Consider the following 72,089-nt stretch of genomic DNA (forward strand, 5'->3'; position numbering starts at 1 on the left):
CCATAATTTGCAAATAAATTCATTAAAAATCCTACAATGTGATTTTCTGGATATTTTTTTCTCATTTTGTCTGTCATAGTTGACGTGTACCTATGATGAAAATTACAGGCCTCTCTCATCTTTTTAAGTGGGAGAACTTGCACAATTGGTGGTTGACTAAATACTTTTTTCCCCCACTGTATATAGGGGAAGAGACGATTAGGGGAGGAAATAACATCACTATGCAATATGCCCCCTGTTGTCACACATGAGAAATGCTTGTATCTGACAGGAGTTATCAGGCATTTTATATGTCAAGAGACAGAAATGTCTAAAAACCAGTTTTTGCTTTGTCATTAGGGGCATTGTGTGTAGATTGAGGGGGGAAAAACGATTTAATCAATTTTTGAATAAGTCTGTAACCTAACAAAATGTGGAAAAATTCAAGGGGTCTGAATACTTTCCGAAGGCACTGTAGGCCCCTCAAACTCAACTCTGGACCTCGAAGTGAGTTCAACTGCGTTTTTTAATTGTGATTTGACTGTGTGCAATGAAGCATTTAAATAGAATTGTAAAAAAAAAAAATACTACTTACATCCATAAAGAATGCACATGGTTATCATGATGAGCAATGATAAGAGTCATGGACATTATAGACTATGAAAAGAATCAGCTTTAATTTGTGCAAGTGAATAGTGCAAAGATTGTAACATGGTATACTGCATTTACTGTAACTTACAACCATCTGGTCTGCGAGCTTAAACAAACACACTATGCACATAAAACCACATACCATTGACTTTTATAGGAACTGCTCTACAGTAACAGGAAATTGCTCAAGATGGCAGTATATGGCCCTGACCTAAGGTGACACCCACATCCTCCCTTGTACATCCTCTCTATGAGTCTGCTTCGTGTGTCCCCCGTCCTTATCATTAGCTCTATTTCAATCCTATTAGTCCAGACCATACCCCACCTCCCCACTGGTGATTTGGTAGAGAATTCTTGAAAAAAAAACCTGCAATGTAAAAAACGTACATCCTGTCTAGAGCTCAGTGGCTTCTGTCTTCCTCCAGGTCACCCACAGAGGGATTGAAGCACACATCCAGTTTGCGACGGAGACGGGCCTTGAGCATCAAGCGGCGTTTCACACTGATTGAGGTGGACTCCTGGTACTTGAGCTTGGCGTAGTAGTCCGAGAACTTGTTGAAGAGGAGGGAGATGGGCATGCCATTGAGTATTATGCCGAAGAAGATGCAGGAGAATGCCACCACGCGGCCCGGGAGGGATACGGGCACCACGTCCCCATAACCCACTTGGGAGATGCTCACCTGTAGTGCAGGGTTAGAGGGACACACTCTCAGAGATTGCCTTCCTCTGTCGTTATCAACATGTTTTCTGTTAATAATGACACTAAGGTTATAACAGTAGTATGTAGTGAAGATAGCATGGATTGAAGTCTCAAGATTGAAGTATTAACATTAACATTACTTGATTGTGTTATTTGTGATATCTTGTTTTGTCCCTTAGAGGTAATGGTAAAATTATACTTGTCCCTGAAAAAATTACTCTGTTAGCATATAGGAGTAGAAATGGTATGAAATATCAGCTTCAATACAGTAGACTAAGAACGAAAGTGAATGTACAAATGAGGAAGTTACACAATTGTGTAATACATATCAAATGACCCATGAGGACCTGCAACAAAATACTGTACTCCAACTTTCCCCACAAGTCCAAAATGCTGTGACAAGAACAGTATAATTGCAATTCAGATTGTATTTCACATGTACTAGGATTACATCAGACAGAACTAATCCTTTAAGTATTTAATCTGAATCTAAACTTGATATACAGTACGTTGTGCCGCACACAAACATGATATGCTCCTCTGTTGTCACACAAGAGAAATGCTTGTATCTGACATGAATTCTCAGGCATTTTATATGTCAAGAGACAATTGGGGGAGGAAATAACAACACTATGCTGAGTATGTAACTACAGAGGGAGTGTTGGTTATTTCTCAACAATATGAAAAAAACATTGTATTCACAAGGTCCATATTTATGTTGTATTGTTCAAACTACATATTTTAAGGCTATCTCTAGCATCAAGGACAAAGTCAAGTCAACCAAAAGCTACATACAGTGGCTTGCGAAAGTATTCATCCCCCTTTGTATTTTTCCTATTTTGTTGCCTTACAACCTGGAATTAAAATATATTTTTGGGGGGTTTGTATCATTTGATTTACACAACATGCCTACCACTTTGAAGATGCAAAATAATTTTTATTGTGAAACAAACAACAAATAAGACAAAAAAACAGAAAACCTGGGCATGCATAACTATTCCCCCAAAGTCAATACTTTGTAGAGCCACCTTTTGCAGCAATTACAGCTGCAAGTCTCTTGGAGTATGTCTCTATAAGCTTGGCACATCAAGCCACTGGGATTTTTTGCCTATTCTTCAAGGCAAAACTGCTCCAGCTCCTTCAAGTTGGATGGGTTCCTCTGGTGTACAGCAATCTTTAAGTCATACCACAGATTCTCAATTGGATTGAGGTCTGGGCTTTGACAAGGCCATTCCAAGATATTTAAATGTGTCAACTTAAACCACTCGAGTGTTGCTTTAGCAGTATGCTTAGGGTCATTGTCCTGCTGGAAGGTTAACCTCCGTCCCAGTCTCAAATTGCTGGAAGACTGAAACAGGTTTCCCTCAAGAATTTCCCTGTATTTAGCGCCATCCATCATTCCTTCAATTCTGACTAGTTTCTCAGTCCCTGCCGATGAAAAACATCCCCACAGCATGATGCTGCCACCACCGTGCTTCATTGTGGGGATGGTGTTCTCAGGGTGATGAGAGGTGTTGGGTTTGCGCCAGACATAGCGTTTTCCTTGATGGCCAAAAAGCTCAATTTTAGTCTCATCTGACCAGAGTACCTTCTTCCATATGTTTGGGGAGTCTTCCACATGCCTTTTGGCGAACACCAAACGTGTTTGCTTATTTTTTTCTTTAAGCAATGGCTTTTTTCTGGCCACTCTTCCGTTAATCCCAGCTCTGTGGAGTGTACGGCTTAAAGTGGTCCTATGGACAGATACTCCAATCTCCGCTGTGGAGCTTTGCAGCTCCTTCAGGGTTATCTTTGGTCTCTTTGTTGCCTCTCTGATTAATGCCCTCCTTGCCTGGACCGTGAGTTTTGGTGGGTGGCCCTCTCTTGGCAGGCTTGTTGTGGTGCCATATTCTTTCAATTTTTTACTAATGGATTTAATGGTGCTCCGTGGGATGTTCAAAGTTTCGGATATTTTTTATAACCCAACCCTGATCTGCACTTCTCCACAACTTTGTCCCTGACCTGTTTGGAGAGATCCTTGGTCTTCATGGTGTCGCTTGCTTGGTGGTACCCCTTGCTTAGTGGTGTTGCAGACTCTGGGGCCTTTCAGAACAGGTGTATATATACTGAGATCACGTGACACTTAAATAAAGTCCACCTGTGTGCAATCTAACTAATTATGTGACTTCTGAAGGTAATTGGTTGCACCAGATCTTATTTAGGGGCTTCATAGCAAAGGGGGTGAATACATATGCACGCACCACTTTTCCATTATTTATTTTTTAGAATATTTTGAAACAACTTATGTTTTTCATTTCACTTCATCAATTTGGACTATTTTGTGTATGTCCATTACATGAAATCCAAATAAAAATATTTAAATTACAGGTTGTAATGCAACAAAATAGGAAAAACGCCAAGGGGGATGAATACTTTTGCAAGGCACTGTACATAGTATAATTTACATTCAAGTCGTCGTTTGATACTGTCATGGTTAATTTACAAAAGGGAGACATTTAAGTGTACAATAAAGAACAAACAAAACTATGTCGAGATCAAGTTTTGGTACTCACTGTAGCCCACCACCAGGTATCAGGAATGCTCCTGAATGGAGAGCCCTCGACATCCCGTTCTACCGAATGCAGGAGGGCAGAGAACATGAAAATGCCCATGGCGATGAAGAGGAAAAGGCAACACACCTGCTGGTAGCACTGGCGCAGGGTGAACCCAAATGCCCTCATGCCGGTGGAGTGGCGGGCCAGCTTCAGGATGCGAAAGATGCGCATCAGCTTGACAACTTTGAGCACTTTGCTGACCTTGCTGACACGAGCCAGGGTTTTGAGATCTTCCTGGGCACTGAGGTCCTCTACGTTGGCAAACGCTTCAAATATCAGCTGGATAAAGTAGGGCATGACAGCCACCAGGTCCACCAAGTTCAGGGCGCTTTTGACGAAGTGCTTTATGTCACAAGTGGTGACAATGCGCATGAAGTACTCAAATGTGAAGAAGAGAATGGAGAAAATCTCTACCCATTCCAGGTAGGTCTTGCCAGAGAGGGTGTGGGTCCTCAGTTCCTTCACAGTGTTAAGGGTCATAGCCACGATGGAGATGAGCACCAAGAGGCTAGAGAAAACAGCAAAGGATTTCGCCGACAGCGAGGAGTAAGGGTTCTCCATCAGGTCCCAGAGGTCTTTGCGAACTCCACCCAGGAACATGGTCTTGTAGCCTTCCTCATCATGCTTTATCTCAATCTCCGCTAAGAGTTCCTTCTCCACCTTCAGATTGTCCCTGAGTTCATCCACCTTCTCCTCAAACAGGATACGGCAACAGCGCTGGGTGTCGTTCCAGCTCAGGCCCCAGTACTGCATCTCCTCCTCGAAGTTGATAGGGCACAGTTCCCGCATCACCCACAGAACACCGCTGCTGTAGAAGTGAAAGATGTAGTAAAAGAAAGTTGGGTCGCGATCGAAGAAGAACTCGTTGGTGAGCACTGAGTAGTCATCACACAGAGTGAGCTGTTTGACGCGGTCGGTGCACAGGGCCAAGGAGCCTATCCGTGTGCGAGGGAATCTGACTGCCATCTTCTTGGGAATGTGAAAGACTTTTCCCCCTACGTTGATGTTCATGTTTTGTTGTGGTCTCAACGTCTCTTTTTGGTGTCTTGGGATCTGACCCTCAGGAGCAGGGCTGTCCAGGTGTTCCATAGAGTTCCATGGCTTAACAGAACTGCCCTGGGAGAAATAAAAGGCTTTTTCTTCCTCAATGGTCTGTGAGAAACTGGCTCCCAGCACATTGATGGTAGAGCGTCGCTCTTTCAGCTTAGTCTTTAGCTGAGCACTATTGGCATCCATGATACACTTTCAAGACACTTTCGTTGGTTTTCAGTGAGTGATGGATTTTAATTGTGCATAGAAACCAACCAGTCCCAAATGGGTTAACAATGTAGGAATAGCGCACAAGAATATTAGAAAAACACAAAGGGAATTTACTCAGTTTAAACACTCAGAAGTGCGAGTCGTATCAACCAGGGTGCAGTCTTCATCAGACGTTAACAGAGGAACAAGGGAGGAAACACTTAGAGCGTATGCTAAATGACTAAAAATGTAAAAATGTAAATGAAACACTGCTGGAAAAAAGGCCCCATCGACTCAGTACATCTTGCCGAGCCGCCTGAAGCATCCAATAAATCCTCTAGGCCCAGTTATCCCTTTCAGTGGCATTACCTCCTGCAGTACTTCTCAGTTGTGGTCCTGTAAGTCCAAAGGGCCACAAAGAGGAGGAACAAAGCCTCCTTTCCTTCCCCTGACGAGGACCGTTATGTGTGGAAGGAGAGTAAAAAGTCATTTGAGCAGAAGATCCAAGAGGCTCTGATCTAATCTCATTGCTGCCCTTCCTCTCTTTCTTAAAGCAGTTATAAATAGGAGTGACGAGGGGAGATTAGTGCACACGTTCATTTGGAGATTTTGAACTTGGAAGAGGACGCTGGCTGCAACACTTGCACAAGGCTGTCACTATCACTTTGTCAACTGCTCTTTTTAAAGAAATTGGGTTTCCATCCAGAAACAACCCCTATCGTCTCTACTTCCTAGACACTTCATGTTGATCCAAAAGTGGATAGGTTTTAGCAATTTGGTAGTGAGATAAGATACGTTCTTGTCTGTTTCCACAGAAATTGTCTTTAGAAACTCAATACAGGTCATAAAATACACTTGTACAGAACATGGTAGATGCCAGCTCCACTTTTCCCTCTGATAGGCTAAGGAGGAATGTGTGCCTTCTTGCTGAAAACGATCCATTCCTTTCAGATCTACACAAGTTCTTAGTGTAGGAACTAGGGGTTGTGTCTGAACAGGGCCAGTCAGATCCCAGAGCTTAGTGTAGGGGCTAGGGGTTGTGTCTGAACGGGGCCACAAGTAATTTATCTTACACGCACTGTATTGTTCTCTCACCCTGTGACGTTCCACAACCTGAACCAGTTAACCAATCTTCCTAAATCAATGGCCGATGGATTTTCTTATTCAGACTTGAATTATGGAAATTGTATAATAATCGTTTCATAAACTCCTCTTCAAATTTAATTCTGACTGGGAACACTAGTTGACAGTTTCAGTTTGTGGCAAGATGAGGGGCAGAATGCAGCCATAGACAGCCTAGCAGTCATTGGTGCCAATTTGTTTCAACATTTCTATTTCACCTTTATTTATACAGGTAAGTCAATTAAGAACAATGAGGCCAATCATTCATTCAATCATTCAGTAATCCCCACCACCGTAATCCACTCTACTGGACCTGATTGTGCATCATCAGAAAACTACTTAACCTGGATGCTCTATCGCTTCAGAAGACTTGAGGTCAAAAGTTCAACAGTCAACTAAGGCTACACATTTAGAAGACAGCCATGCACAAGTTTGTGGGCTTAACTACGGTAATGCTTGACAGGTTGATGTTTAACTGCCCTGTGATAATAAAATGTACTACTGCTTCTGTATCTTGTATAATAGAGTTTCCGACCATATCTATCACAGTAGTAATCCAAAGCGGCTTCATTTCCTTGATCTGAACTAATCAGGAAGTGAGGGAATTAAGGCGCAGCTCTCATCTCTGCTCATAATTCTTGTCATGCATGGTTTATAAAGGCAACCACATTACTCACTGTACAAAGCAATTGTACATTCAAAATGTATTGTCATGATTGCAAAAGTAGGATCAAGCCTTTTATCAATGAAGGTGATAAGATACCATATTGATAGCCAACCATCCAAGACAGCATGTTAGTTAATGAAATCACCTCATGAATATGGAGAACACTATTTTATTTAATTCCATTTCAATTAAATAAACTCTGTCAACAAGTAAAGATGAACTGAAAGACTATTCAAAAGTAACCATAAAAATGGTCAGGCTTCAATAACGGCAGCCCTAAAAATAAATAGAACCTTTCTTCAAAACATAAATAATACATCTTACTCAGTAGTTCAGATTCCGCAGATACACATTTTTAAAAAACACGCATAAGATTAAACACAGGACAGCAAATAATTTACAATAATCAAACAAAGGCAAACAATTATTTTTCAATGAAGGCATAGCAACTGATCTAAACAATGCAGACCAGTAAAAATGACTTGATTACAGTGTTAAGTGTATACTCTACTACAACGTCAGAGCCACATTCTACCCCCTTATTGCCATTTTATATTAAAACACATCTCAACTTCAGTTGATCCCCAAACACCAGATAAGAGCAGAGATGCATGGAACTAGGAGCAGAATGTACAACCCATGTCTCTTTGTATGGCTGGTTCAGTTGTAAGGTTGGTTCAGCGTTTTGCATATACAGTGAGGGAAAAAAGTATTTGATCCCCTGCTGATTTTGTACGTTTGCCCACTGACAAAGAAATGATCAGTCTATAATTTTAATGGTAGGTTTATTTGAACAGTGAGAGACAGAATTACAACAAAAAAATCATGAAAAACGCATGTCAAAAAAATTATACATTGATTTGCATTTTAATGAGGGAAATAAGTATTTGACCCCCTCTCAATCAGAAAGATTTCTGGCTCAGGGAGTGCTCCTAATCTCAGCTTGTTACCTGTATAAAAGACACTTGTCCACAGAAGCAATCAATCAGATTCCAAACTCTCCACCATGGCCAAGACCAAAGAGCTCTCCAAGGATGTCAGGGACAAGATTGTAGACCTACACAAGGCTGGAATGGGCTACAAGACCATCGCCAAGCAGCTTGGTGAGAAGGTGACAACAGTTGGTGTGATTATTCACAAATGGAAGAAACACAAAAGCACTGTCAATCTCCCTCGGCCTGGGGCTCCATGCAAGATCTCACCTTGTGGAGTTGCAATGATCATGAGAACGGTGAGCAATCAGCTCAGAACTACACGGGAGGATCTTGTCAATGATCTCAAGGCAGCTGGGACCATAGTCACCAAGAAAACAATTGGTAACACACTACGCCGTGAAGGACTGAAATCCTGCAGCGCCCGCAAGGTCCCCCTTGTGTTTGGAGGAGGAGGAATGCTGCCTATGACCCCAAGAACACCATCCCCACCGTCAAACATGGAGGTGGAAACATTATGCTTTGGGGGTGTTTTTCTGCTAAGGGGACAGGACAACTTCACCGCATCAAAGGGACAATGGACAGGGCCATGTACCGTCAAATCTTGGGTGAGAACCTCCTTCCCTCAGCCAAGGCATTGAAAATGGGTCATGGATGGGTATTCCAGCATGACAATGACCCAAAACACACGGCCAAGGCAACAAAGGAGTGGCTCAAGAAGAAGCACATTAAGGTCCTGGAGTGGCCTAGCCAGTCTCCAGACCTTAATCCCATAGAAAATCTGTGGAGGGAGCTGAAGGTTCGAGTTGCCAAACGTCAGCCTCGAAACCTTAATGACTTGGAGAAGATCAGCAAAGAGGAGTGGGACAAAATCCCTCCTGAGATGTGTGCAAACCTGGTGGCCAACTACAAGAAACGTCTGACCTCTGTGATTACCAACAAGGGTTTTGCCACCAAGTACTAAGTCATGTTTTGCGGGGTCAAATACATATTTCCCTCATTAAAATGCAAATCAATTTATAACATTTTTGACATGTGTTTTTCTGGATTTTTTTGTTGTTATTCTGTCTCTCACTATTCTAATAGACTGATCATTTCTTTGTCAGTGGGCAAATGTACAAAATCAGCAGGGGATCAAATACTTTTTTCCCCTCACTGTACTGTATCAAATGGGGAGTGATAAATTATATGTGAATCAATTATGTATATACACATGTTTGGATAGATATATATACACACACGGTCTAAATATAATAAATAAATAAATGACAAGACTTACTTTGGACATTGAGTGCAAAAGGAAATTGAGATCATGTCACAATTCAAGTGAATGCATGAGGGACACAGTACCCCACATAGGCTGGACAAAGGCTGAGTTGTCCATCTGTAGCTAATCACTGATATGCATGAGGACCACCAAAGCTAGGGTGAATTCTAATTAAATTACAGTCAAGTTAGGAAAATCAATGATTTGGACAAAACATTTTCAAGTCAATTGTTCAAGTCATTTTCTAGCCTTCATTAAAACTGAAGTGGAGAGCCACAGTCAAGCGGGAGCACTGCTGGACACCGGTCTCTCTTACGCAAGTGACTTTGGACACTCCGTTGCAGTCCAAGTCCAGCTTTAGCAGAGTGTCCTGAGGGAGGAGATGGCAGCATACTAAGCATAGAGATCACATTCATCACTTAAGCCTTTTAACAGAGGGCAGTCTATCAGGTGAGGCACGGTTATGAGACACCAGGGTCCTTGGAGTCAATTACATGAATTTAATTCATCCTTTATTCATTAAAAGGAAATCCAATTTTATCAAAGGATTTCATTTATTATTCATTCCCATTGAGATCTATATTGGTTTTACCAGGAATCCCTTAAATAGGAGTTGAAACTCAACTCGATTAAATTCCATTAAAACTGAATAGACATTGCTCATAATGTCAAGTAACAAATTGTATTAAAATTCCTTCACTTGCTACATTGATTAAAGTTAAACTAAAAATTACTCATATTAGACGCTTCACTGAGGAAATTGTCCCCCCTTCATACTGTGGTGAACAAGCCCACTGACTCATCCTGTTCATCGGCAGGGCTTACCTTGACAGGACAAGTCTCAGGGCCCCGGTATGAGTGGATCTTGGGACTCGATCAGGGAGAAATCTTGGAAGGTGAGTGTCCTGGAGGGCTTGAACGCCTCCCTCCACCACCACAACGCCACCCCCACCAACAGCACACTCAGGACCACTGAGCAGAACATAGAGCAGTTAGTTTAGGTTGAGGTAACATTTGTATTTTTATTTTTTTAAAGGTACACATACTAGCCACTAATTTATAGTTTACATTTTTGTGTAAATAACTAAGTTAATACGTATTAAGTAGGTCTTATTAGCCATCGAGAGCTTTGGACTTAAAGGTTATATCTGCAAAAACATGATTCAGAGATAATTGGCTTTAAAGTTCAGAAACTCTCATTGGTTTGAATAGTGTCAACGATTTTTATATTGTATTCTTTTGACCTTAGGAATATGAACTGGGGTATTTTGAGCACTATATTGGTAGAGAAAACTGAACAGAACAAGGCAATGTCAATAACAACATGTTGACCAAAATGCAGATAGAACATTATAATCCAAAGCTCTCGATATATTAGGCCTTAATTGTGTTCTTACTCAAAATCATGCGTTACTGGCCAATCCTTAATAAATACATTATTTATACTGAACAAAAACATAAAAACGCAACATGCAACAATTTCAAAGATTTTATTGAGTTACAGTTCATATAAGGAAATCAGTCAATTAAAATAAATGCATTAGGCCCTAATCTATGGATTTCACATGACTGGGAATACAGATATGCACCTATTGGTCACAGATAACTTTAAAAAATAAAAGTAGGAGCATGGATCAGAAAACCTGTCAGTATCTGGTGTGACCACTATTTGCCTCATGCAGTGCCACATCTCCTTTGCATAGTGTTGATCAGGCTGTTGTGGCCTGTGGAATGTTGTCCCACTCTTTAATGGCTGTGTGAAGTTGCTGGATATTGGCGGTAACTGGAACACGCTGTCGTACATGTCGATCTAGAGCATCCCAAACATGCTCAATGGGTGACATGTCGGATGAGTTTTTTTATTTTTATTTATTTTTATTTTTTATTTCACCTTTATTTAACCAGGTAAGCCAGTTGAGAACAGGTTCTCATTTACAACTGCGACCTGGCCAAGATAAAGCAAAGTAGTGCAATAAAAACAACACAGAGTTACATATGGGGTAAAAAAAAACATAAAGTCAGAAATACAACAGAAAATATATATACAGTGTGTGCAAATGTAGCAAGTTATGGAGGTAAGGCAATAAATAGGCTATAGTGCAGAATAATTACAATAGTATTAACACTGGAATGCTAGATGTGCAAGAGATTATGTGCAAATAGAGATACTGGGGTGCAAAAGAGCAAATTAAATAACAATATAGGGATGAGGTAGTTGGGTGGGCTAATTTCAGATGGGCTGTGTACAGGTGCAGTGATCGGTAAGGTGCTCTGACAACTGATGCTTAAAGTTATTGGGGGAGATAAGAGTCTCCAGCTTCAGAGATTTTTGCAATTCGCTCCAGTCATTGGCAGCAGAGAACTGGAAGGAATGGCGGCCAAAGGAGGTGTTGGCTTTGGGAATGACCAGTGAGATATACCTGCTGGAGCGCAGACTGCGGGTGGGTGCTGCTATGGTGACCAATGAGCTAAGATAAGGCGGGGATTTGCCTAGCAGTGATTTATAGATGGCCTGGAGCCAGTGGGTTTGACGACGAACATGTAGTGAGGACCAGCCAACAAGAGCGTACAGGTCACAGTGGTGGGTAGTGTATGGGGCTTTGGAGACAAAAACGGATGGCACTGTGATAGACTACATCCAATTTGCTGAGTAGAGTGTTGGAGGCTATTTTGTAAATGACATCGCCGAAGTCAAGGATCGGTAGGATAGTCAGTTTTACGAGGGCATGTTTGGCAGCATGAGTGAAGGAGGCTTTGTTGCGAAATAGGAAGCCGATTCTAGATTTAACTTTGGATTGGAGATTCTTTATGTGAGTCTGGAAGTTGAGTTTACAGTCTAACCAGACACCTAGATATTTGTAGTTGTCCACATACTCTAGGTCAGACCCGCCGAGAGTGGTGATTCTAGTCGGGTGGGCGGGTGCTAGCAGCGTTCGATTGAAAAGCATGCATTTAGTTTTACTAGTGTTTAAGAGCAGTTGAAGGCTACTGAAGGATTGTTGTATGGCATTGAAGCTCGTTTGGAGGTTTGTTAACACAGTGTCCAATGAAGGGCCAGATGTATACAAAATGGTGTCGTCTGCGTAGAGGTGGATCTGAGAGTCACCAGCAGCAAGAGCGACATCATTGATATACACGGAGAAAAGTGTCGGCCCAAGAATTGAACCCTGTGGCACCCCATAGAGACTGCCATAGGTCCAGACAACAGGCCCTCCGATTTGACACACTGAACTCTATCTGAGAAGTAGTTGGTGAACCAGGCGAGGCAGTCATTTGAGAAACCAAGGCTATTTAGTCTGCCAATAAGAATGCGGTGGTTGACAGAGTCGAAAGCCTTGGCCAGGTCGATGAAGACGGCTGCACAGTACTGTCTATTATCAATCGCGGTTATAATATCGTTTAGGACCTTGAGCGTGGCTGAAGTGCACCCGTGACCAGCTCGGAAACCGGATTGCATAGCGGAGAAGGTACGGTGGTATTCGAAATGGTCGATGATCTGTTTGTTAACTTGGCTTTCGAATACTTTCGAAAGGCAGGGCAGGATGGATATAGGTCTGTAGCAGTTTGGATCTAGAGTGTCACCCCCTTTAAAGAGGGGGATGACCGCGGCAGCTTTCCAATCTCTGGGGATCTCAGACGTTATGAAAGAGAGGTTGAACAGACTAGTAATAGGGGTTGCGACAATTTCGGCGGCTAGTTTTAGGAAGAAAGGGTCCAGATTGTCTAGCCCAGCTGATTTGTAGGGGTCCAGATTTTGCAGCGCTTTCAAAACATCAGCTGTCTGAATTTGTGTGAAGGAGAAGCGGGGGGGGCATGGGCAAGTTGCAGCAGAGGGTGCAGAGTTGGTGGCCGGGTTAGTGGTAGCCAGATGGAAAGCATGGCCAGCCATGGAAGAACCGGGACATTTTCAGCTTCCAGGAATTGTGTACATATCCATGCGACATGGGGCATGCATTATTATACTGAAAAATGAGGTGATTGGGGTGGATGAATGGCACGACAATGGGCCTCAGGATCTCGTCACAGTATCTCTGTGCATTCAAATTGTCATTGATAAAATACAATTGTGTTTGTTGTCCGTAGCTGATGTCTGCCCATACCATAACCCCACCGCCACCACGGGGCACTCTGTTCACAACATTGACATCAGCAAACCGTTTGTCCAGATGACGCCATACACGTGGTCTGCGGTTGTGAGGCCGGTTGGACGTACTGTCAAATTCTCTAAAATGGTTTATGGTAGAGAAATTAACAGTAAATTCTCTGGCAACAGCTCTGGTGGACATTTCTGCAGTCAGAATGCCAATTGCACGCTCCCTCAAAACATCTGTGACATTGTTGTGTGACAAAACTGTGGCCTTTTATTGTCCCCAGCACAAGGTGCACCTGTGTAATGATCATGCTATTTAATCAGCTTCTTGATTTGTCACACCTGTCAGGTGGATGGATTATCTTGGCAAAGGAGAAATGCTCACTAACAGGGATGTAAACAAATGTGTTCACAATTTGTGAGAAATAAGCTTTTTGTGCATATGGAACATTTCGGGGTTATTTTATTTCAGCTTATGAAATATGGGACCAACACTTTACATGTTGATTTTATATTTTTGTTCGGTGTGTAAATTGCTCTTTATTACATGTCTCAATGTGGAACTAAGGCACGTGTCAAACAAGGACCATGGGCCGAATCCAGGCCGTGACATTTCTATCTGGCAGCGCAATAATTTGGATTATCAATTCATTTTGGCCCGCGATGCGCTGCACTACAAGTCACAGCAAGCAAAAGATGTAGGCAACATTTGAGCAGTAGGCTAGGCTGGCTACTCAACTAGGCCTACAAGACATTGAGTGCACCATACAGCAATGCTGCATTCAACCGCACCTGTGATCCATGCAATGCAAAACATTTTGTATTTATTTTTTTACGTTTCAAATGTTACAACTTAGCTACGTTTTTGTTATATTGAGTTATTAAAACGTTTTAATTAGGGTCGCAGCATATTATAATTTTTTTTAGGGGGTAGATCAGCTTTAATATTTCAGTTAGATTGTAACTTCCATCAATGTAATTGTCTGCATCACTTCCAATCCCCCATATGTTTTTTTCCACATACATACATACATACATACATACATACATACATACATACATACATACATACATAAAATTAAGAGACCACCGCAATATTATCAGTTTCTCTGGTTTTACTATTTACAGGTATATGTTTGGGTAAAAATAACATTTTTGATTTATTCTCTAAACTACTGACAACATCTCTCCCAAATTCCCCCAAAATAAATTGTAATTTAGAGCATTTATTTGCAGAAAATGACAACTGGTCAAAATAACAAAAAAGATGTAGTGTTGTCAGACCTCAAATAATGCAAAAACAACAACACATTTTTAAAACAACACAATACTAATGTTTTAACTTAGGAAGAGTTTAGAAATCAATATTTGGTGGAATAACCCTGATTTTCAATCACAGCTTTCATGCGTCTTGGCATGCTCTCCACCAGTCTTTCACATTGATGTTGGGTGACTTTATGCCACTCCTGGCGCAAAAATTCAAGCAGCTCGGCTTTGTTTGATGGCTTGTGAACATCCATATTCCTCTTGATCACGTTCCAGAAGTTTTCAATGGGGTTCAGGTCTGGAGATTGGGCTGGCCATGACAGGGTCTTGATCTGGTGGTCCTCCATCCACACCTTGATTGACCTGGCTGTGTGGCATGGCGCATTATCCTGCTGGAAAAACCAATCCTCAGAGCTGGGGAACAATGTCAGAGCAACTGTTTTTGTACGTGGCTTGATTCATGCGTCCTTCACAAAGACAAATCTGCCCCATTCCAGCCTTGCTAAAGCACCCTCAGATCATCACCGATCCTCCACCAAATTTCACAGTGGTGCGAGGCACTGTGGCTTGTAGGCCTCTCCAGGTCTCCGTCTAACCATTAGATGTCCAGGTGTTGGGCAAAGCTGAAAATTGGACACATCAGAGAAGATGACATTTACATTTACGTCATTTAGCAGACGCTCTTATCCAGAGCGACTTACAGTTAGTGAATACATATTTTTTTTTATACTGGCCCCCCGTGGGAATCGAACCCACAACCCTGGCGTTGCAAACGCCATGCTCTATCAACTGAGCTACATCCCTGCCGGCCATTCCCTCCCCTACCCTGGACGACACTGGGCCAATTGTGCGCCGCCCCATGAGTCTCCCGGTCGCGGCCGGCTGCGACAGAGCCTGGATTCGAACCAGGATCTCTAGTGGCACAGTTAGCACTGCGATGCAGTGCCTTAGACCACTGCGCCATTCAGGAGTACATAAGGTTAATAAAGGTTAAGAGTTAATAAAGAGTTAATAAAGGTAATACATTAGCAAAAATGTCAAAAAACCTGTTTTCACTGTCATTATGGGGTATTGTGTGTACTTTAATCAATTTTAGAATAAGGCTTCAACGTAACAAAATATGGAAAAAGTGAAGGGTCTGAATACTTTCCGAATGCACTAAATATATACATGTGAAATGTACATTAATATATACACAACATCATAACCTTACTCCAGTCCTCTACGGTCCAATCCTTATGGTCTTTTGCAAACCTCAGCCTGGCTCTTCTTTGCTTCTCATTGATGAAGGGCTTTTTTCTAGCTTTGCACGACTTCAGCCCTGCCCCTAGGAGCCTGTTTCGAACAGTCCTCGCCGTGCACTTCACCCCAGCTGCTGTTTGCCATTCTTTTTGTAGGTCACTTGATGTCATCCTATGGTTGTTGAGTGACATTCGAATGAGTTGGCGGTCATTCTGGTCAGTAGAGTCGTTTTTGCCCTCTGCCGGTCTGTAGCTTTGTTGTCCCCAATGTCTGCTGCTTGGCCTTGTTCTTATGAACCGCCGTATTTGAAATTTTAAGGATGGAAGCAACCTGACGCTCATTGTATCCCTCTGCCATTAAAGCCAGAATTGAACCCTTCTTTTCCTCACTCAAAACTTTCCTTTTCAACTCTTTTGGCATGGTCAGTAGTTATTTTTTGATTAATATTACTTTTGAGGTACTATTAGCACTGTTTTTGCCATCCAGCTGGTCCTATTGCAAGAGGATAGTGATGACCACAGCAGTGGTTTTTATACTTTTCCTCGTTAAATAAGATTTGGTTAAGGTGATCACCTAATCAGTACCTAATTCAGTAGAATGAGGTGTGCCTGTGTTGGAATTCAACAGACACTGGAATGGAATGGCTGTCATACATGTAGAGATGCTGATTTAAGATACAGCTGTGGAAAAAATTAAGAGACCACTGCAAATGTGTGTGTGTGTGTGTGTGTGTGTGTGTGTATATATATATATATATATATATATATACACACACACATACACACACACACACAGTGGGGGAAAAAAGTATTTAGTCAGCCACCAATTGTGCAAGTTCTCCCACTTAAAAAGATGAGGCCTGTAATTTTCATCATAGGTACACGTCAACTATGACGGACAAATTGAGAAAAAAATATCCAGAAAATCACATTGTAGGATTTTTAATGAATTTATTTGCAAATTATGGTGGAAAATAAGTATTTGGTCACCTACAAACAAGCAAGATTTCTGGCTCTCACAGACCTGTAACTTCTTCTTTAAGAGGCTCCTCTGTCCTCCACTCGTTACCTGTATTAATGGCACCTGTTTGAACTTGTTATCAGTATAAAAGACACCTGTCCACAACCTCAAACAGTCACACTCCAAACTCCACTATGGCCAAGACCAAAGAGCTGTCAAAGGACACCAGAAACAAAATTGTAGACCTGCACCAGGCTGGGAAGACTAAATCTGCAATAGGTAAGCAGCTTGGTTTGAAGAAATCAACTGTGGGAGCAATTATTAGGAAATGAAAGACTTACAAGACCACTGATAATCTCCCTCAATCTGGGGCTCCACGCAAGATCTCACCCCGTGGGGTCAAAATGATCACAAGAACGGTGAGCAAAAATCCCAGAACCACACGGGGGGACCTAGTGAATGACCTGCAGAGAGCTGGGACCAAAATAACAAAGCCTACCATCAGTAACACACTACGCCGCCAGGGACTCAAATCCTGCAGTGCAAGACGTGTCCCCCTGCTTAAGCCAGTACATGTCCAGGCCCGTCTGAAGTTTGCTAGAGTGCATTTGGATGATCCAGAAGAGGATTGGGAGAATGTCATATGGTCAGATGAAACCAAAATAGAACTTTTTGGTAAAAACTCGTTGTGTTTGGAGGACAAAGAATGCTGAGTTGCATCCAAAGAACACCATACCTACTGTGAAGCATAGGGGTGGAAACATCATGCTTTGGGGCTGTTTTTCTGCAAAGGGACCAGGACGACTGATCCGTGTAAAGGAAAGAATGAATGGGGCCATGTATCGTGAAGCATTTCAAGGTCCTGGAGTGGCCTAGCCAGTCTCCAGATCTCAACCCCATAGAAAATCTTTGGAGGGAGTTGAAAGTCTGTGTTGCCCAGCGACAGCCCAAAAACATCACTGCTCTAGAGCAGATCTGCATGGAGGGGGGAGGTAGAAGGATTACTTTATCCTATCCCAGGTATTCCTTAAAGAGGTGGGGTTTCAAAGGTGGTGAGTGACTCCGCTGTCCTGGCGTCGTGAGGGAGCTTGTTCCACCATTGGGGTGCCAGAGCAGCGAACAGTTTTGACTGGGCTGAGCGGGAACTATGCTTCCGCAGAGGAAGGGGAGCCAGCAGGCCAGATGTGGATGAACGCAATGCCCTCGTTTGGGTGTAGGGACTGATCAGAGCCTGAAGGTACGGAGGTGCCGTTCCCTCACTGCTCCATAGGCAAGCACCATGGTCTTGTAACGGATGCGAGCTTCAACTGGAAGCCAGTGGAGTGTGCGGAGGAGGGGGTGACGTGAGAGAACTTGGGAAGGTTGAACACCAGACGGGCTGCGGCATTCTGGATGAGTTGTAGGGGTTTAATGGCACAGGCAGGGAGCCCAGCCAACAGCGAGTTGCAGTAATCCAGACGGGGAGATGACAAGTGCCTGGATTAGGACCTGTGCCGCTTCCTGTGTAAGGCAGGGTCGTACTCTCGAATGTTGTAGAGCATGAACCTGCAGGATCGGGTCACCGCCTTGATGTTAGCGGAGAACGACAGGGTGTTGTCCAGGGTCACGTCAAGGCTCTTCGCACTCTGGGAGGAGGACACAACGGAGTTGTCAACCGTGATGGCGAGATCATGGAACGGGCAGTCCTTCCCCGGGAGGAAGAGCAGCTCCGTCTTGCCAGGGTTCAGCTTGAGGTGGTCATCCATACTGATATGTCTGCCAGACATGCAGAGATGCGATTCGCCACCTGGTTATCAGAAGGGGGAAAGGAGAAGATTAGTTGTGTATCGTCAGCGTAGCAATGATAGGAGAGGCCATGTGAGGATATGACAGAGCCAAGTGACTTGGTGTATAGGGAGAAAAGGAGAGGGCCTAGAACTGAGCCCTGGGGGACACCAGTGGTGAGAGCACGTGGTGCAGAGACAGCTTCTCGCCACGCCACTTGGTAGGAGCGACCGGTCAGGTAGGACGCAATCCAGGAGTGAGCCGCGCCGGAGATGCCCAGCTCGGAGAGGGTGGAGAGGAGGATCTGATGGTTCACAGTATCAAAGGCAGCAGACAGGTCTAGAAGGACAAGAGCAGAGGAGAGAGAGTTAGCTTTAGCAGTGCGGAGAGCCTCCGTGACACAGAGAAGAGCAGTCTCAGTTGAATGACCAGTCCTGAAACCTGACTGGTTTGGATCAAGAAGGTCATTCTGAGAGAGATAGCAAGAGAGTTGGCTAAAGACGGCACGCTCAATAGTTTTGGAAAGAAAAGAAAGAAGGGATACTGGTCTGTAGTTGTTGACATCAGTGGGATCGAGTGTTGGTTTTTTGAGAAGGGGAGCAACTCTCGCTCTCTTGAAGACGGAAGGGACATAGCCAGCGGTCAAGGATGAGTTGATCAGCGAGGTGAGGTAGGGGAGAAGGTCACCGGAGATGGTCTGGAGAAGAGAGGAGGGGATGGGGTCAAGCGGGCAGGTTGTTGGGCGGCCTGCAGTCACTAGTCGCAAGATTTTATCTGGAGAGAGAGGGGAGAAAGAAGTCAAAGCATAGGGTAGGGCAGTGTGAGCAGGACCAGCAGTGTCATTAGACATAACAAACGACGATCGGATGTCGTCAACCTTCTTTTCAAAGTGGTTGACGAAGTCATCCACAGAGAAGGGGGATTCAGCAGTGAGGAGAATGTGGCAAAGAGCTTCCTAGGGTTAGAGGCAGATGCTTGGAATTTAGAGTGGTAGAAAGTGGCCTTAGCAGCAGAAACAGATGAAGAAAATGTAGAGAGGAGGGAGTGAAAAGATGCCAGGTCGGCAGGGAGTTTAGTTTTCTTCCATTTCCGCTCAGCTGCCCGGAGCTCTGTTCTGTGAGCTCGCAATGAGTCATCAAGCCACGGAGCTGGAGGGGAGGACCGAGCCGGCCGGGAGGATAGGGGACACAGGGAGTCAAAGGATGCAGAAAGGGAGGAGAGGAGGGTTGAGGAGGCAGAATCAGGAGATTGGAGGGAGAAGGATTGAGCAGAGGGAAGAGATGATAGGATGGAAGAGGAGAGAGTAGTGGGAGAGAGAGAGCGAAGGTTGCGGCGGCGCGTTACCATCTGTGTAGGGGCAGAGTGAGTAGTGTTGGAGGAGAGCGAGAGAGAAAAGGATACAAAGTAGTGGTCGGAGACATGGAGGGGAGTTGCAGTGAGATTAGTAGAAGAGCAACATCTAGTAAAGATGAAGTCAAGCGTATTGCCTGCCTTGTGAGTAGGGGGACGGTGAGAGGGTGAGGTCAAAAGAGGAGAGGAGTGGAAAGAAGGAGGCAGAGAGAAATGAGTCAAATGTAGACGTAGGGAGGTTGAAATCCCCCAAAACTGTGAAGGGTGAGCCATCCTCAGGAAAGGAACTTATCAAGGCGTCAAGCTCATTGATGAACTCTCCAAGGGAACCTGGAGGGCGATAGATGACAAGGATATTAAGCTTAAATGGGCTAGTGACTGTGACAGCGTGGAATTCAAATGAGGAGATAGACAGATGGGTTAGGGGAAAAATTGAGAATGACCACTTGGGAGAGATGAGGATTCCTGTGCCACCACCCCTCTGACCAGATGCTCTCGGGGTATGCGAGAACACATGGTCAGACGAGGAGAGAGCAGTAGGAGTAGCAGTGTTTTCAGTGGTAATCCATGTTTCCGTCAGCGCCAGGAAGTCGAGGGACTGGAGGGTAGCATAGGCTGGGATGAAGTCAGCCTTGTTGGCAGCAGAACGGCAGTTCCAGAGGCTGCCTGAGACCTGGAACTCCAGGTGTGTGGTGCGTGCAGGGACCACCAGGTTAGAGAGGCAGCAGCCACGCGGTGTGAGGCGTTTGTGTAGCCTGTGAGGAGAGGAGAGAACAGGGATAGGCAGAGGCATAGTTGACAGGCTGTAGCAGATGGCTACAATAATGCAGAGGAGATCGGAATGAAATGAACTAAACATCTGGGAAAGGAGAGAGCAGGGCCTCCCTCACCAAAAAAATATAACTCGATACATACATCATTACTGACCAACTCTAGTATGCCCGGTTTGTCATTTATTGACTTCAACAGGTCGCTTTCCACACTTACTAGTCCCAGTGGTGAGAAGCATAAATCATCTATCAGTCGACAAGTCACGTTTTCTCTTGGAGATTGATTCTCCTCGTTTATCTTCCGTCATGTTTGGGTGTTGCGTGTTGTTGTAATATTTGTCGATACATTTCTCTATCCTTATAATTTGTTGTGTTATTATCCAGATTGAATGTTATTACCCTCGAATATATGAAGTGCTAATATTTAGTCTAACTTACTGATATTGAATATTCTGTTTTTATCTTGAGGTGATTTTTACCGCTGTGTAGTCAGTACGCCATCTTGTCTACCGCAGCATATTATGCACATCTGCATAACGATGTGTTCCATATAAAGGGTTCTTATCTGCAGAAATGTTGTCCAGAAACGACCACATTGGACAGAAAGGGGCACACCTAATAACACATCAAATGCAGTATTAGATACTTATATAGACACTTATAAACTACAAATAAGTGGCCATTATGTGTACTTTAAAATAAAGGGTTACAGTTTTTTTTTGCATATAAACAGCTGCTGTTTCTATATAAACCATAAGCACTGACACATATCAAATATCATTTGAATCTTTCCTTACATCTGATTATCATCTCTAGTACAGTTCCACAGATTATATACACACACACACACACACACACACACACACACACACACACACACACACAGTGGGGAGAACAAGTATTTGATACACTGTCGATTTTGCAGGTTTTCCTACTTACAAAGCATGTAGAGGTCTGTAATTTTTATCATAGGTACACTTCAACTGTGAGAGACGGAATCTAAAACAAAAATCCAGAAAATCACATTGTATGATTTTTAAGTAATTAATTTGCATTTTATTGCATGACATAAGTATTTGATACATCAGAAAAGCAGAACTTAATATTTGGTACAGAAACCTTTGTTTGCAATTACAGAGATCATACATTTCCTGTAGGTCTTGACCAGGTTTGCACACACTGCAGCAGGGATTTTGGCCCACTCCTCCATACAGACCTTCTCCAGATCCTTCAGGTTTCGGGGCTGTCGCTGGGCAATACGGACTTTCAGCTCCCTCCAAAGATTTTCTATTGGGTTCAGGTCTGGAGACTGGCTAGGCCACTCCAGGACCTTGAGATGCTTCTTACGGACCCACTCCTTAGTTGTCCTGGCTGTGTGTTTCGGGTCGTTGTCATGCTGGAAGACCCAGCCATGACGCATCTTCAATGCTCTTACTGAGGGAAGGAGGTTGTTGGCCAAGATCTCGGGATACATGGCCCCATCCATCCTCCCCTCAATACGGTGCAGTCGTCCTGTCCCCTTTGCAGAAAAGCATCCCCAAAGAATGATGTTTCCACCTCCATGCTGCACGGTTGGGATGGTGTTCTTGGGGTTGTACTCATCCTTCTTCTTCCTCCAAACACGGCGAGTGGAGTTTAGACCAAAAAGCTCTATTTTTGTTTCATCAGACCACATGACCTTCTCCCATTCCTCCTCTGGATCATCCAGATGGCCATTGGCAAACTTCAGACGGGCCTGGACATGCGCTGGCTTGAGCAGGGGGACCTTGCGTGCGCTGCAGGATTTTAATCCATGACGGCATACTGTGTTACTAATGGTTTTCTTTGAGACTGTGGTCCCAGCTCTCTTCAGGTCATTGACCAGGTCCTGCTGTGTAGTTCTGGGCTGATCCCTCACCTTCCTCATGATCATTGATGCCCCACGAGGTGAGATCTTGCATGGAGCCCCAGACCGAGGGTGATTGACCGTCATCTTGAACTTCTTCCATTTTCTAATAATTGCGCCAACAGTTGTTGCCTTCTCACCAAGCTGCTTGCCTATTGTCCTGTAGCCCATCCCAGCCTTGTGCAGGTCTACAATTTTATCCCTGATGTCCTTACACAGCTCTCTGGTCTTGGCCATTGTGGAGAGGTTGGAGTCTATTTGATTGAGTGTGTGGACAGGTGTCTTTTATACAGGTAACCAGGTCAAACAGGTGCAGTTAATACAGGTAATGAGTGGAGAACAGGAGGGCTTCTTAAAGAAAAACTAACAGGTCTGTGAGAGCCGGAATTCTTATTGGTTGGTAGGTGATCAAATACTTATGTCATGCAATAAAATGCAAATTAATTACTTAAAAATCATACAAATGTGATTTTCTGGATTTTTGTTTTAGATTCCGTCTCTCAAAGTTGAAGTGTACACATGATAAAAATGACAGACCTCTACATGCTTTGTAAGTAGGAAAACCTGCAAAATCGACAGTGTATCAAATACTTGTTCTCCCCACTGTATATATCATCTGTGGAACTTTACTAGAGATTATATTAATCAGATATATATATACACACACACACACCATAAGAGATCTAAATATGATGGAATCATTGCTAAATATAGTACAAAACCCACCTATAAGTGAAAGGATTCCAGCATTGGTTGTATCAGACAGCGCTGGGTCTGGAAGTGGGTGAGAAACGACTATATAAAAAAGCAAAAAGAACAATTCTGCAATCAAGTAATCGCATTAAATATACTAAATGGAAAATGTTTTGTACGGCTCATGTTTTTGCTGTTATTGCTAACCTCACGAACAAGACCCAATTGTGATAATGGATGATGTATACACTATAATAATAAAGTAAATTATAGTGCCTTTCAATATAAAAATCTCAAAGCGCTTCATAAGCAAAAAAGCAACATGCACAGTGTACAAAACATTAGGCATGGGCAAGTTGCAGCGGAGGGTGCAGAGGTGGTGGCCGGGGTAGTGGTAACCAGGTGGAAAGCGTGGCCAGCCGTAGCAAAATGCTTGTTGAAATTCTCGATTATTGTAGATTTATCGGTGGTGATAGTGTTTCCTAGCCTCAGTGCAGTGGGCAGCTGGGAGGAGGTGCTCTTATTCTCCATGAACTTTATAGTGTCCCAAAACTTTTTGGGAGTTAGTGCTACAGGATGCACATTTATGTTTGAAAAAGCTAGCCTTTGCTTTCCTAAATGCTTGTGTATATTGGTTCCTAACTTCCCTGAAAGGTTGCATATCGCGGGGGCTATTCGATGCTAATGCAGTACACCACAGGATGTTTTTGTACTGGTCAAGGGCAGTCAAGTCTGAGGAGAACCAGGGGCTATATCTGTTCTTAGTTCTGATTTTTTTGAATGGGGCATGCTTATTTAAGATGGAGAGGAAAGCACTTTTAAAGAACAACCAGGCATCCTCTACTGACGGAATGAGATCGATATCCATCCAGGATACCTGGGCCAGGTCAATTAGGAAGGTCTGCTCGCTAAAGTGTTTTAGGGCGCGTTTGACAGTGATGAGGGGTGGTCGTTTGACCGCGGACCCGTTACGGACGCAGGCAATAAGGCAGTGATCGCTGAGATCCTGGTTGAAGACAGCGGAGGTGTATTTAGAGGGTAAGTTAGTCAGGATGATATCTATGAGGGTGCCCATGTTTACGGATTTAGGGTTGTACCTGGTAGGTTCCTTGATAATTTGTGTGAGATTGAGGGCATCTAGTTTGGATTGTAGGATGGCCGGGGTGTTAAGCATATCCCAGTTTAGGTCACCAAGCAGTACGAACTCTGAGGATAGATGGGGGGCAATCGGTTCACATATGGTGTCCAGGGCACAGCTGGGGGCTAAGGGGGGTCTGTAGCAAGTGGCAACAGTGAGAGACTTATTTCTGGAAAGGTGGATTTTTAGAAGTAGGAGCTCAAACTGTTTGGGCACAGACCTGGATAGTATGATAGAGCTCTGCAGGCTAACTCCACCCCCTTTGGCAGTTCTATCTAGACGGAAAATGTTGTAGTTGGGGATGGACATTTCTGAATTTTTGGTGGCCTTCCTAAGCCAGGATTCAGACACTGCTAGAACATCAGGGTTGGCGGAGTGTGCGAACGCAGTGAATAACTCAAACTTAGGAAGGAGGCTTCTGATGTTAACGTGCAGAAAACCAAAGCTTTTACGGTTACAGAAGTCAACAAATGATAGCTCCTGGGGAGTAGGAGTGATACTGGGGGCTGCAGGGCCTGGGTTAGCCTCTACATCACCAGAGGAACAGAGGAGGACTAGGATAAGGATACGGCTAAAGGCTTTAAGAACTGGTCTTCTAGTGCGTTGGGTACAGAGAATAAAGGGGGCAGATTTCCGGGCGTTGTAGAATAGATTCAGGGCATTATGTACATACAAGGATATGGAAGGATATGAGTACAGTGGAGGTAAACCTAAGCGTTGGGTAACAATGAAAGAGAGAGCATCACTGGAGGCACCGATTGAGCCGGTCTCGGCGTGTATGGGGGTTGGAACAAAGGAGCTATTTGAGAGGGACTTGGGGTTCTACAGTGAAATTGTATAATAAGAACTAGCTGGAACAGCAATAGGCAAGGCATATTGACATGGGAGAGAGGCATAAAGCAATCACAGGTGTTATTAGAGAGAGCTAAGACAACAACTGATAATGGCGATGAAAGTTTGGGCTGAGGCTAAACAGATAAACAGGACAGGGTACCGTGTAAAGGAACAGTCCAACAGGCATCAGCTGTGCAGCTGAGTGATCATAAGGTCCAGTGAACAGCAATATGTGAGTCCGAGAGCAGTTCGAATTGGTGCTACAGCACAGCGAGCAGGAAGCACGGCTGTTGTTTGCGTGTGCTAGCGGACTGGGGCTAGCAGATGGATCTTCGTGGTCGTCGCAACGGGAAGCCTGTTGAAACCACAGACGATTAAGTCAGCAAACCAGTCGTGATGGATCGGCGGGGCTCCGTGTCAACTCTAGGAGGTCCCGCCCGGTTGACAGAGGTAGATAGCCGGGAGATGTGCCTGACTCCAGGCTAGCTCAAGGCTGATTAGCCAACAACAACATCCATTTGGTTGCAGCTAGCTAGTTGCGATGATCCGGTGTTAAAGGTTCAGTGAGTTAGTGATTCCGGCAGAAAATCCGATATGTTCTGGGTCGATAACGCGCTGTGCAGACAGGCCGATAATAGTCCAGGCTAGAGCTGGCTGGTAGGTAGTGCAGGCCACGGACAATGGAGAAAAACCGCTAACAATGGCTAATAGCAAGTAGCTAGTTAGCTGGCTACTCCCGTCCGGTAGACAAAGAGGAAGATAGCCGGGATATGGGCCTGGCTCGAGGCTAGCTCAATGCGAACTGGTGCTTGCTTCGGGGGCAGTGGTGATTAGCCTACAGCAACATCCATTCGGTTGCGGCTAGCTAGTTGCGATCCGGTGTTAATGTCCAGTGATTCAGTTATTCCGGCAGAAAATCCGATGTTCTGGGTGAAAACCGCTAACGGTGGCTAATAGCAAGTATCTAGTTAGCTGGCTAGCTAGTTTCAACTGGAGATTCTAGATAAAGGTGAGTAAATAATAGAATCCGTTCCACATTGAGTGAGGCGGGTTGCAGGAAAGTATATTTAGTAGAAGGATGAAAAGTGTGATAGGGAAATACATACGTAAAATACAAAAAACAGGCTATTTACACGAACACACAACAGAGAACACGACCGCACTGCTACGCCATCTTGGATCACTGGTGTATTGATACACCAGCCAAAGCGTAATGAATAACTTCACCATGCTCAAAGGGATATTCAATGTCTGCTTTTCTATTTTTAACCATCTACCAATAGGTGTCCTTCTTTGCGAGGCAGTGGAAAACCTCCCTGGTCTTTGTGGTTGAATCAGTGTTTGAAATTCACTGCTGGACTGAGGGACCTTACAGATAATTGTATGTGTGGGGTACAGAGATGAGGTAGTCATTCAAAAACCATGTTAAACACTATTATTGCAAACAGTGAGTCCATGTAACTTATGTGACTTTTTAAGCACATTTTTACTCCTGAACTTATTTAGGCTTGCCACAACAAAGTGGTTGAATACTTATTGACTCAAAACACTTCAGCTTTTCATTTTTAATTAATTTGTCAAATTTTTTAGAAATTTTGACATTATGGGGTATTTTGTGTAGACCAGTGACAACATCTGAATTTAATCTATTTTAAATTCAGGCAGTAACAACAAAATGTTGAAAAATTCAAGGGGTGTGAATACTTACTGAAGGCACTGTAGCATATACTGGACGAGGTTTGGTGAACCTGCTCCAGAGAATAGGTCTGACGAAGTGGACGGCCTGTTCACTCCAGTAAACACAGTAGTATACTGACGAAGTGGACGGCCTGTTCACTCCAGTAAACACAGTAGTATACTGACGAAGTGGACGGCCTGTTCACTCCAGTAAACACAGTAGTATACTGACGAAGTGGACGGCCTGTTCACTCCAGTAAACACAGTAGTATACTGACGAAGTGGACGGCCTGTTCACTCCAGTAAACACAGTAGTATACTGACGAAGTGGACGGCCTGTTCACTCCAGTAAACACAGTAGTATACTGACGAAGTGGACGGCCTGTTCACTCCAGTAAACACAGAGAGAGAAGTGAGGGAGCAGTGAGCAGGAGAGTGTATGGAACAGTAGGTACTATCAATCTTTTGTGTTGGTCACTTTACGGCCAAATATGGAATAATTAAAATCGGGGCTGAATTCCAAATCAGAAACATGCTCTACTTCAGTCTGCCCTTGAGGTGTAAGCAACATTAAAGTAATGGAGAGTAAGTCATTTGTACTATTTCCTCCAACTTCAGTCTTCTCAGATCTGTGATCATGGGTCTTCAAAGACTAAAGGAAAGGGAACAGGGGTCGGTCTCCAGATTGGAATAAGGCCTTAGTGTTATTTGGATGTCTATACCTCAATGACTGCCAATCCGAAGGGCCTGTCCAGGTATCCATTGGACTCCACCACGGTTTTGCGATGCTGCCCGTCGAACCCAACCCTCGAGATGGTGCGCATCCTTGAGTCAACCCAGTACAGGAGTCGTCGAGGCATGTCTGTCGGAAAAACACACTATTCAACTCTGCACAATTGTGACTTTTTAGTGGTACTTATCAAACCAGTCTTTGTAAATCCCAAATGAAACTACATTTTGCTAACTACAGTCGTGGTCAAAAGTTGAGAATGACACAAGTATTGGTCTTCACAAAATTTGCTGCTTCAGTGTTTTTAGATATTTTTGTCAGCTGTTAATATGGTATACTGAAGTATAATTACAAGCATTCCATAAGTGTCAAAGGCTTTTATTGACAATTACATTAAGTTGATGCAAAGAGTCAATATTTGCAGTGTTGACCCTTCTTATTCAAGACCTCTGCAATCCGCCCTGGCATGGTGTCAATTAACTTCTGGGCCACATCCTGACTGATGGCAGCCCATTCTTGCATAATCAATGCTTGGAGTTTGTCAGAATTTGTGGGGTTTTGTTTGTCTACCCGCCTCTTGAGGATTGACCACAAGTTCTCAATGGGATTAAGGTCTGGGGAGTTTCCTGGCCATAGACCCAAAATGTTGATGTTTTGTTCCCCGAGCCACTTAGTTGTCACTTTTGCCTTATGGCAAGGTGCTCCATCATGCTGGAAAAGGCATTGTTCGTCACCAAACTGTTCTTGGATGGTTGGGAGAAGTTGCTCTCTGAGGATGTTTTGGTACCATTCTTTATTCATGGCTGTGTTCTTAGGCAAAATTGTGAGTGAGCCCACTCCCTTGGCTGAGAAGCAACCCCACACATGAATGGTCTCAGGATGCTTTACTGTTGGCATGACACAGGACTGATGGTAGCGCTCACCTTGTCTTCTCCGGATAACCTTTTTTCCGGATGCCCCAAACAATCGGAAAGGGGATTCATCAGTGAAAATGACTTTACCCCAGTCCTCAGCAGTCCAATCCCTGTACCTTTTGCAGAATATCAGTCGGTCCCTGATGTTTTTCCTGGAGAGAAGTTGCTTCTTTGCTGCCCTTCTTGACACCAGGCCATCCTCCAAAAGTCTTCACCTCACTGTGCGTACAGATGCACTCACACCTGCCTGCTGCCATTCCTGAGCAAGCTCTGCACTGGTGGTGCCCCGATCCCGCAGCTGAATCAACTTTAGGAGATGGTCCTGGCGCTTGCTGGACTTTCTTGGGCGCCCTGAAGCCTTCTTCCCAACAATTTAACCTCTCTCCTTGAAGGTCTTGATGATCTGATAAATGGTTGATTTAGGTGTAATCTTACTAGCAGCAATATCCTTGCCTGTGAAGCTCTTTTTGTGCAAAGCAATGATGACGGCACGTGTTTCCTTGCAGGTAACCATGGTTAACAGAGGAAGAACAATGATTTCAAGCACCACCCTCCTTTTAAAGCTTCCAGTCTGTTATTCTAACTCAATCAGCATGACAGAGTGATCTCTAGCCTTGTCCTCGTCAACACTCTCACCTGTGTTAACGAGAGAATCACTGACATGATGTCAGCTGGTCCTTTTGTGGCAGGGCTGAAATGCAGTGGAAATGTTTTTTTGGGATTAAGTTCATTTTCATGGCAAAGAGGGACTTTGCAATGACTTGCAATTCTTCTGATCACTCTTCATAACATTCTGGAGTTTATGTAAATTGCCATCATAAAAACTGAGGCAGCAGACTGTGTAATTCTAAAAACTTTTGACCACGACTGTAGTAAGCCAAACACTTACACTTCAATAAATATAAAACCAGTTGGTGGTGCTTATGTAGCACATTGGGATGTGTTAAAGTTACTCCTCAGCCTGAAGTTTCCCCATTAGCGCGCCATTAGCTAGCTTTTTGCATGTTGCGACTGGTAAGACGCTTCGGGAGGGCGGTCACATGTGCTAGGTAAGCAGAGGTCCTGGGTTTGAGCCGAATCAGGAGGAAGTGGTACTCGCAAGCAGCGTGACGTCCTTTACACTTATCTGTGTAAGACATGCATAGAAGATGACCCAAACGTACCCAGAGAGATGGCGACTGGGTTCCATATGGCTGAGGTGATTAGTGGCAGCCTGCCTTGTCCATCCAGGCCAGCACACTCGATCCTGGGGGAGCTGCCACCTTCTGCCCAGAACAGGAGCCTGGGGAAACAGGAACTCTCCATGACTACAGTGGATCTGGCATTGACATCCAAATCTGTAGTGTGTATTGGGTTTATGTTGTGAAATTGTTAGATATTACTTGTTAGATATTACTGCACTGTCGGAGCTAGAAGCACAAGCATTTCGCTACACCCGCAATTACATCTGTTAAACACGTGTATGTGACAAATAGAATTTGATTTTAAATCTCTGCTGGGTGCATTCTAGATAGACTTTGAACAATCTGAGTGTCTATCTGAACCCTGTGCAAGTTGGAGGCTGAGCACAAATTAGATCGGCCTACTAATTTACATTTTGGTTACAATTAAGTTAGACTTCAGAAGAAGAATCCATATTGAAAATGAGATTTCTTTCTAATATTTCTTACAAATAATGTTTAGAATATGATTATTTAGTTTAGGCTTTTTTTTAAGCACAATGAGTTGAAATGAAAACCTGGGTGAATATACAGTAGGTCTCCAAGACCAATATTGAGAACCTCCAATCCAGCCTACCCCAACAAGGGTTCCACAGCCACTCCAGTGGGCATGGCCAGCCCTCCCATCAGCAGGCGTTGTGCAGAGACGTCCAGACGGGCCACGTCGATGGAGTGAGTGCCAGCGCTGGTCCAGTAGAGATGCTCATGGATCCAGTCGACAGCCAGACCCAGGACAGCACCATGGCTTTTCAACAGCAGGACAGGATCCAGGGGCTTCCCATCCATGAAGATCCTACAGGATAGATAATCAAAAGGGAACTAACATCTAGGCCTATTTCATAGAGCAAAATACCTGTGGTGAACATTAATAATGCTATTAATAAGGGACAGATTCAGAAAGTGTTTTTGAACTCCGAGGTGTGTACCTGTAGATAGATCCTTGTCCGGGCCTTGCCCAGTAGAGAGTGCGGTTTGCAGTGAAGGCAGCCATAGGCCCTGGTCCCAATAAGTGAGCAGCTATCTCCCTGTACTCCATACCGGCAGTGTTGACCCGGCGTACCCCCTCAGAACTGCTCAACACCAGCTGAGCCACATCTCCTGGAGGTACACTCAAAATCAGTCCCAGCCACTCACCCAGGAAGAACACAATTACATCAACAAGCACATTGACGAGAAGGGCATCAATGAAGGTAGACAGATATGCACATCAAAATAAACTTGTACACTGCTCTTGCCAATATTACTTTTGTTTATTTGCTTACGGTACTAGCAAGAGCAGTGTGCATGTTTTTCTATTCTTTTAAAGTTGCACTATACAGAAATTGCTCTGCCATTTCCTGGTTGCAAAAATTCTAATAGTGTTGGGGAACAACATGTTTGGATTTCTTATCCTTCCTATTCACTAGAGAAATAGTAAGCTCCATCATTAATTACTCTGATCACAAGAAATGCTGCTTCGCTCAACACACCCCTTGTTCAAGCCCTCTGTTCCGCACACATTCACAAGGACAGAAAATAGATACTTGCAGTAAGTCATTGACATTCACATAAAATCCTGTTAGATAAAGGAAGCTGTCAAGTGGTGCAAATTCCCCACTTTGGGTGGGTGGGCTGATAAATGTTTGTGCTGGGTTACAATTTGACAGGAACGAGTTCCAAAAGGAACATATTCAAACATCTTATTGTACCCTATGTCCTGGTGCAAACAAGAATACCATATGTGGGTGTGGAGGTGGTGTTGACAGCTCTTTGGGTAGGGTAGGGTTTTTCCTATACGTACAAGACGTTTTACAACAAAAACAGCACCATGTCATAAATGAAATCTGCCATACCATTTGCCTCGTCAACGCTCTCAGGTCATAAAGTACTCACGCCATTCATATCACTGTGGAAGTGCAAACATATCAGATCAGTAACCTGCTGTATTTAGCGGCGCACTCCCCTAGTAGCATTTGCCTTCACCTTTAGCCTTGCACTCCCCTGTCCTTGGGCTCATCAGGTAGCCCTCATGGCAGTCGCAGGAGAAAGTCCTGTTGACATGTACACATAGCTGATCACAGACGTCAGTGTTGAGGCACGTGTCTTTCTGAGAAAAGAGTGGGTATTTCTTAATCATTTCAATAGGATATGTCTGACTGGATTCACTTTTCACTCTCTGATATTTTTTCCACTAATTAGTATTTTATTTTTTTGACCCCTTTTTCTCCCCAATTTCGTGGTATCCAATTGGTAGTTAGAGTTTTGTCCCATCGCTGCAACTCCCGTACGGACTCGTGAGAGGCGAAGGTTGAGAGCCGTGCGTCCTCCGAAACACAACCCAACCGAGCCGAGCCGCACTGCTTCTTGACACAATGCCCGCTTAAACCGGAAGCCAGCCGCACCAATGTGTCGGAGGAAACACCGTAAACCTGGCGACCGTGTCAGCGTGCACTGCGCCCGGCCCGCCACAGGAGTCGCTAGTGCGTGATGGGACAAGAACATCCCTGCCGGCCAAACCATCCCCTAACCTGGACGACGCTGGCTGCGCCGCCCCATGGGTCTCCCGGTCGCGGCTGGCTGCGACAGAGCCTGGACTCGAACCAGGATCTCTAGTGGCACAGCTAGCACTGCGATGCAGTGCCTTAGACCACTGCGCCACTCGGGAGGCCCCACTAATTGGTCTTAATTAGTCATTAAATCAACCAATTATCACAGATTCATTGTAGTGCGCTGGTGCGCCAAATGACTTGGGCCATTCGTTTTTCATGAACACATGACCTGGGACCGACTGTTGGTCTCTGAATTTAACTTTGAGGTCCGGAAAAACTCTGGGCCCTATCAATGACTCTCGGAGATACCACTCACCCTCACATTGGGTGTTGTGCACCAGCCTCATGCCATCGGGACAGTCACAGAGGAAGCCCATCAGCAGGTCTACACACAGGTGAGAACAGTGTTAATTTGCGTCAATTCAAATCTGGTATTGGAACAAAAAGAGGTCAATACACGTCTCCTAAAATAGACTAGTATTTTAATTAATGCAAAACACTTCAATGGTAAATATGATGTTCGTATATACGGGTCCACTGAAATACCACACAGGGCAGTCAGAGAACTGGTCCATTGTTATAAGTTCTTCTTTAAATACTCTGACAGAGATAGTTCCCGCTCCCTGCTGGCCTATCAGAGTAGAGACTGAGCATGGTTTAGACTTACTCAGCCTATCGTTGGCGCACAGGCTGGTCCCAGTCCCTTGGCGCTTCACTGTTGCCAGGTGTTTAGTTGTTTTGCAACTTGTCCAGAGTCAGCAACCTCAGACATCTTTGTAGCAGAACACATGTCCTTGAGCGTTCTAACAAAGAGGCAGTGTTTGGGTGTGAACCCAAAATAAGAAATTTCAGGGAAATGTAGGATTCCCCCTTTTGACACCCTCTAGGGTGTCACTCATTAAAATACAATACAAACAAAAAGAATCACACTTTTATTAATAGGCAATAATGATAATAAAAAAGCCTTCAGTCCTTCCATCTACACCCAACTTGTACTAGGTTGGCTACCAGCCACCCAGGAACTTCAAACCTTCACATAAGGAAAGACAAACATTCACAATAGTTAACTTGATTAATAAAGCATAAAACACAGGATTAATAAAACATAAAACACAAAGATTAATAAAACACAAAGATTAATACATTTTGGCCCCCTTTAGACACGCTCTAGGGTGTCACTCCACCACCTCAACAATAGCAAACCAAGGGTCATCCTTTGTCAACCCCATCTCAGTGTCTGCATCTCCTTCTTGAGCCCCTAGGAGGGGCATCATCCCAGCCGTATGCACGACATCTGTAACAGACTTTCTCAGACAAGGAATTACACAGGCAGTACAGCACATTAATATTAGAAACACAACTACTAGGGTCAGAAATCCAGTAACCACCAATGATGCGAACTTACCAAACCACTCCCCCAACCAGGAGAACAGTCCGTTTCCCTCCATTCCAGCCATGCTCTTCATTTCAGCTGATAGTTTATCTAAACCAACTAGGGCTTTAGAGATACTCCCATCAGGACTGGTATTGTTAGTGATAAACGTACAACAATGGCTTACCATTCTATAGACACCACCCCTTTCTGCCTGATCTAGAGCCAACCTCTTTTTACTAAGTCATAGGAGTGAGATGGCGGATAATTGTTCAAAAGATACCTTCCGTTGCATCCCTAGTCCAGCCAATAAATCGTTGTTGGTCGTAATAGATATAATTAATCCAATTCACAATTTTGTTTATTGTCACCCACCAAAAGAACGTGGTAGTAAACCCTTCCCCCATTTGTTTCATAGCTCGGTATCAATCCGATACCCCCCTTGGTATCCCAATCGCATCCATCTAAATAGGGCTATTCTCCTTTTTGTTAAAACTCCTCCTACATCTGTTTAATCCTTGGTTCCTGGTGACTAATTCTAACTATTTGAACCAGTATAACCAGGGCGCATGTATCTAGCCACCCTTTTGGAATTCTCTGCCTTACACTGCCTTTACTGGCACACGCCCACCACACATCGGTTACAGGGGCTGTAAGGTTCAGAATTCTCTCCTGTGCTTCCGAACTTAAGTCTCCAATTGATAATTGGTGATGTCTTGATTTCTCTTTACCCCCCATCTGGATGTTCAGTCCCCCTCGGTCTCATATGCCCATCCCCAAGTGTATTTAAACACTTGAGTCTAGGAACAATCCGCCGTGGGGGCCGAACACAAATATAATAGGATTTTATAATCCCAATTTGCTTATTGACATGTACCCCACCCATTGGCTACGTCCCCAACCCTTATTTTGAATCTGACAGTCTGCCCTTCTCTGACTCCCATTTTGTAGGCCACTCGTCCTTGACGGTCAGTATGTCGGGTCGCTTCTCTTCTCTTTTACTTCTTAACAATGGTAAGGGCATAGCATAATTGGTGGTGGATCTTGACATATCAAGACCATTTTGCAACCCAAGTTATCCATATTCCCAAAAACCACCAACCCTCTCCTGTCCTCAGTCTTTCTGCTTGGTATTACCCCATACTCACACCCTGAGAACACACTACAGCAGGGGTGTCAAACTCATTTTAGCTCAGGGGCCACATGGAGGAAAATCTATTCCCAAGTGGGCCGGACCGGAAAAATCATGGTATATATAACTTAAAAACAACAACTTCAGATTGTTTTCTTTGTTTTAATACGATCAACATACAACATAAAGCTGGAGCCTGAGGACAGTGTGTCCAAAATAGTACAAGCACAACATCACTATTCATCATAAAACACGTCAAGTTTATTTGAAAATTCTAAAGAAAAAGAACACAAACACACAATGCCTCAGTGATTAACAGAACTGTTTCACAGATCACAGAACTATATCAGGGTGTCATTTCTCAGGCAGAAATGTAGATAAAAATAATGAAATCCTGTTCCCCAAACAAGTGCAAGAACCACAGAGTCAAGAATAGGTTAAATATACAAATAAAATAAAATCTATTAAAAACAATAGCACATCAACATAAAAACATATAAACATAAAGCTGGAGCCTGAGGACAGTGTCCAAAAGCACAACATCACTATTAATCATAAAACACCTCAAGTTATTTGAAAGTTCGGAGGACAAAGAACACACAAACACACAATGCCTCAGTGATTCACAGAAGTATATCACAGATCACAGAACTATATCAGGGTGTCATTTCTCAGGCAGAAATGTAGATAAAAATAATGAAATCCTGTTCCCCAAACAAGTGCAAGAACCACAGAGTCAAGAATAGGTTAAATATACAAATAAAATAAAATCAATTAAAAACAATAGCACATCAACATAAAAACATATAAACATAAATCTGAAAGCGTTGCTCAAACTCCCGTAACAGTCCAGTTATTTTATCTTTGAACCGCTTCATGTCTGCCACATGTTGGGTCGCGCACACATTTTTCAGACAGGGGAAGTGAGCTGCATCACCACCGGCAAGTTGCGTCTCCCACAATGACAGCTTCAACTTGAAAGAACGTATGCTGTCATAATACTGCGTGACAACTTTGTTGCGCCCTTGCAGCTGTTTGTTCAAGTTATTCAGGTGCTCTGTAACATCCACCATAAATGCAAGGTCCGGCATCCATTCTGCGGAATGAAATTCTAACACTGGTTTGCCCTTTTCTTCCATGAACTGTTCAATTTCTTCTCGTAAATCAAAGAAACGCCTCAGCACAGCACCTCGGCTTAACCATCTTACCTCAGTGTGGTATGGCAGGCCATAGATGTGGTCTTTCTCTCTGAGAAGGCTGTCAAACTGACGGTGATTCAGGCTTCTGGATCGGATGAAATTAATAGTTTGGATGACCACCTTCATGACGTTATCCATCTTTAATGACTTGCAACACAAAGCCTCCTGGTGCAAAATACAGTGAAAAGTCAAAAAATCACGTCCTCCATTTGCAGATTGCACTTTCTCTCTGAACTTTGTCACAACGCCTGCTTTTTTCCCGATCATTGAGGGCGCACCATCTGTAGCCAAGCTGACAGCGCGGGACCAGTCCACTCCGACCCTGTCCAGCGGCCCGACGAGTGCGGTAAAAATATCAGCTGCTGTCGTTGTATCTGTCATCGGCACCAACTCCACGAACTCCTCGGTGACGGTCAATGTGTCATCAACTCCGCGGATGAAAAAATGGCCAGTTGTGCAACATCTGTAATGTCCGTGCTTTCATCAATTGCAACCGAAAACGCAATAAATGACTTTACTTTTTGCTTCAACTGGCTGTCCAAATCCACTGAAAGATCGGAAATCCTGTCTGCAACTGTGTTTCTTGTCAGGCTGATATTTGCCAAAAGCCTGCCGCTTTTCAGGGCACACAATCTCCGCTGCCTTCATCATGCATGTTTTTACAAATTCACCCTCACTAAATGGTTTTGAAGCCACTGCGATTTCATTAGCAATGAGGTAGCTAGCTTTCACTGCAGCGTCACTGATGTCTCGGCTGTGAGTAAACACAGACTGCTGTTTCTTCAGACCCGCCAACAGTTCATTCACCTTCTCTCATCTCCGCTGTCCTTGAAAGTTGTCATATTTGTCGGCATGAAGACTCACATAGTGGCGACGAAGGTTATATTCTTTCAGCACTGCAACATGCTCTGAACACACCAAACATACAGCTTTTCCATTCAATTCCGTGATTAAATAGGATGACCATTTTTTTTGGAACACTCTGCACTCTGCGTCCACTTTTCTCTTTTTTGACAGAGACATATTGGGTCAATGAGGGTGCCAAAGCACATAGTGTTAAAAGTAGAAGCCGTAATAAATATCGCGGGCAAAACAAAGTAGCTCATTGGCTGCACGTGCTTGACCTACTTGCTCTGCCCCGGTATAAACAGTTTGCTTGCTTAACACAATTGCTATTGCGCCATCCAGTGGACGCAATTGGAACAGCAGTTTATTTTATAGAAAAATTGCAGCGCATTTTTATACTTATTTTTTTTATTCTTTTTTTTATCATCTCGCGGGCCGGATTAAACCCGTTTGCGGGCCTGATCCGGCCCGCGGGCCGTACGTTTGACACCCCTGCACTACAGTGATGATAGGTCGGGGTAGGAGATCTTCGTTAACAGAGTTTACCCCCGAACCCTAATGGTGCAGTTCTTCTCTTTAACTCTGTGTGTGTTCAACGGTGTTGGTATGTGGGCCTACCTTTTTGCAGTGGGTAACGTTGACCCAAGTGGCTCTCTCAGCTATTGTTATAGCGAAGGCAGTTACCAATAGGACTTGGTATGGTCCCTCCCAGTGTGACTGCTTTCAATCCTTTTTCCTCAACGATTGGTTCCACACCCAGTCTCCAGGTTATATAGAGTGGGTCACCTTCTCCTTTAGTTCACCTGTGGGGCACAAAACCTCTGACATACAGGTGTGGTTAATAAACTATCTTCACACATGTTCAGCTCTCAATTTCTATTTCTGACTGCATGTATCTAAAAAAAATATATATATATATTTTTTTTTAAAAGTATTTTGTCCTCTCCTTCGTATATATTTATTATTTAATCCTACCATCCCCCTTTGACACATGATTTGCCCATGTGTCAATATTACCACCTACCTAAACAATCACTTAGGTAATATTGGTAATTTATCATCCAAATGCCATCCCTTATTTATTTTTGAGACTGTCCCTTGCTTCTTTATTGCTCCTATCTTCCGGATCTCATTACTAAATAAATGATCTAGGTAATATCTGTTTCGCATTAGATTGTGCCTTCCTCTGATTACTGCAGCTCATTGCATTAATTTAGTTTCAAATACCAACTTGTTGTTTATTAAAGCATACTAAAAATGAAATTTAAATGACAACATTTGATAATACCTCAATTTACTTCTATCCCGTAAAAGTAATCCAAGATTAGTACAATTGACTAGCAACAGGTATCCCTCATTCAGGGAAAGCTCTCTCTCTCTCTCTTCTGTTATTTTATGGTTCAAATCATATATATTATTACCAAATTATAATCTTCTTCACACTTTTCACAGTATTATAAATTACCCTCAATTTAGTAAAATAAACTATCTTAAAGTCCTCCTCTCATGCCTTTAGAATTTACTAGTGTGGATGATTAATTAACACCAGAAAGTTAAAACAGAGTTCAGAGGCAATTGAAATTATTCAACGAACTGTTCCATCCCATAGTATACCAAACATTACCATTATTCCAAATATTTCATAAATGTTACTTATCCCAAGTGTTCATTAAGTCCTCATGACATTCATCCTCATAAGAAATCATATATACCCCAAACTGAGCCAAAACCGAAAAAAAAAAAAAAAATCCATAAAATTCACTGTGCGTGTTCCTCCAAGACCTATCACCCTTGACCTGCTGAATACCCCACAAAATTGAAACAACAAGGCTTTATAAAACATCATGCTAGGTGTGTTGTTTTTTATTTGAAAAACAACAACCACAAATAGCCAGGCCTCACTTGATTTGGTAGCTCACTTTTATGACCTAAATACTGCCTAACTTCACTACTGCTCCCCCTAGCCCTGGGCAACATTCCAATGAGATAAGCTAATATCTTTCTCCTGGTTATACATTTTGTTAACCTTCAATTACCATCAGTAATCTAAAGATGGTAGTACACACAAAACATGATACAGATATCCCCAGTCCTAACCCATCAATAATTGTTTGTATCAATCTAATTCCTCATAACTAATCCATAAAAACACTCAAAATTCCTCAAGTATACAATGATTATTTAATTGATTACCCTAACTCTGCTACATGTGATCTCATCTCAAATGATCCATTATCAATTATTTGATCAACCCCCTAGGAAAATCTGTCTCCACTTCTATTGTTCCTGTCCCCCCTGTAAATGTCATATTTCATTTTTTAGCCAATACAATCACGGTTACATCAAAAGTAATGCAATGTCTATATTAGGGTGTAAGGTAAATTATTCCTGTTTTCATTTTCAGCTAAACGTTTTATATCCCTCAGTTAATGGTATTTTCTCCCTAATATATCTTCATACTCTTCTTCTTTCCCTAAATGAGATTTAATCCCTTGCCTTTCCTCTACTATCCTTCTATCATTACTGGATCAATGATAATAACTGTAATAACTATTAATAATAATTGTAATAACTATTTCCCATTAAATTGTGCCTTTTTCTGATAATGTTATAATTGTAGCCTATTGCATTACTTTAGTTTAAAATATACGTTTGTTTATTTAACAAATCTAGAACCCACTATAGGTTGGTGCTATTCCCTCAGCATAATAGCTAAAGCTACTTGCATCCCCTGGTCCCCGTAACGAAAATAAATTATCGTTCTAGAATTCACCAACTATTTGCATACACCACTGGTGTTAACCAACCTATCGAATAAAGTAATAACAATTAGAATTTATCAAAGCACTGCCTTCCAGTCAGTCAAGCATTAATTTTTTCTCCCGCTAACCAGAGCCATAAATTATTCTCCTTTGTCCTCAACTCAATTTTCACAGCTCTATCGCCATTTCAGTTCGCTATTCAATTTCTTTAACTGTTCTCTCTGATTAGGCCCTAATTAATAAAACAAATACTTGCTATCGTTGATAAGCATACATTTAATGATATTCCTATCATTTGAACTGTCTCTCACCCCTCCCCTTGCTCCTTCCTACACAACGGGGAAGGCGCGGGGACCTTGTAACATATTTTCATAGACCTTTCTAGAATACTTCTAAAGCTATCCAATTCAACTTTTAATACACGTAAAAACTCTCTCTCCCTACACCCACTCCCTATTGAATAAGTGAGTCTTTCTATTTAACCCCAACCATGCTACAAATCTTCCATTCAACATACCAAATACTCAGTAGTATCCGGTCACCACCCATACCAGCCGTTGAATTCACTCATGCACACAGATTTCACCTTATGCCATTGAAATGCCCAACAAAACATAATAGTTCAATGGAACCCTCTATTTGCTCTCTACTATTTATACATTACTTCTATAACCACATTAGTTATGGTCCAATTACCCATTAAACCTTATCACATGATCAAACAACGGCACAACCTTAAACTCATATGGGGCGGCAGGCAGCTTAGTGACCAAGAGCGCCGCGCCAGCAACCGAGAGGTCGCTGGTTCCAATCCCCGAGCCGACCAGGCGAAAAATCTGCCAATGTGCCCCCGAGCAAGGCACCCAACCCCAATTGCTCCTGCAAGTAGCTCTAGACAAGAGCGTCTGCTAAATGACCAAAAATGCAAATGTAAATATTCTCTTCTTTCTCACCCATGATGTACGTCTACGTTCGGGTGAGCAAGTTCATACGTATATATCGTTAGAAATTTATAGGTACCTCTCAAATAATCGCTTCGTGGTGTTTTTAGCCAATTCTTAATTGACACAAATTACTTCTTCAAACATTTTACCCGTGGAACCAAAAAATAGACTTTCATTTCCCGGACATTGCCCTTTCCCTTAGCTCTGCAGTCGCGATGGTTATGACCCGTTTTGTTACAGTATTTACACGGGTCCTTACACTCTCTAGCAAAATTCTCTAGTCTTTCCTGACTTTCCAAAAGCCACTCTCGCTGTCTCTAGCCCCTCCCTCCTTTTGTTTCAAGGGTGGACTTCAGTACTTTCAGCACTCGTTCCGCCTCTGTGTGTCCTGCCATATTAATGTACATGACGCTTCCTTCTTTTTATTTCTATTCTAAACGTTTTAAAATTGTAGGTTCAAGTTTCTATTTCTCACTTTTAATACATTTTATTTTAATTTCTCTACCTTAGTATATCTATTCCCAATTATCATTCACAAATTATACGGTTTAAACAACCACAAACCCAATAGTTATTCACAAATTATACAGTTTGGACAGCCACAGACGTCTTTAATTCCTAATTAGTTTTCTATCAAGGTATACAGGTTTATTAATTTTAGTAACCCGCATTCACTCTTTTATTTCGTCTGCAAACACTATTTTTACACTGGGATCATTCGCACTCTCATGTATACGACACCCTATACTTTAAAGTGCTCCTCCGATCTGGGTGTACCCCCAAGTACAACTCCCTGCCGAAGCCCAACACTATAGTGTACTTTAAAGTGCTCCTACGATCCTAGCTGTACTAGTTACGGACCTTGCCGATAGCGCAACACTATCTAAAATTGTAAGTGTCCCTCTGATCCTAGCCGTCCCCTCATAGATACGATCCTTGCCAGTAGCGCAACACTTTTAGACCAATATACCCTATATCCCACAGTTCCCACTTCCGGTGGTCCTAGCCTGGGGATTTCAGTATTTCCTCCGATCCTAGCCGTACCCCCGCAGTTACGGACCTTGCCGGTAGAACAAATACTCTATGGTACCATGGTTTAACATCACATTCACCACAGGTTTGCATGTCACAATATGGTGCTTATCTACTCATAATAGCTTCATAATTTAGTTCACTTACATCAGACAGGTGTTTCACAAAATTAATTTGGATAAAGCCAATGTGCAGAACTTTAGTTATATAACAATAGGTGTCTGCTTACCTGTTTTTAGTAGTCCGGACTCTTTGTGAAACACACCGTTCAATGACAGAGAAGTCCAATGGGCCGGACAATACCCAGCAAAGTCCCTTTACCAGATCACAGTCAGAGGTCACCAATTGTTAATTTGCGTCAATTCAAATCTGGTATTGGAACAAAATGAGGTCAATACACGTCTCCTAAAATAGACTAGTATTTTAATTAATGCAAAACACTTCAATGGTAAATATGATGTTCGTATATACGGGTCCACTGAAATACCACACAGGGCAGTCAGAGAACTGGTCCATTGTTATAAGTTCTTCTTTAAATACTCTGACAGAGATAGTTCCCGCTCCCTGCTGGCCTATCAGAGTAGAGACTGAGTGTGGTTTAGACTTACTCAGCCTATCGTTGGCGCACAGGCTGGTCCCAGTCCCTTGGCGCTTCACTGTTGACAGGTGTTTAGTTGTTTTGCAACTTGTCCAGAGAGTCAGCAACCTCAGACATCTTTGTAGCAGAACACATGTCCTTGAGCGTTCTAACAAAGAGGCAGTGTTTGTGTCTGTGTGAGACACAAGCCTTATCTCCCCCTACTCCCTAACAGCTCCTCACATTAATCACAGCTTGTTATGTTAAACAGTCTATATCAGTACAGCACAAACCTATTATGTTTAATCATTAATGCTTTCTTATTAAGCTAACAGCACATCTAAAATATAAGAGAATAATTTCCCACAACAGCCACCAATGTTCACCAGACACTCATTCTGATCTACATAGGGAAAGATACAGGGTCACTGACAGGGAAGAGTGAATACAGGACCAATCAGTCTGTAGCATAGTTATAAACAAGCTGGATGACAATTGTCCATTGTAATTACATTTACATTTTAGTCATTAGCAGACGCTCTTATCCAGAGCGACTTACAGTTAGTTAGTGCATACATTTTCATACTGGCCCCCCGTTGGAAACGAACCCACAACCCTGGCGTTGCAAGCTCCATGCTCTACCAACTGAGCTACACGGGGCCTTTATGCTGTTCTTGCCATAATATGGACTTGGTCTTTTACCAAATAGGGCCATCTTCCGTATACCAACCCTACCTTGTCACAACACAACTGATTGGCTCAAACGCATTAAGGAAATAAATTCCACAAATTAACTTTTAACAAGGCACACCTGTTAATTGAAATGCATTCCAGGTGACTACCTCGAAGCTGGTTGAGAGAATGCCAAGAAATTACTTTAGAAATGTGCATGCGTCATTCAAATTAGTCAACCAACAGTTTGCCTTCAAATGTCATATTTAGCCAAGCAGGGTGTACCATGCCAAACAAAACAGCAGCTAGACACACCCATATTTAAAGATTGGATAGGTAATTTCCGTTATCACAAACAAACGCAAATGGAAAGCTGACTACTGTCTATCAGGAAATGCATTACAGGATGTTAAACAGAGCTTGTTTGTACTTTTATAGCACACAGATCAAAAACATCGGCTAGTCGGTGTCTGGGACACCAGCCCTTAGTTAGAGAATATCAAAAGCATTACATTTTTATGGGCAACAAACCACCTCAAGACTATTAGTTGCAACATTAAAGAGATCAGTGTTCTACTATAGCATGTGTTCACATGTGCTATATACACCAAACACTGAATCCTTACTATTTCTTTGATTACTGAAACCATAATTAAAGGAAATAATCATAGGTCCACTGTCTGTCAATACAATGGAACAAGTAGGCTATAACTTGAGGAGTGAAGTTCTTTCGCCCTCTGCTGGTCTAGGAGGAGGAGAGCAGCAGAGCATGGTTGTGTTCAAATTAGACAAGTCCAGGGGGTCCCTGTTTCAGTCCATATTCTTCAGTTTTCTGCCTAATGATATAGATGTAATAACGTGTCAATAGTTCTCACCACAGTCGTCCTCGTCGCTTGTGTCAGCACAGTCAGGCGATTGGTCACACCTCCAGGAGTGAGGCACACACACTGGCCGTCCCCACAACTGAACTCCGAGCTGAAGCAAGTGTGAGGGGCCCGGGTCAGGCCGGAGGGACATGCGTCGGCACCCACGTCCTGCCTAACGGGGCAGTCGGGCCAGCGGTCACACAGCTTGGCCCTGGCAACGCAGCTTCCAGTCCGCTCACAGAGGAAGGAGTCGGCTGTACAGTTCTTCTGACAGGAGGCCTCGTCACTGCCATCGCCACAGTCGTCAGTGCCATCACAGCGAAAGCGGAGGGATACACATCGCCTACTGCCACAGGCAAACTCATCCTTCTTACATTGGAACAAACCTGGGAAAGATGAAAGCCCATAGAAGGCAATTAGTGGTCATGTACTTTAAATAAAGGGACAGCTTTCCTACGTTTTTACAAAGTTTGCACCTATTATTTTCAGAGGGGAATACAAATAAACTATCACATTAAACTGACTGTCACGATCGTCATAGGAGTGAGTAGACCAATACGCAGCGTGTTGCACGAACATGGTGATCTTTATTATCGACAGCGATAAAAAGCACACTAAACAAAACAAATACACGACTCGTGAAGTCCACGGTGACACTGACCGAACACGGAACAAAAACCCACAAACACAAAGTGAAACACAGACAGTTAAATATGGCTCCCAATCAGAGACAACCAGCACACAGCTGACACTCGTTGCCTCTGATTGGGAGTCACTCAGTCAAACATAGAAACAGACTAACTAGAACCCCCAACATAGACATAACCACATAGAACAAACACACTCTGGCTCAACAAATAGAGTCCATTAGCCAGGGTGTTTCAGTACCGCGCCTCAAAAACGCAAAACAGGGGAGGGCTGGGTGGGCATACCTCCTCGTCGGCGGTTCTGGCTCCGGGCTTGCCCACCACCCTCCAATAAACCCCCCATAGCGCCCCTGGTCCGGTCTGGTCCCGCTGGCTGGAGCTGACCTGGACGTAGCAGGAGCGGCTAGCTTCAGCTCCGTTGTGGAGCCGTTGACCGGTACCTGATTAGGCACCGGTGACCCAGGCACGGGTTGTGCCGGACAGACGACGCGCACCCCTGGCTTGGCGCGCGAGGCAGGAAAGGACCCGGACCTGGCTGACGATGCGCACCCCCTGGCCTGGTGCGTGGAGCAGCCACGGGCCGGACCCGGGCTGACGACTCGCACCCCCTGGCTTTGTGCGTGGAGCCGGAACGGGCCTCACCGGACTGACGACTCGCACCCCTGGCTTGGTGCGTGGAGCCGAACGGGCCTCACCGGACTGACGACTCGCACCCCTGGCTTGGTGCGAGTAGCAGGAACGTTCTGGACCAGGCTGACGACTCGCACCCCTGGCTTGGTGCGAGTGGCAGGAACAGGCTGGACCAGGCTGACGACTCGCACCCCTGGCTTGGTGCGAGTGGCAGGAACAGGCCGGGCCGGCGACTCGCACCCCTGGCTTGGTGCGAGTGGCAGGAACAGGCCGGGCCGGGCTGGCGACGCGCACCGTCTGTTTGGTGCGAGTGGCAGGAACAGGCCGGGCCGGGCTGGCGACGCGCACCGTAGGTTTGGTGCGAGTGGCAGGAACAGGCCGGGCCGGGCTGGCGACGCACACCGTAGGTTTGTTGCGAGTGGCAGGAACAGGCCGGGCCGGGCTGACGACGCACACCGTAGGTTTGGTGCGTGGAGCAGGAACAGGCCGGGCGACGCACACCGTAGGCTTGGTGCGTGGAGCAGGAACAGGCCGGGCTGGGCTGGCGACGCGCACCATAGGCTCGGTGCGGGAAGGAGGAACAGGCCGGGCCGGGCTGACGACACGCACCACAGGCTCGATGCGAGGAACAGGAACAGGCCGGACCGTACTGGGGACACACACCACTGGCCCTACGCAGGGATCAGGAACGGGCCGGACCGGACTGGTAACACACCCCAGTACCTCTCGCCGTGCCTCCACACTTTCCCTCTCCTCTGTGACCAGTGGCCCCCTTAACCTGGCGGCCTCCTCTGCACACCCGCTGGACCGCTCCATCGCGGCCTCCTGCTGCCCCGTCGTCCACGTCGTGAGCCCCCCCCTAAAAAATTTCTGGGGTTCTCTCCTCCCCGTGGACCAGGCCTCTCTAGTTCTCGCCAGACTCTCACCCCACTGCTTCCAAGTCCAACCTCTCTGCTCTTCACTTGGCTTGGCCCAGTCGAGACTTTTAATCCACTGCTCCATAGACCAGCCCCTCTTCTCTTCACTTAGCGGGGCCCAGTCGAAACTCCTACTCCACTGATCCCAGGTCCTTCCTCTCTCCTCTTCACACTGCTTGGTCCCGTTTTGGTGGGTTTTTCTGTCACGATCGTCGTAGGAGTGAGTAGACCAATACGCAGCGTGTTGCACGAACATGGTGATCTTTATTATCGACAGCGATAAAAAGCACACTAAACAAAACAAATACACGACTCGTGAAGTCCACGGTGACACTGACCGAACACGGAACAAAAACCCACAAACACAAAGTGAAACACAGACAGTTAAATATGGCTCCCAATCAGAGACAACCAGCACACAGCTGACACTCGTTGCCTCTGATTGGGAGTCACTCAGTCAAACATAGAAACAGACTAACTAGAACCCCCAACATAGACATAACCACATAGAACAAACACACTCTGGCTCAACAAATAGAGTCCATTAGCCAGGGTGTGACACTGACTAACTTTCCCATGGGGTCATTTTTCTTTTGTAAACCTTTTCTGGTTACTGTTATGCTTTAATCCCTCTGGAATTTAAGCAAATGTTGCATTTGTGCATCAGCTTAGTGAATGTGGCCCATAGTATTTAAGATTGTGAAAGAGGCTCTGTTAAAATCGGATGGATGAAGAAATTTGCACTTTGTCCATACAATGATGTTGAGCAATTCGTTCCATGTGTAACTTGAGCCCAACCCAGGTGGCAGAGGTATCCTCTTTCCCTTAGGAAAGAGGATCTTACCTGTGGTAAGATCTAACTCGTCAGAGCAGTCATGACAGTCCGCGGTGCCGTCACAAAGAGCACTCTGGGCAACGCAACCTCCATCTGTACACAGAAACCCTGGGCAGGTCCACTCCCCTGAAACACAGCCAAAATAAGAATATTTTCACAAAATTACAAAATTGTCATATGCAATTATTACCTTCTCTCAATACATTTTATATAAATGTGATCTGGATCATATTCATAGTGTACTGTAGCAAAACGTAACAAAATGTTTTGGAATGGAAAACAAAAAATATAATTTCTTATTGGACAAGTTCAGGCAGCCTCTCCCCGTTTGTCTGTTTGGTGTCTAGTGAACCCGATCCAGATCACACGATGATGACACAGGTGTACAGACCTACAGTGTGCTCCAGCAGAAATGTCACAACTGATATGGCCAAGTATTAAAATCAGCAAACTCAAACACTGGACTTTGACATCCCTGCTACTGGACGCTATCAAATTATTACAGGTACACGCTGTACTGGAGAATTCAGCCTCCCCTATGATCCACTGGTCTTTAACCAGGGAAAACCACGGTCACTCCCTGCAGCGGAATCACTGCCATCCTCACAATCGCTGTCCCCGTCACACACCCGGAGGCCGGGGATGCACCTCCATGTTATGAAAATACTTGCGTTAAAATGTTTGACATATTACTGCATAACCTGTTGTTGAGAAAACTTGTGTTATGGCTTTTCAACTTCAGCTCTGAATCCACGATATGGCAGTCTAATAGAACTTGTGGGTTTTCTTTAAATGGAAGCTTCTCTAAATGTCAAACATGTAAAGTGTGGCGTACCACAGGGCAGCTCTCTAGGCCCTCTACTCTTTTTTAGTTTTACCAATGACCTGCCACTGGCATTTAACAAAGCATGTGTGTCCATGTATGCTGATGATTCAACCATATACACATCAGCAACCACAGCCAATGAAGTCACTGAAACCGTTAACAAAGAGTTGCAGTCTGTTTTGGAATGGGTAACCAGTAATAAACATCTCTAAAACTATGAGAATTGTATTTGGTATAAATCCTTCCCTAAATTCTAGAACTCAGCTGAATCTGGTAATGAATGTTGTGGCTGTTGAATAAAGTTGAGGAGACTAAATTACTTAGATTGTAAACTGTCATGGTCAAAACATATATTCAATGGTTGTAAAGATGGGGCTCTCCCGTCCGTAACAAAAGGGATGCTCAGCTTTTTTGACACCACACTCCAAAGTCCTGCAGGCTCTAGTTTTAGCTTATCTTGATTATTGTCCAGTCATATGGTCAAGTACTGCAAAGAAAGACCTAGTTAACCTGCAGCTGGTCCAGAACAGAGCGGCCTGTCTTGCTCTTCATTGTAATCAGAGGCCTAATTTGAATACTATGCATGCCAGTCTCTCTTGGCTAAGAGTTGAGGAAAGACTGACTGCGTCACTTCTTGTTTTTATAAGAAACATGAATGTGTTGGAAATCAACTTACACGCAGCACTGACACACACTTACCCCACCAGACATGCCACCAGGGGTCTTTTTACAGTCCCCAGGTCCAGAACAAATTCAAGGAAACGTACAGTATTATACAGAGCGATGAGTGCATGGAACTCCCTTCCATATTACATAGCACAAGTGCACAGCAAACCTGGTTTCAAAAAACAAATAAAGCAACACCTCACTTCACTTGTTGTGTGTACAATGCATTCGGAAAGTATTCAGACCCCTTCACTTTTTCACCTTACAGCCTTATTCTAAAATGGATTAAATTGTCCCCCCAATCAATCTACACACAATACCCCATAATGACAAAGCAAAAACAGGTTGACATTTTTGCACATAAAAAAAAAGAAAACTGCTATATTACATTTACATAAGTATTCAGGCCTTTGCTGAAGTACTTTGTTAATTTAATCCATTTTAGAATAAGGCCGTAACGTAACAAAATGTGGAAAAAGTGAAGGGGTCTGAATACTTTCTGAATGCACTGTATGTACTGACATGTATGTGTAACTGATATCTTGTTTGTTATATGTCAGACCCCAGTAAGACTTGCTGTCGCCATTGGCATCGGCTAATGGGGCTCCTAATAAATCAAATCACTAGCAGATTGTAATGGGCTAATGTGATGCTCCATTAGCAGTTACAGGAAAGGTACGGTTTGGCATAGCACAAATAATTTTCTTCCAACCTGAACTTGGTGAAACCAGCTTTGTTCTCGATTGACCAAACATGCATCTTCTAAAATGCCATTTGAATTTAGAAAATGCTCTTATTAAAATAAATACTTTGCTCCATTAAGTAATCCAACAATATGTACACCGCCATCTTGTCCATTTCACATTTTTCCACTTCTCTCATTGAATAAGACCAGTGAGTGTCATCGTGACATGCGGAATATTTGTGTCTATAATAAAGCCCTTTTGTGGGGAAAAACTAATTCTGATTGGGTGGGCTTGGCTCCCCAGTGGGTGGGCCTGGCTGCCAAGTGGGTGGGCCTATGCCCTCCAAGGCCCACCCATGGCTGCACCCCTGCCCAGTCACATTAAATCCATAGATTAGAGCCTAATGAATTTATTTCAATTGACTGATTTCCTTATATGAACTCAGTAAAAGCTTTGAAATTGTTTCATGTTGCGTTTATATTTTTGTTCAGTATAGTAGGATTCCGTTTTCACATGCGAAAGTGATTGCTTTGGGAAAACAACGCTTTATATATGCCTTCCCAATGAAAAGTTGTTAGAAAACTCAAAAATGTATTTTATGGGAAAGAGATGTTTTGTTTCTGGACAATGCACCATGCTGCCTTGTTGACAAAATGACCGAGCTGCACAGATTACTGTTAATTTGCGAATGACGATCCTCCCTCCCTGCTTTCACCCAATGACGTCACTGCTCAGAATAATCTAATCCGCCCAATCAAGCAACCAAGCTGCAACCGAATGGCTAATTGCTATTAGCCACCGTTAGCGTCTTCACCATTGTCCGTGGCCTGCACTACCCACCAGCCAGCTCTAGCCTGGACAATTTGTCAGCCAGTCTGCACAGCGTGCTATCAACCCAGAGCATATCGGATTTTCTGCCGGAATCACTGGACCCTAGCGCCGGATCATCGCAAGCAGCTAGCTGCAACCAAATGGCTGTTGTCGTTGGCTAATTACCATTGCCCCTTAGCAAGCACCGGTTAGCCTTGAGCTAGCCTCGAGCCAGGCCCATCTCCCGGCTATCTACCTCTCTGTCAACCGGATGGGACCTCCTAGTGTTGACACGGTGCCCTGCCGATCCAACACGACTGGTTTTCCGACGAAATCGTCTGATGTGGTTTCAACAGGCTTCCCGTTACGACGTCGCCCACGAAGATCCATCTGCTAGCCCCGGCCCGCTAGCACACGCAAGCCGGGCCTCTTGCTCGCCAGTGCTGTAGCAGCCCCCAAACTACCTCCGAACTCTCCTATTGCTGTTCACCGGACCTTATGATAACTCAGCTATACAGCTGATGCCTGCTGGACTGTTCCTTTATACGGTACCGCATCCTGTTTATGTTTAGCCTCAGCCCAAACTTTGTCGCCATTACCAGCTGTTGTCTTAGCGCTCTCGAATAACACCTGTGATTGCTTTTTGCCTCCCTCCCATATCACTATGCCTTGCTTATTGCTGTTTTGGTTATTTCTTATTGTACTATTTCACTGTAGAGCCCCCAGCCTAGCTCAACCTGCCTTAGACAGCTCCTTTGTCCCACCCCCCATACACGCAGAGACAGGCTCAATCGGTGCCTCCAGTGATGCTCTCTCTTTCATCGTTACCCAACCCTTAGGTTTACCTCCACTGTACTCATATCCTTCCATATCCTTGTCTGTACATAATTCCCTGAATCTATTCTACAACGCCCAGAAATCTGCCCATTTTTTTCTCTGTACACAACGCACTAGAACACCAGTTCTTAAAGCCTTTAGCCGTATCCTTATTCTACTCCTCCTCTGTTCCTCTGGTGATGTAGAGGCTAACCTAGGCCCTGTAGCCACCATTATCCCTCCTACTCCCCAGGCATTATCATTGGTTGACTTCTGTATTTCTTGCACGTTAACATCCAAAGCCTCCTCCCTAAGTTTGAGTTATTCACAGCGTTAGCACACTCCGCCAACCCTGATGTTCTAGCAGTGTCTGAATCCTGGCTTAGGAAGGCCACCAAAAATTCAGAAATGTCCATCCCCAACTACAACATTTTCCATCTCGATTGAACTGCCTATCATACTATCCAGGTCTGTGCCCAAACAGTTTGAGCTTCTACTTCTAAAAATCCACCTTTCCAGAAATAAGTCTCTCACTGTTGCCGCTTGCTACAGACCCCCCCTCAGCCCGAGCTGTGCCCTGGACACCATATGTGAACTGATTGCCCCCATCTATCCTCAGAGTTCGTACTGCTTGGTGACCTAAACTGGGATATGCTTAACACCCCGGCCGTCCTACAATCTAAACTAGATGCCCTCAATCTCACACAAATTATCAACGAACCTACCCGGTACAACCCAAAATCTGTAAAAATGGGCACCCTCATAGATATCATCCTGACAAATTTACCCTCTAAATACACCTCCGCTGTCTTCAACCAGGATCTCAGCGATCACTGCCTTATTGCCTGCGTCCGTAACGGATCTGCGGTCAAACGACCACCCCTCATCACTGTCAAACGCTCCCTAAAACACTTTAGCGAGCAGGCCTTTCTAATTGACCTGGCCCGGGTATCCTGGATGGATATTGACCTCATTCCGTCAGTAGAGGATGCCTGGTTGTTCTTTAAAAGTGGTTTCCTCTCAATCTTAAATAAGCATGGCCCATTCAAGAAAATTCTGAACTAAGAACAGATATAGCCCCTGGTTCTCCTCAGACTTGCCTGCCCTTGACCAGCACAAAAACATCCTGTGGCGTACTGCATTAGCATCGAACAGACCCAGCAATATGCAACTTTTCAGGGAAGTCAGGAACCAATATACACAATCAGTTAGGAAAGCAAAGGCTAGCTTTTTCAAACAGAAATTTGCATCCTGTAGCACTAATTCCAAAAAGTTTTGGGACACTGTAAAGTCCATGGAGAATAAGAGCACCTCCTCCCAACTGCCCACTGCACAGAGGCTAGGAAACACTGTCACCACCGATAACTCTACAATAATCGAGAATTTCAACAAGCATGTTGCTACGGCTGGCCTTGCTTTCTACCTGGCTAACACTACCCCGGCCACCAGCACTGCAACTTGCCAATGCCCCCCCCGCTTCTCCTTTACACAAATTCAGACAGCTGATGTTCTGAAAGAGCTGCAAAATCTGGACCCCTACAAATCAGCTGGGCTAGACAATCTGGACCCTTTCTTTCTAACATTAGCCGCCGAAATTGTCGCAACCCCTATTACTAGCCTGTTCAACCTCTCTTTCATAACGTCTGAGATCCCCAGAGATTGGAAAGCTGCCACGGTCATCCCCCTCTTTAAAGGGGGTGACACTCTAGATCCAAACTGTTACAGACCTATATCCATCCTGCCCTGCCTTTCGAAAGTATTTGAAAGCCAAGTTAACAAAACAGATCACCGACCATTTCGAATCCCACCGTACCTTCTCCGCTATGCAATCCGGTTTCCGAGCTGGTCATGGTTGCACCTCAGCCACGCTCAAGGTCCTAAACGATATTATAACCGCGATCGATAAAAGACAGTACTGCGCAGCCGTCTTCATCGACCTGGCCAAGGCTTTCGACTCTGTCAACCACTGCATTCTTATTGGCACACTAAATAGCCTTGGTTTCTCAAATGACTGCCTCGCCTGGTTCACCAACTACAGTGGGGGAAAAAGGTATTTAGTCAGCCACCAATTGTGCAAGTTCTCCCACTTAAAAAGATGAGAGAGGCCTGTAATTTTCATCATATGTACACGTCAACTATGAGAGACAAAATGAGGAAAAAAATCCAGAAAATCACATTGTAGGATTTTTTATGAATTTATTTGCAAATTATGGTGGAAAATAAGTATTTGGTCAATAACAAAAGTTTCTCAATACTTTGTTATATACCCTTTGTTGGCAATGACACAGGTCAAACGCTTTCTGTAAGTCTTCACAAGGTTTTCACACACTGTTTGCTGGTATTTTGGCCCATTCCTCCATGCAGATCTCCTCTAGAACAGTGATGTTTTGGAGCTGTCACTGGGCAACACAGACTTTCAACTCCCTCCAAAGATTTTCTATGGGGTTGAGATCTGGAGACTGGCTAGGCCACTCCAGGACCTTGAAATGCTTCTTACGAAGCCACTCCTTCGTTGCCCGGGTGGTGTGTTTGGGATCATTGTCATGCTGAAAGACCCAGCCACGTTTAATCTTCTATGCCCTTGCTGATGGAAGGAGGTTTTCACTCAAAATCTGACGATACATGGCCCCGTTCATTCTTTCCTTTACACGGATCAGTCATCCTGGTCCCTTTGCAGAAAAACAGCCCCAAAGCATGATGTTTCCACCCCCATGCTTCACAGTAGGTATGGTGTTCTTTGGATGCAACTCAGCATTCTTTGTCCTCCAAACACGACAAGTTGAGTTTTTACCAAAAAGTTCTATTTTGGTTTGATCTGACCATATGACATTCTCCCAATCCTCTTCTGGATCATCCAAATGCACTCTAGCAAACTTCAGACAGGCCTGGACATGTACTGGTTTAAGCAGGGGGACACGTCTTGCACTGCAGGATTTGAGTCCCTGGCGGCGTCGTGTGTTACTGATGGTAGGCTTTGTTACTTTGGTCCCAGCTCTCTGCAGGTCATTCACTAGGTCCCCCCGTGTGGTTCTGGGATTTTTGCTCACCATTCTTGTGATCATTTTGACCCCACGGGGTGAGATCTTGCGTGGAGCCCTAGATCGAGGGAGATTATCAGTGGTCTTGTATGTCTTCCATTTCCTAATAATTGCTCCCACAGTTGATTTCTTCAAACCAAGCTGCTTACCTATTGCAGATTCAGTCTTCCCCAGCCTGGTGCAGGTCTACAATTTTGTTTCTGGTGTCCTTTGACAGCTCTTTGGTCTTGGCCATAGTGGAGTTTGGAGTGTGGCTGTTTGAGGTTGTGGACAGGTGTCTTTTATACTGATAACAAGTTCAAACAGGTGCCATTAATACAGGTAACGAGTGGAGGACAGAGGAGCCTCTTATAGAAGAAGTTACAGGTCTGTGAGAGCCAGAAATCTTGCTTGTTTGTAGGTGACCAAATACTTATTTTCCACCATAATTTGCAAATAAATTCATTAAAAATCCTACAATGTGATATTCTGGATTTTCCTTTCTCAATTTGTCTGTCATAGTTGACGTGTACCTATGATGAAAATTACAGGCCTCTCTCATCTTTTTAAGTGGGAGAACTTGCACAATTGGTGGCTGACTAAATACTTTTTTTCCCCACTGTACTTCTCAGATAGAGTTCAATGTGTCAAATCGGAGGGCCTGTTGTCTGGACCTCTGGCAGTCTCTATTCTCTGTGTTTATCAATGATGTTGCTCTTGCTGCTGGTGACGCTCGGATCCACCTCTATGCGGACGACACCATTTTGTATACATCTGGCCCTTCATTGGACACTGTGTTAACAAACCTCCAAACGAGCTTCAATGCCATTCAACACTCCTTCCGTAGCCTCCAACTGCTCTTAAACACTAGTAAAACTAAATGCATGCTCTTCAACCAAATGCTGCTTTCACCCGCCCACCCGACTAGAATCACTACTCTCGGCAGGTCTGACTTAGAATATGTGGACAACTACAAATACCTAGGTGTCTGGTTAGACCGTAAACTCTCCTTCCAGACTCACATTAAGCATCTCCAATCCAAAGTTAAATCTAGAATCGGCTTCCTATTTCGCAACAAAGCCTCCTTCACTCATGCTGCCAAACATGCCCTCGTAGAACTGACTATCCTACCGATCCTTGACTTCGGCAATGTCATTTACAAAATAGCCTCAAACACTCTACTCAGCAAGTTGGATGTAGTCTATCACAGTGCCATCCGTTTTGTCACCAAAGTCCCATATACTACCCACCATTGTGACCTGTACGCTCTTGTTGGCTGGCCCTCACTACATATTTGTCGCCAAATCCACTGGCTCCAGGTCATCTATAAATCGCTGCTAGGCAAATCCCCTCCTTATCTTAGCTCACTGGTCACCATAGCAACACCCACCCGTAGTCTGCACTCCAGCAGGTATATCTCACTGGTCATCCCCAAAGCCAACACCTCCTTTGGCTGCCATTCCTTCCAGTTCTCTGCTGCCAATGACTGGAACGAACTGCAAAAATCTCTGAAGCTGGAGACTCTTATCTCCCTCACTAACTTTAAGCATCAGTTGTCAGAGCAGCTTACCGATCACTGCATCTGTACACAGCCCATCTGTAATTAGCCCATCCAACTACCTCATCCCCATATTATTTATTTTGCTAATTTGCATCCCAGTATCTCTATTTGCACATCAATCATTCCAGTGTTAATACAAAATTTTAACTATTTTGCACTATGGCCTATTTATTGCCTTACCGCCATAATTTACTATATTCGCACACAGATGCATTTATATTTTCTGTTGTATTTTTGACTTTATGTTTTGTTTACCCTATATGTAACTCTGTGTTGTTGTTTTTAAATCGCACTGCTTTGCTTTATCTTTGCCAGGTCGCAGTTGTAAATGAAAACTTGTTCTCAACTGGCTTACCTGGTTAAATAAAGGTGAAATAAAAAGATAGCCAGACTTGTAAATTGGGCTAAGGAACAGAAGTTGGGTTTTGGAGAAACGCCATCAGTGAGTGCTCTGCAAGCAATACAGCGGATGAAGGCGCGGCAAAAGTGTGGTGAACGGGTAGACATGGTTATGGACAGCGAGGATGAAGGAGATGAGCAGAGTGCTGTGGGAAGATGTGTGTTGAGGAAGAATGGCGCCAAGTACAAACCGTATTCTGCGGTCTCAGAAATGGAACCTGGCGAGAGTGAGGATGAATTACCTGTGGTGGCAGGTGTGGCGAAGACCTCCAAGTCCGAGCCTCGCCCCAATGGTCATACAAAGGATGAGTCGGGCCCAGTGGGAGTGACATTTTTTGAGAAAGTGGATCCCTGCCTTTTGCCTGATCCATATGTAGTCTCAGGCTGGGTAGAAATAAATTGGGTACTGTTAAAATCGGTGAAGGTAGCTCGAAGTGGACAAGTGATGATTTTCGGTGTTTCTTCCATCCAGAGGGAGCGGGCGCTTCAAGTCACATGACAAGACCTGTGACTTGCTTTGCTCTCCAGAGCAGGGCACCTTTGAAAGGAGTAATTACCGGGGTGGCGTTAAGTGTGTTTCTGGCGGTACAGAGCATTTCAAATGGTATTATATAATAATATGCCATTTAGCAGACGCTTTTATCCAAAGCGACTTACAGTCATGTGTGCATAAATGTTTACGTATGGGTGGTCCCGGGGATCGAACCCACTACACTGGCGTTACAAGCACCATGCTCTACCAATTGAGCTACAGAGGACCACATTATACATACACACACACAAAATGTATGCACTCACTAACTGTAAGTCGCTCTGGATAAGAGTGTCTGCTAAATGACTAAAATGTAAATATACACACACGTTTATATATATATATATATATACACACACACAGTGGTGTGAAAAAGTTTTTGCCCCCTTCCTGATTTCTTATTTTTTTGCATGTTTGTCACACTTAAATATGTTTCAGATCAAACAAATTTAAATATTAGTCAAAGATAACACAAAATGCAGTTTTGAAATGAAGGTTGTCATTATGGGAAAACAAAATCCAAACCCACATGGCCCTGTGTGAAAAAGTGATTGACCCCTACAACCTAATAACTGGTTGGGCCACCCTTAGCAGCAACAACTGCAATCAAGCGTTTGCGATAACTTGCAATGAGTCTTTTACAGCGCTGTGGAGGAATTTTGGCCCACTCATCTTTGCAGAATTGTTGTAATTCAGCCACATTGGAGGGATTTCGAGCATGAACTGCCTTTTTAAGGTCATGCCACAGCACCTCAATAGGATTCAGGTCAGGACTTTGACTAGGCCACTCCAAAGTCTTCTTCAGCCATTCAGAGGTGGACTTGCTGGTGTGTTTTGGATCATTGTCCTGCTGCAGAACCCAAGTTCGCTTCAGCTTGAGGTCACGAACAGATGGCCGGACATTCTCCTTCAGGATTTTTTGGTAGACAGCAGAATTCATGGTTCCATTTATCACAGCAAGTCTTCCAGGTCCTGAAGCAGCAAAACAGGCCCAGACCATCACACTACCACCACCATATTTTACTGTTGGTATGATGTTCTTTTTCTGAAATGCGGTGTTACTTTTACACCAGATGTAATGGGACACACACCTTCCAAAAAGTTCAACTTTTGTCTCGTCAGTCCACAGAGTATTTTCCCAAAGGTCTTGGGGATCATCGAGATGTTCTGGCAAAAATGAGACGAGCCTTAATGTTATTTTTGCTCAGCAGTGGTTTTCGTCTTGGAACTCTGCCATGCAGGCCATTTTTGCCCAGTCTCTTTCTTATGGAGGAGTCATGAACACTGACCTTAAGTGAGGCAAGTGAGGCCTGCAGCTCTTTGGATGTTGTTGTGGGGTCTTTTGTGACCTCTTGGATGAGTCGTCGCTGCGCTCTTGGGGTAATTTTGGTCGGCCAGCCACTCCTGGGAAGGTTCACCACTGTTCCATGTTTTCGCCATTTGTGGATAATGGCTCTCACTGTGGTTCGCTGGAGTCCCAAAGCTTTAGAAATGGCTTTATAAACTTTTCCAGACTGATGGATCTCAATTACTTTCTTTCTCATTTGTTCCTGAATTTCTTGGGATCTCGGCATGATGTCTAGCTTTTAAGGATCTTTTGGTCTACTTCACTTTGTCAGGCAGGTCCTATTTAAGTGATTCCTTGATTGAGAACAGGTGTGGCAGTAATCAGGCCTGGGTGTGGCTAGAGGAATTGAACTCAGGTGTGATAAACCACAGTTGAGTTGTGTTATAACAGGGGGGGCAAACACTTTCACACAGGGCCATGTAGGTTTGGATTTTGTTTGCCCTTAATAATATCAACAACAACCTTCATTTCAAAACTGCATTTTGTGTTTACTTGTTTTCTTTGACTAATATTTAAATTTGTTTGATGATCTGAAACATTTAAGTGTGACAAACATGCAAACAAATCAGGAAGGGGGCAAACACTTTTTCACACCACTGTATATATTCACACACACACATATATATATATATATATATATATACAGTGCTGTGAAAAAGTATTTGCCCCCTTTCTAATTTTCTCTACTTTTGCATATTTGTGATACTGAATGTTATCAGATCTTCAACCAAAACCTAATATTAGATAAAGGGAACATAAGTGAACAAATAACAACAATTACATATTTATTTCATAAACAAAGTTATGCAACACCCAATTCCCCTGTGTGAAAAAGTAATTGCCCCCTTACACTCAATAACTGGTTGTGCCACCTTTAGCTGCAATGACTCCAACCAAATGCTTGCTGTAGTTGTTGATCAGTCTCTCACGTCGCTGTGGAGGAATTTTGGCCCACTCTTCCATGCAGAACTGCTTTAACTCAGTGACGTGTGGGTTTTCAAGCATGAACTGCTCGTTTCAAGTCCTGCCACAACATCTCAATTGGGATTAGGTCTGGACTTTGACTAGGCCATTCCAAAACTTCAAATGTGTTGTTTTTTAGCAATTTTCATGTAGACTTGAATGTGTGTTTTGGATCATTGTCTTGCTGCATGACCCAGCTGCGCTTCAGCTTCAGCTCACAGACGGATGGTCTGACATTCTCCTATAGAATTCTCTGATACAGAGCAGAATTCATAGTTCCTTCTATTAACGCAAGTCGTCCAGGTCCTGAGGCAGCATATAGTCCTGTGTAGCTCAGTTGGTAGAGCATGGCGTTTGCAACGCCAGGGTTGTGGGTTCGATTCCCACGGGGGGGGGCAGTATGAAGAAAAAAAAACGTATGCACTCACTAACTGTAAGTCGCTCTGGATAAGAGCGTCTGCTCTGTAAAATGTAACGTGATTGACCACACACTACCGTACAGTAGGTGGCGGCATGCACAAACAAAATGTGTGAACGCTGTGATACCAAAGAAGAAGTAGTACACATAGTTGGATAACTAAATGTAGAAAAAAATGAATTCTTAATTCAAACGAACCACCTGCAATTGGACACATTATAGAATATGCATGTTTGGCCGAATCGAGAACGAAGATAGTAAAGCCAAGTTAAGGTTGGTCGAAAATGTTCTGTGGTATGCCAAACAGTGCTTAATGGAGCATAACATTAACTAGCTTCAATGCAACCAAGATAGTTTTTATATCGACGCTACTAGCTACTGCACCTGTAAGAAATGTGGGCTTCACGTCATAAAACAGCTGCGAATCAGGCGATGGAAATAACGTTACACGCGCCACCAACGCAAAATGACAAACACCAATAAAACAGTGCAAATATGTAACTGGCAAGTTTATCTTACCACAAATATAATGGAAGGTTAGCAACTGAGTAAGAAGTATTCTACGAAGGTTTCCCATGCTCAGTATCTGCAGTTAGAGGCGCATGAAAATTACGTAATGGTGTATTAATAAGGCGAGCTGTGTTCAAAACGGAAGTGTTGTGATGTATTCCGAAATCCAAACCAAAGATTTTTATAACTAAACCTGTCGTTTCCAATGGGAACAAATGAGCCATAGTGGGCAGAACAAGCAAGGAGGGGGCAGAGCCAAGCACGAGATAGCGAGATCCTATTGGCGCGTTCTAGCATTATCTGCATATTTCCGTTAGGGAACGCCTACTCTGAAGTGTGCATGTGCAATAACTCAATTTGCCTTTGCACTCCTAAACAACTCGATTTAAAAAAAACTTTTGCAAAGGGTAAAGTGTACAAACCTTAGTCCACTCTGTTCATAACATATTCTAGTTTTGGGAACAGAAAACTGTATTGAGATCAAATGTTTCATCGATGAGAAGTTTTCAGAATGTCGGCCAAAATCGATCTCGTTCCATGTTCACCCACTGCGCGCCAGTGGGCTTCCTCTGGAAACGCCAAGTGGATGCTTCACATTTATACATCCAATGAAATATCGGTCTCATTGTTCTATCTGTGTCCAAACTAATCACGTCTGTGACGCTACCACGTCTGATCGAGGCGTAAATCCCTTTCCTGGTGCTGATGCCGCGTTCAAAACAACTGGGAACTCGGAAATCGCCAACTTCAGTGTGTTCAAAACAACTGGGATCTCGGAAAAGAACGAGCTCCGAATTGGAAAATCGATTTGAATGTTAATCCAACTCGCAATTCCAACTCGGGAACTTCTGCCTCTTTCTAGAGATCCGACTTTCCGACCTGAATATCACTAACGTCATGATTTGACATCATATTTTTCAGAGTTCAGTTAAACAGCGCCGGAGAAGATGGCTGCCGTTTTACAGCCCTCTAACCAATTGTACTATTATGTGTGTTTTTCCGCGTTATTTGTAATTTATTTTGTACATAATGTTTCTGCCATCGTCTCTTATAACCAAAAAGAGCTTCTGGATATCAGGACAGCGATTACTCACCTCGTATTGGACGAAGATTTTTTCTTCAACGAGGCGGCCGCGAAGGATATCATACAGACACCCGACAAGGCCCAAATCCCCGTCATTCGCGTGAGGAAGAGATCGGAGATATCGCGGGACGTAGATCCGGGTGCCTTGTAAGGATCCGACGGCGAGCGAGTAAACTGCCTCTTCCATCAATCCTATTAGCCAACGTTCAATCTTTTGAAAATAAAGTGGACGATTTAAGATTACGGTTATCCAACCAACGGGACATTAAAAACTGTAATATCTTATGTTTCACGGAGTCGTGGCTGAACGACAACAATGATAACATTCAGCTAGCAGGCTATACGCTACATCGGCAGGACAGAACGGCTGACTCCGGTAAGACAAGGGGGTGGCGGTCTGTGTATATTTGTAAACAACAGCTGGTGCACAAAATCAAATACTAAGGAAGTCTCGAGGTTTTGCTTCGCCTGAGGTAGAGTATCTTATGATAAGCTGTAGACCACACTATTTACCAAGAGAGTTTTCATCTATATTTTTCATAGCTGTCTATTTACCACCACAAACCAATGCTGGCATTAAGATTGCACTGAATGAGTTGTACAAGGCCATTAATCAACAGGAAAACGCTCATCCAGATGCAGCGCTCCTAGTGGCCGGGGACTTTAATGCAGGGAAACTGAAATCCGTTCTACCTAATTTCTACCAGCATGTTAAATGTGCAACCAGAGGGAAAAAAACTCTAGACCACCTTTACTCCACACACAGAGACGCATACAAAGCTCTCCCTCGCCCTCCATTTGGCAAATCTGACCATAACTCTATCCTCCTGATTCCTGCTTATAAGCAAAAACTAAAGCAGGAAGCACCAGTGACTCGGTTAATAAAAAAGTGGTCAGATGACGCAGATGCTAAGCTACAGGACTGTTTTGCTAGCACAGACTGGAACATGTTCCGGGATTCTTCAGACAGCATTGAGGAGTACACCACATCAGTCACTGGCTTCATCAATAAGTGCATCGATGATGTCGTCCCCACAGTGACCGTACGTACATACCCCAACCAGAAGCCATGGATTACAGGAAACATCCGCACTGAGCTAAAGGGTAGAGCTGCCGCTTTCAAGGAACGGGACTCTAACCCGGACGCTTATAAGAAATCCCGCTATGACCTCCGACGAACCATCAAACAGGCAAAGAGTCAATACAGGTCTAAGATTGAATCATACTACACTGGCTCTGACGCTCGTCGGATGTGGCAGGGCTTGAAAACTATTACAGACTACAAAGGGAAGCACAGCTGCGAGCTGCCCAGTGACACAAGCCTACCAGACGAGCTAAACCACTTCTATGCTCGCTCGAGGCAAGCAACACTGAAGCATGCATGAGAGCACCAGCTGTTCCGGATGACTATGTGATCACGCTCTCCGTAGCCGATGTGAGTAAGACTTTTAAGCAGGTCAACATTCACAAGGCCGCAGGGCCAGACGGATTACCAGGACATGTACTCCGAGCATGTGCTGACCAACTGGCAAGTGTCTTCACTGACATTTTCAACATGTCCCTGACTGAGTCTGTAATACCAACATGTTTCAAGCAGACCACCATAGTCCCCGTGCCCAAGGACTCTAAGATAACCTGCCTAAATGACTACCGACCCGTAGCACTGACGTCTGTAGCCATGAAGTGCTTTGAAAGGCTGGTCATGGCTCACATCAACAGCATTATTCCAGAAACCCTAGACCCACTCCAATTTGCATACCGCCCCAACAGATCCACAGATGATGCAATCTCTATCGCACTCCACACTGCCCTTTCCCACCTGGACAAGAGGAACACCTACGTGAGAATGCTATTCATTGACTACAGCTCAGCATTCAACACCATAGTGCCCTCTAAGCTCATCACTAAGCTAAGGATCCTGGGACTAAACACCTCCCTCTGCAACTGGATCCTGGACTTCCTGACGGGCCGCCCCCAGGTGGTAAGGGTAGGTAACAACACATCTGCCACACTGATCCTCAACACGGGGGCCCCTCAGGGGTGCGTGCTCAGTCCCCTCCTGTACTCTCTGTTCACCCATGACTGCATGGCCAGGCACGACTCCAACACCATCATTAAGTTTGCCGACGACACAACAGTGGTAGGCCTGATCACCGACAACGATGAGACAGCCTATAGGGAGGAGGTCAGAGATCTGGCCGTGTGGTGCCAGGACAACAACCTCTCCCTCAACGTGACCAAGACAAAGGAGATGATTGTGGACTACAGGAAAAAAAAGAGGACTGAGCACGCCCCCATTCTCATCGACGGGGCTGTAGTGGAACAGGTTGAGAGCTTCAAGTTCCTTGGTGTCCACATCACCAACGAACTATCATGGTCCAAACACACCAAGACAGTCGTGAAGAGGGCATGACAAAGCCTATTCCCCCTCAGGAGACTAAAAAGATTTGGCATGGGTCCTCAGATCCTCAAAAAAATTCTACAGCTGCACCATCGAGAGCATCCTGACTGGTTGCATCACCGCCTGGTATGGCAACTGCTTGGCCTCCGACCGCAAGGCACTACAGAGGGTAGTGCGTATGGCCCAGTACATCACTGGGGCAAAGCTTCCTGCCATCCAGGACCTCTATACCAGGCGGTGTCAGAGGAAGGCCCTCAAAATTGTCAAAGACTCCAGCCACCCTAGTCATAGACTGTTCTCTCTGCTACCGCACGGCAAGCGGTACCGGAGTGCCAAGTCTAGGTCCAAAAGACTTCTCAACAGCTTCTACCCCCAAGCCATAAGACTCCTGAACAGCTAATCATGGCTACCCAGACTATTTGCACTGCCCCCCACCCCATCCTTTTTACGCTGCTGCTACTCTGTTAAGTATTTATGCATAGTCACTTTAACTCTACCCACATGTACATATTACCTCAACTACCTCAACTAGCCGGTGCCCCCGCACATTGACTCTGCAACGGTACCCCCTGTATATATAGCCTCCCTACTGTCACTTTATTTTACTTCTGCTCTTTTTTCTCAACACTTTTTTTGTTGTTGTTTTATTCTTACTTTTTTTGTTTAAAATAAATGCACTGTTGGTTAAGGGCTGTAAGTAAGCATTTCACTGTAATGTCTGCACCTGTTGTATTCGGCGCATGTGACCAATAAAATTTGATTTGATTTGATTTGAGTTCACCGTTGTTGTGAACGCGGCATAAGTCGCATGCAGTAACGTAAATAGCGTGCCACTGTAGCAAGTATGGGTAACTCAGAGATATTTAGAAGACTCATCTTTATCATTAGAAAGCTGATTTGAGGACCTTATTACTGATGAATGTTTTTGTTTTTTATGACTGTGTTTTTCTTTCAGCTTGCATTTTGTATTTATATTTTTATGTGTGTATTTTCTGTCATTTATTTAATTCAAGGCTCATCTGTAAAATAGACCTTGGTCTCAGTATGACTCCCTAATAAAATAAAGGTTAAATTAAAATTACATATGTGCCATTATAGTGACTGTAACAGCATGGGCAGCACCATTGAGGCTACAACCCATAGGAATCCCCACCCAGTTGACTAGTTTGACTACTTTAAAATGGCGGAAGCATGGTGGAAGCCCTCAATGGCGCTTGCCATTGCTAAAACAGCCTTTTGGCCACTAGAGGCCTCTATCATTCTCTATGGCGTAACAGCATAATTGGAGTGGGTCTGAAAGTGGACGTAGCCACTAGATCAGGGTTCTTCAATTCCGGTCCTGGAGGGCCAAAACACTTCTGTTTTTTATTTCTACCTGGTAGTTAATTGCACTCACCTGGTGTCCCAGGTCTGAATTAGCCCCTGATTAGAAGGAGAGGATGAAAAACAGAGGTGTTTCGGCCCTCCAGGACCGGAATTGAAGAACCCTGCACTAGATGATCCAATATACACTATATATACAAAAGTATGTTGACACCTCTTCCAATTAGTGGATTCGGCTATTTCAGCCACACCCGTTGCTGACAGGTGTATAAAATTGAGGACACAGCCATGCAATCTCCATAGACAAACATTGGCAGTAGAATGGCCTTACTGAAGAGCTCAGTGACTTTCAATGTGGCACTGTCATTTTTTTATTTATTTTTATTTAACTAGGAAAGTCAGTTAAGAACAAATTCTTATTTACAATGACGGCCTACCAAAAGGCAAAAGGCCTCCTGCGGGGACGGGGGCTAGGATTGAAAATATAGTACAAAACACACATCATGACAAGAGAGACACCACAACACTACATAAAGAGAGACCTAAGACAACAACATAGCATGGCAGCAACACATGACAACACAGCATGGTAGCAACACCACAAGACAACAACATGGTAGCAACACAACATGGCAGCAGCACAACATGGTAGCAGCACAAAACATAGTACAAACATTATTGGAAACAGACAATAGCACAAAGGCAAGAAGGTAGAGACAACAATACATTAGGCAAAGCAGCCACAACTGTCAGTAAGAGTGTCCATGATTGAGTCTATGAAAGAAGAGATGGAGATAAAACTGTCCAGTTTGAGTGTTTTTTGCTGCTTGTTCCAGTCGCTAGCTGCAGCGAACTGAAAAGAGGAGCGACCCAGGGATGTGTGTGCTTTGGGGACCTTTAACAGAATGTGACTGGCAGAATGGGTGTTGTATGTGGAGGATGAGGGCTGCAGTAGTTATCTCAGATAAGGGGGAATGAGGCCTAAGAGGGTTTTATAAATAAGCATCAACCAGTTGGTCTTGCGACAGGTATACAGAGATGACCAGAGGAGTATAGAGTGCAGTGATGTGTCCTATAAGGAGCATTGGTGGCAAATCTGATGGCCGAATGGTAAAGAACATCTAGCCGCTTGAGAGCACCCTTACCTGCCGATCTATAAATTACATCACCGTAATCTAGCATGGGTAGGATGGTCATCTGAATCAGGGTTAGTTTGGCAGCTGGGGTGAAAGAGGAGCGATTATGATAGAGGAAACCAAGTCTAGATTTAACCTTAGCCTGCAGCTTTGATATGTGCTGAGAGAAGGACAGTGTACCGTCTAGCCATACGCCCAAGTACTTGTATGAGGTGACTACCTCAAGGCCTAAACCCTCAGAGGTAGCAATCACACCGGTGGGGAGATGGGCATTCTTCTTACCAAACCACATGACCTTTGTTTTGGATGTGTTCAGAACAAGGTTAAGGGCAGAGAAAGCTTGTTGGACACTAAGAAAGCTTTGTTGTAGAGCGTTTAACACAAAATCCGGGGAGGGGCCAGCTGAGTATAAGACTGTATCATCTGCATATAAATGGATGAGAGAGCTTCCTACTGCCTGAGCTATGTTGTTGATGTAAATTGAGAAGAGCGTGGGGCCTAGGATCGAGCCTTGGGGTACGCCCTTGGTGAAAGGCAGTGGCTGAGACAGCAGATGTTCTGACTTTATACACCGCACTCTTTGAGAGAGGTAGTTAGCAAACCAGGCCAAAGACCCCTCAGAGACACCAATACTCCAAGAATGGAGTTGTCTTCCGTATCAAAAGCTTTGGCCAAGTCAATAAATATAGCAGCACAACATTGCTTAGAATCAAGGGCAATGGTGACATCATTTAGGACTTTTAAGGTTGCGGTGACACATCCACAGTGACACATCCACAACCTGAGCGGAAACCATATTGCATACCAGAGAGAATACTATAGACATCAAGAAAGCACTTTCGATAAACAGGGCAAAATAGAAATAGGCCTATAACAGTTAGGATCAGCTTGATCTTCCCCTTTAAATAAAGGACACACCGTGGCTGCCTTCCAAGCAATGGGAACCTCCCCAGAGAGGAGAGACAGGTTAAAAAGGTCAGAGATAGGCTTGGCGATGATAGGGACGGAAAACTTAAAGAAGAAAGGATCTAAACCATCTGACCCAGATGGCTTTTTGGGGTCAAGTTTAAGCAGCTCCTTTAGCGACTCAGTGACTGCCTGCAGGGAGAAACTTTGTAGCGGGGCAGGGGAAAAAGAGGGAGGAGTATCGGGGCTAGTCGCATTAGAAGGGGTGGGAGATGAGGAAATGTTGGACAGGCAATGAGGCATGGCTGAGTCAAATAGGAATCCTGACTTAATGAAGTGGTGATTAAAGAGCTCAGCCATGTGCTCCTTGTCAGTAACAACCACATCATCAACATTAAGGGACATGGGCAGCTGCGAGAAGGAGGGTTTATTCTCCAGGTCTTTAACCGTTTTCCAGAACTTCTTGGAGTTAGACCCATAGAGAGAGAACTGATCCTTAAAGTAACTAACTTTGACCTTCCGGATAGCCTGAGTGCACTTATTTCTCATTTGCCTGAACGAGAGCCAGTCAGTCTGAGTATGCATGTGCCGAGCCTTTCGCCAAATGGAATTCTTAAGGTGGAGTAACTCTGCCAGATTACAGTCGAACCAGGGGCTGAACCTGTTTTTAATTTTAATTTTCTTTATGGGGGCATGTTTGTTAACAATACCACTGAAAATATTGTTTTTAAAGGTCCAAGCATCTTCGACAGAGGGGCTCAAGCTGATTCTATACCAATTTACAGAGGCCAAGACATGAAGGAAGGCTTGCTCATTAAAGTTTTTTTGCAAGCGTCTATGACAAATCAGGACAGGTCGTTTCTCTGAGCAGCCATTACGAACACAGGCTGTAAAACAGTGATCACTAAGGTCATTACAGAAAACACCAGACTGATACCTATCAGGATTATTTGTGAGGATAACATCAAGGAGAGTAGCCTTTTCTCTGTGTTTGGAGTCATACCTTGTGGGATTGGTAATAATCTGAGAAAGATTTAGGGAGTCACATTGCTTTAGGACTTGGTCAGGTGGTTTAAGCATGTCCCAGTTTAGTTCACCTAGCAGGACAAATTCAGACTTAGTGTAAGGGTCCAGGAGAGAGCTAAGGGCAGGTAGGGTACAGGCCGGTGGTGCTGATGGAGGACGATAACACCCAGCAACAGTCAACAAAGAGCTATTTGAAAGTTTAATGCTTAAAACCAGCAAATCAAATTGTTTGGGGACAGACTTGGTGGAGACAACTGAGCACTGAAGGTGTTCCTTGGTAAAGATTGCCACTCCGCCACCTTCGGAAGATCTGTCTTGCCGAATAAGGTTATAACCAGAAAGATGAACATCAGTGAAACAGATATCAGAGCACAAGTCAGAATTGGGGCTAGCAACAGTAGATGGGCCAGGGTGTACATGCAGATTTCCAGATATCATCAGCAGTAATACAATCAGTGTTGTTTTTTTATGACATTTGAATGTGCATCAGATGGCAACAAGATCGTATTGTACAGCAATTTCATCAGGTAACATGAATACAAAGCCGACGAGAGAGGGTTAGAATAGGATGGGAGGCCAAGAGTCCGTGTAACCAATAGAGTCAGAGTCCCGAGTGTGGGAACAAACAGTCTGTCCCACAGTTGGGTAACAAGCAAGTTCATAGTCAACAAAGGAGTCATGAGGCAAGTAGCATAAAGCACAATAAAAAATATAACGACTTGGGGCCAGCCATTGTAAATTCAAAGAGTCACTCGCCCCAACAAAATAACTTGGGAGAGTAGCTCTCTATGAGTCCAGTAGGCTATAAAAGTATGAGATAAAATAAATAAATAAATAGTAGGCCTATACTAGTTAATTAAAGTGTTTCTGAGTGAGCTCACATAATAAGCTTCACAAGTTAATTAGCCTACCTAAACTTCCGATCAGTCCAAAGTCTGCGGTGTGTGTGTAAGTGCGTGTGTGCTGGAGATAGGATGCCACCATTCCAACAAGCCAGTTCGTCAAATTTCTGCCCTGCTAGAGCTGCCCCGGTCAACTGTAAGTGCTTTTATTGTGACGTGGAAACGTCTAGGAGCAACAACGGCTCAGCCGCGAAGTGGTAGGCCACACAAACTCACAGAACGGGACAGCCGAGTGCTGAAGCTGAAGCGCGTAAAAATCGTCTGTCCTCGGTTGCAACACTCACTACCGAGTTCCAAACTGCCTCTGGAAGCAACATCAGCACAATAACTGTTCGTCGGGAGCTTCATGAAATGGGTTTCCATGGCCGAGCAGCAGCACACAAGCCTAAGATCACTATGCGCAATGCCAAGCGTCGGCTGGAGTGGTGTAAAGCTCGCCGCCATTGGACTCTGTAGCAGTGGAAACGCGTTCTCTGTAGTGATGAATCAAGCTTCACCATCTGGCAGTCTGACGGACAAATCTGGGTTTGGCGGATGCCAGGCCCCTTAGTTTCAGTGAAGGGAAATCTTAACCCTACAGCAAACAATGACATTCTTGACGATTCTGTGCTTCCAACTTTGTGGTAACAGTTTGGGGAAGGACCTTTCCTCTTTCAGCTTGACTATGCCCCTGTGCACAAAGCGAGGTCCATACAGAAATGGTGTGGAAGAACTTCACTGGCCTACACAGAGCCCTGACCTCAAGCACATCGAACACCTTTGGGATGAATTGGAACGCTGCGAGCCAGGCCTAACCACCCAACATCAGTGCCCAATCTCACAAATGCTCTTGTGGCTGAATGGAAGCAAGTTCCGCAACAATGTTCCAACATCTAGTGTAAAGCCTTCCCAGAAGACGGGAAGCTGTTATAGCAGCAAAGGGGGGACCAACTCCATATTAATTCCCATGACTTTGGAATTAGATGTTCAAGTCTATCTTGATTCAACAAGAAGGTGTCCACATACTTTTGGTCATGTAGTGTATCAGAGAGGAAGAGGAAGAGAGACCAAACTCGACGGAGAATCTGTCTCCCTCCAGCAGGTGGCATTTTTTTGTTGTTTCACCCACCAAGCAAGGAGTTTTTGTATGGAGGTTGTGGGTAATTTTTGGTTAACTACTCTATCTCACTTAGGGGCAGACAACATAAAAACCAACTATATGAATTATGCATGTTGTAGAATGAAATGCCTATATGCCTTATATGCTTATGGATTAAGAACCAATTAAAGGGTTAAAACAGAGCAGATACATTTCTTTAGTGCAAATGCTGTGCTTCTGATAAGAATGGTTCCCTCTAATTCCCCACAGCTGGTCTGGGTATGTCAATGACATGTGATGGAGATACAACTTCTCGTTGTGGCTGTGTGGAGATAGGAGTAACAATGGAACTAGTGTTATCACTTGTTTGTGCTTATGACCTGACACACATAGTCACATGCACATAGTCACAAGGAAAAACCATAGTGGCTGTTGGTAAAGGATGGCTGTTGGTAAAGGCTTAAATGTATGTGGTTGAGAATGGGTTACGGACGACATGTTTAAACCATGTTTAAGTATTAATTGATATGTTTTATAATGTGTTATGAAATGATAAAGGTAAAACAGAATGAACATGATTGATACTTTGTACTCCAGATGCATGCCTGGATAGTGAATATAGTAATATAGTGTAATTGTTCTTTAACGTACGTATGTATATCATTTTTTGAGTCACGCCACTAATAAGAGACAGAAGCCCCACTTAGATAAACGTACGTAACCTCGTGAGTAACCAACATGTGATACTGAAATATGTTATTCATTCACATAGAGAGGAGTAACTATGTATGTTGTATAAGCTTGACTATGCATTTGTGTCTGTATAAAAGGAGAGCTCCGAGTCATGGCAAGCAGCTACTCCATGGACCAGCTCGGCTTTCGTTGCTTCGTGTAATAAAAGTCTATCTTGATTCAACAAAAACTCTGGAAGAACTTTTGATTGTTAACAAGTATAGTGAAAATTATCCACGACAAGGTCAATGAGAGAGTGTCGAATTTGGTCAACAAAAATATGTATGGCTTATTTGCTACGTGAGGTTTATTTGATAGAATATACATTTTGTAATGCTTATATTGTTAGGAGTGTTCTGATATAAGTAGGACACGTGACATCCCGGCAACTTTGAGAAAAAACACTTTATATCGGAGTTGTCTTCGAGATGGCTATGGATATTCATGGTATGAGGCTAGTAGCAAAGCATCTCTCTCCACTGAATACAGGCGGTTGACATCAACAACCCTCATCAACACTCTCTCATTGGCCTCATTCAAAAACTCCTCGCTTGGTGAGTGAAAAAACGCCACCTGCTGGAGAAGACAGATTTTGGGCCCAGTTATCCATCTCGCTTCGCCTCTTCCTCTCTGGCGAAGCAAAATAAGTGGGTGGATCAACAGCGATGACTAAGTAGGTGGCCTAGATACCATGGTTAATGATGGGGAAGTTACCTGCTTCAGGGGGGAATAACACAGTTTATGAAACTGTCCTTGACATAACAACTCTGTCTTCAATGAATCATTTTGGGAAATATATTTGGGGTTGTCTTGTCTCAATTAGTTTTATACTTACCCTCCAAACTTCATCCTGAGAATCTATGAAGATGAGCATTACAGTCTTCAATAGTTTCAGACAGTGTCTGCTGGACTGGTCTTATCATCTAGGAATGTAGACCTACAGTGGGGGAAAAAAGTATTTAGTCAGCCACCAATTGTGCAAGTTCTCCCACTTAAAAAGATGAGAGAGGCCTGTAATTTTCATCATAGGTACACGTCAACTATGACAGACAAAATGAGAAAAAAAAATCCAGAAAATCACATTGTAGGATTTTTTATGAATTTATTTGCAAATTATGGTGGAAAATAAGTATTTGGTCAATAACAAAAGTTTCTCAATACTTTGTTATATACCCTTTGTTGGCAATGACACAGGTCAAACATTTTCTGTAAGTCTTCACAAGGTCTTCACACACTGTTGCTGGTATTTTGGCCCATTCCTCCATGCAGATCTCCTCTAGAGCAGTGATGTTTTGGGGCTGTCGCTGGGCAACACAGACTTTCAACTCCCTCCAAAGATTTTCTATGGGGTTGAGATCTGGAGACTGGCTAGGCCACTCCAGGACCTTGAAATGCTTCTTACGAAGCCACTCCTTCGTTGCCCGGGCAGTGTGTTTGGGATCATTGTCATGCTGAACCCAGCCACGTTTCATCTTCAATGCCCTTGCTGATGGAAGGAGGTTTTCACTCAAAATCTCATGATACATGGCCCCATTCATTCTTTCCTTTACACAGATCAGTCGTCCTGGTCCCTTTGCAGAAAAACAGCCCCAAAGCATGATGTTTCCACCCCCATGCTTCACAGTAGGTATGGTGTTCTTTGGATGCAACTCAGCATTCTTTTCCTCCAAACACGACGAGTTGAGTTTTTACCAAAAAGTTCTATTTTGGTTTCATCTGACCATATGACATTCTCCCAATCCTCTTCTGGATCATCCAAATGCACTCTAGCAAACTTCAGACGGGCCTGGACATGTACTGGCTTAAGCAGGGGGGACACGTCTGGCACTGCAGGATTTGAGTCCCTGACGGCGTAGTGTGTTACTGATGGTAGGCTTTGTTACTTTGGTCCCAGCTCTCTGCAGGTCATTCACTAGGTCCCCCCGTGTGGTTCTGGGATTTTTGCTCACCGTTCTTGTGATCATTTTGACCCCACGGGGTGAGATCTTGCGTGGAGCCCCAGATCGAGGGAGATTATCAGTGGTCTTGTATGTCTTCCATTTCCTAATAATTGCTCCCACAGTTGATTTCTTCAAACCAAGCTGCTTACCTATTGCAGATTCAGTCTTCCCAGACTGGTGCAGGTCTACAATTTTGTTTCTGGTGTCCTTTGACAGCTCTTTGGTCTTGGCCATAATGGAGTTTGGAGTGTGACTGTTTGAGGTTGTGGACAGGTGTCTTTTATACTGATAACAAGTTCAAACAGGTGCCATTAATACAGGTAACGAGTGGAGGACAGAGGAGCCTATTAAAGAAGAAGTTACAGG

At 44.0% G+C, this 72,089-nt stretch overlaps 3 protein-coding genes and 1 long non-coding RNA gene across 4 annotated transcripts; all 4 read right to left on the reverse strand.

Moving 5' to 3' along the window:
* Positions 1-776: 776 nt before the first annotated feature.
* Positions 777-5,160, reverse strand: LOC121577322 (potassium voltage-gated channel subfamily V member 2-like). Its single transcript, XM_041891084.2, has 2 exons — positions 3,883-5,160; positions 777-1,310 (listed from the first exon to the last, which is right to left on the reverse strand). The coding sequence occupies exons 1-2, from the start codon at positions 5,158-5,160 to the stop codon at positions 1,032-1,034; spliced, it is 1,557 nt and encodes a 518-aa protein (XP_041747018.2). The 3' UTR covers positions 777-1,031.
* A 22,376-nt stretch (positions 5,161-27,536) lies between these two features.
* LOC121577142 (low-density lipoprotein receptor-related protein 8-like) lies at positions 27,537-30,470 on the reverse strand. The gene is made up of 3 exons (XM_041890925.1): positions 30,262-30,470; positions 29,628-29,746; positions 27,537-27,682 (listed from the first exon to the last, which is right to left on the reverse strand). The coding sequence occupies exons 1-3, from the start codon at positions 30,468-30,470 to the stop codon at positions 27,537-27,539; spliced, it is 474 nt and encodes a 157-aa protein (XP_041746859.1).
* Positions 30,471-30,671: 201 nt separating this feature from the next.
* LOC121577354 lies at positions 30,672-32,606 on the reverse strand. The gene is made up of 3 exons (XR_006002611.1): positions 32,529-32,606; positions 31,647-31,770; positions 30,672-30,782 (listed from the first exon to the last, which is right to left on the reverse strand). It is a non-coding gene; the product is annotated as an uncharacterized LOC121577354 (long non-coding RNA).
* A 10,291-nt stretch (positions 32,607-42,897) lies between these two features.
* LOC121577323 (low-density lipoprotein receptor-like) lies at positions 42,898-59,287 on the reverse strand. The gene is made up of 3 exons (XM_041891085.2): positions 59,205-59,287; positions 46,653-46,769; positions 42,898-44,000 (listed from the first exon to the last, which is right to left on the reverse strand). The coding sequence occupies exons 1-3, from the start codon at positions 59,260-59,262 to the stop codon at positions 43,585-43,587; spliced, it is 591 nt and encodes a 196-aa protein (XP_041747019.1). The 5' UTR covers positions 59,263-59,287; the 3' UTR covers positions 42,898-43,584.
* Between the last annotated feature and the right edge of the window lie 12,802 nt (positions 59,288-72,089).

This window comes from Coregonus clupeaformis, chromosome 11 (assembly GCF_020615455.1).
Source record: "Coregonus clupeaformis isolate EN_2021a chromosome 11, ASM2061545v1, whole genome shotgun sequence".
NCBI lineage: Eukaryota > Metazoa > Chordata > Actinopteri > Salmoniformes > Salmonidae > Coregonus > Coregonus clupeaformis.

Coding starts and splice junctions, on each gene's coding strand:
- LOC121577322 (XM_041891084.2), bottom strand. CDS start 5,160: ATGGATGCCAATAGTGCTCAGCTAAAGACTAAGCTGAAAGAGCGACGC. Junction 1,311..3,882: donor ATACCTGGTGGTGGGCTACA/GTGAGTACCAAA, acceptor CCTGCACTACAG/GTGAGCATCTCCCAAGTGGG.
- LOC121577142 (XM_041890925.1), bottom strand. CDS start 30,470: ATGGATGGGAAGCCCCTGGATCCTGTCCTGCTGTTGAAAAGCCATGGT. Junction 29,747..30,261: donor GCTGTGGAACCCTTGTTGGG/GTAGGCTGGATT, acceptor CTGTTTCCCCAG/GCTCCTGTTCTGGGCAGAAG. Junction 27,683..29,627: donor CCCAGTCGCCATCTCTCTGG/GTACGTTTGGGT, acceptor TTTTTCCGACAG/ACATGCCTCGACGACTCCTG.
- LOC121577323 (XM_041891085.2), bottom strand. CDS start 59,262: ATGGGAAACCTTCGTAGAATACTTCTTACTCAGTTGCTAACCTTCCAT. Junction 46,770..59,204: donor AACCTTCCATTATATTTGTG/GTAAGATAAACT, acceptor GCTGTGTTTCAG/GGGAGTGGACCTGCCCAGGG. Junction 44,001..46,652: donor CGAGTTAGATCTTACCACAG/GTAAGATCCTCT, acceptor CATCTTTCCCAG/GTTTGTTCCAATGTAAGAAG.